Here is a 72089-nt window from a genome sequence, read left to right on the forward strand (position 1 = left end):
ATGATGTGCTCTCACTAGAATAATGGGTAACACAATACCTTGACTGTTTCACCCAGGAAAATTCGTGCGTAGGACATGTCCTGCTTGTCCTACCCACTCCCGGCGCCACTGAACAGAACTAAGAAAATAGCGTAGGGGTTAGAAATTGTCTATTTCTATCATTCCCAAAGAAATTGAATGAAATAATAAATTGAAAATTTCACTTATCTGCTCTTTTAGAGAAGTGCGTTCGGCTCCGGTGTTATTCATAGAGGAGATCTTCCGTCATACTACGGCGCGCTTTATGCTTGAACCGCATCGTTGCCCGTCGGCAGAATTATAAGAAAACGTCGCACTAGGATCTTTTATGTCGTCGATCCTTCCGTCCTATTTTATTGTTGATTTGATCACTTTCTCTCCAGCAACTAAACTCCAGGTCTTCATATTTGATAAATCTATCGACTGACTTCACAGTGCTTTACCAGCTCTCAATGGCATTGGAAAGCTTAGAAAAATACGACGGGGCGAATATTCCGTTGCCGACCTATAGTAAAGAACCATCGGAAGAAAACCTTCTGATACACGGAGGCATCAAAGAGTACCCCAATCGATATGTACTAAAATATTATCAATTAAGTGCAAAACCGAATTATAACCGCTAACGAAGTTGGATTTTTCTCACAATCCATACGTTAAACCTAACTTCGGAAGTGGTGCGCTGTTTATATTTGGTGATGTGCTATACAGCGCACTACTTCCGAAATAAGGTTTAACGTACGGATTGTGAGAAAAATCCAATTTTGATAGCGGCTATAATTCGGTTTTCTACTGAATGTATAATAACAAAAAATCTCACAAACGGATCATATCATGCACTTCTCATGCATTTCGCAATCGAAACAAGAATCATGATGGAAAATTCGGAAAAGCGTGCTAAAACGTGAAAAGCCATTTACATTTGGGCCTCAATATATGCAATTTGATGTTCATTAAATGTTGCTACATCGTGCCGCTGAATTGCGCTAGCAAATTTTTTCTATTCTGCGGTTTCAGACAAACTCAATGTATCGAATTTTGCACTGACCTTATAAACTGTTGAAAAGTTCAATTTTTGGAAAAACACCCTCCTAGAATTCACAGAGGCAGCAAAGGATACCCCAATGATGGTGCCTACGGGTGTCATATGTTTGGCTAGGCCAGGGGTTTTGAGAAAAAAGTGTTTGAATATTTGCTAATTTTTGTCATATTTTCCACTGAAATCGTCTTTGCTCGAACTATTGAAAAGTTCAATTTTTGGAAAAACACCCTCCTGGAATTCACAGAAGCAGCAAAGGACACCCCAATGATGGTGCCTACGGGTGTCATATGTTTGGCTAGGCCAGGGGTTTTGAGAAAAAAGCGTTTGAATATTTGCTAATTTTCGTCATATTTTCCACTGAAACCGTCTTTGCTCGAACTATTGAAAAGTTCAATTTTTGGAAAAACACCCTCCTGGAATTCACAGAGGCAGCAAAGGACATCCCAATGATGGTGCCTACGGGTGTCATATGTTTGGCTAGGCCAGGGGTTTTGAGAAAAAAGTGTTTGAATATTTGCTCATTTTCCTCATATTTTCCACTGAAACCGTCTTTGCTCGAACTATTGAAAAGTTCAATTTTTGGAAAAACACCCTCCTGGAATTCACAGAGGCAGCAAAGGATACCCCAATGATGGTGCCTACGGGTGTCATATGTTTGGCTAGGCCAGAGGTTTTGAGAAAAAAGTGTTTGAATATTTGCTAATTTTCGTCATATTTTCCACTGAAACCGTCTTTGCTCGAACTATTGAAAAGTTCAATTTTTGGAAAAACACCCTCCTTGAATTCACAGAAGCAGCAAAGGACACCCCAATGATGGTGCCTACGGGTGTCATATGTTTGGCTAGGCCAGGGGTTTTGAGAAAAAAGCGTTTGAATATTTGCTAATTTTCGTCATATTTTCCACTGAAATCGTCTTTGCTCGAACTATTGAAAAGTTCAATTTTTGGAAAAACACCCTCCTTGAATTCACAGAAGCAGCAAAGGACACCCCAATGATGGTGCCTACGGGTGTCATATGTTTGGCTAGGCCAGAGGTTTTGAGAAAAAAGTGTTTGAATATTTGCTCATTTTCCTCATATTTTCCACTGAAACCGTCTTTGCTCGAACTATTGAAAAGTTCAATTTTTGGAAAAACACCCTCCTGGAATTCACAGAGGCAGCAAAGGACACCCCAATGATGGTGCCTACGGGTGTCATATGTTTGGCTAGGCCAGAGGTTTTGAGAAAAAAGTGTTTGAATATTTGCTCATTTTCGTCATATTTTCCACTGAAATCGTCTTTGCTCGAACTATTGAAAAGTTCAATTTTGGAAAAACACCTCCTGGAATTCACAGAGGCAACAAAGGACACCCAAATGATGGTGCCTACGGGTGTCATATGTTCGGCTAGGCCAGAGGTTTTGAGAAAAAAGTGTTTGAATATTTGCAAATTTTCATCATATTTTCCACTGAAATCGTCTTTGCTCGAACCATTGAAAAGTTCAATTTTTGGAAAAACACCGTCCTGGGATAGTGCATTTTCCGAAATAAATATGAAAACGATATATTTGAATATGAAAACGAGCCATTGTTTCATGCTGGTGTTTGTGCATATTCGTTGGCACCTGGATGCTGGCAGGGGCGGCGGGTGGATTTGTTTTTCATTCAGCGGCACATTTTGTATATCAAGATGCCCTATCAGCAATTTCGCTTGCTTGGGCTTTCGAGCAATCTTGCTCGATGGATCGAGCAGCCTTGGGCCATCGAGCAACCCTGCTCGATGGATCGAGCAGCCTTGCTCGCGCATTTAATTGCGATGTGACCCTGTATAAAGTAATAGATATTTATGAGAAAGTTTAGTAAACAAAACTTGATAGTGATTTACGATGACAATAAAGTCAACTACATGTTTGGTACTGATTCACCGAAAAGCAAGTCTGAATTCAGGTCCTGGAGGGACAGCGCCTTTCTTTGAATAAGGAAGCTGAGCTATTTTGTTACAACAACTTTTGTAAGAACAGCTTTTTTGCACACAATGCCGTCATATCTCGCGGTGCGGCAGCTGCCGGTAATGTAAGAAAAACCGTCAGTCTAATTTTTTTAACATCTTGACAAGAGACGTGTTCGCTGCGCTTCGGCACAAGCACAACCTCCATGCACAACACAAGCGATGAGGCGTAATCGGATACGAGCGAAACGCAACCATCCTAGATACGTGCGATATTTTTCTTTATTTTCTATCAAATTTCACAAAAGAAAGTATTTCTCCACCGCCGCTACTGCTAGCCGTCCGTCACGTCGCTCGTCTCCCAGCAGCTCGATCCTAATTCGTCCAAATCGCATGTCCTAATAAAAAACCGAATTCGAGAATGAATCGAAATAATAGAGCTTCTCTGCCCACATTCTTTTTTTCGGAACTGCATTCAATCCGTCGATCAAATTTTCATTCTGTTTTGTCCTGGCGAAGGACAACAGCGGTCACGGTTGGATATTTATTCCATCTTACTGGCTAAAATTATGAGAGCGCAGATCAAGGATGCAGAATTTTGAATTCAAATACTTACTTATTAATTAAAGAAGAATATGGGACCAAACACGCGTATTTCAATTTTCAATTTGAACAAAACAAAAATGATCAATTGGGAAAACCCGTTTAACGTATTTATTACATGTACAAAAAATACTCGAATACTCAACGATTCTCGTCAAAATGAACATTTCAGAGACCTACCAAACTTGAATGAAACAACCCAAATTAATTCCCAATGAACACTGTATTTATTTTAACAAACTAAAAATTCTATTATTTTGGCATCCCAAACTGCTGAAATTTTATCCAATAAAACTGCAAAAATAAATGTGTACATCGTGCTTCAAAAAATTTTCTATTATATTGTAAGCATTTCCATTGATAATCTCGTCAGTTATACTTTTAATTTTCATCAAATTCAGCTCACAAAGTACTCCACCGTGCCATGGTTCGAGTTTATTTTTCATTATCAAATCCTATTTCACTCAATCTTTTTGTCCAGAGCGAGCAGGACCGTCGGGCTTTGCGAATCGCTTCGTAATCCTTGATCTCGGCCCTCCGGCGGAGAATAATGGCGAGCGATTGGACCGGCAGCCAGCATTGCATCCCAAATCTTCATTCGGTGATAGGTTTTGATTGAAAGGAGAAAGGTGCAAGCGTGAAAATGAGAAAATTACCGCCGATGAAGGAAAAAAAAAAGATGCGAATCGGTTACCCAGTAAGTATAGATTGTTGCATCGGAATCTAAATGGACGGTCTTTGTGTCTAAATAAGGGTGGTAGGGACGAGCAGCATGGCGTGTGGGGAGCGGGGTATAGCAAACGGATTAAATTATGTTGCAGCAGCGGCCAGTGTATGGTCTTTATAGAATGACCCATAAGGAAGATTGAATATATTTTTTGAACCATCGAAGAAAGGATAAAAGGATTGGTAAAGTAAAAGATTGAATAAAGATTCGGCCTTCTGGAAGCTTTTTTCCAAATTGACACTCGCTCTCATAGCATGGAAAAATGAACAATTATGAACTGAACTATTTTGGCATCACACTAAAGAAGGAAATTTATACTTTTGTGTGGTGTGTATTCCACATTACACAACTTCCTGTAGTAAACACTTAATATATACTTTAAGAAAACTACACTATTGAAAATAAAGCAGTAAACAATAGAATTTTCCTTGAAACCTGCATATCGTTAACCAAGCTAAACGTTTTCCACCTGATCTATCCACCTGCTCGCACCTTGCCTTCTATCCGACATTCTGGCTACGTGCCCGACCTACCACAGTCATTCGATTACGGTGTGCACGATGGATGGTTCTCCTAACAATTAAGGCAACTGATGGTTCATTCGCCTTATTCACTTATCGTCCGCAATTTCCATCCCAACATGATACGCAGCACTTTCCCTTCGAAAACTCCAAATGCGCATTGGTCCTCCACAAGCATCGTCCAGGATTCGTGTCCGTAGAGGACTACCGGTCTAATGTTCATTTTGTATAGATAGTCAGTTTGGTGCGGGAAACCTCTATTCGATCAAAGAGTTTTGCGAAGTTTAAAGATTGTACGATTTCCAGGAACGATGCGTCTCCGAGTTTCTCTACTGGTATCGTTTTCGGAGGTCATCCGTGAGCTAGTACACTAGTTCTTCAACCACCTCGATTTCCTCACCGCCACTACGAGCTCGTGGCAAATCCAAATAGCTGAACGGACTTCGAAAAAAACATCCCCTTGTGTCTATCCCTGCCCTTCGTATTACTCCCCCGAAAACCAATGCTGAATAGCAGGCATGATAGACTATCACCTTGCCGTAACTCAATACGCACAAGTTTCAATAGCAAACAATGGGACAGGATTCCCCGTCAAATGGAACCAGTTGCGAGAAATTCGGACAATTCGTAGTTTTAAAAAATGTGTCTACAAAATTTTGTACACTACACACATACATACACAAACCCACATTAAAATTGATACCAGTGAGATTCTAATTATGACAAACTGGTCTTACATACACGGATACGCCTGAAAACCGTTTATACTAGCTAATGAGCAAACAACCATGTCATTCTACTTCCTTAGTAAGGATGAGTGATACCTCGCCCTAGGCTAATGGCACGGTTGCCCCCCGTCGTAATCAAACCTTGGCAAGACTCCAGAACGCTCTGCAATCGTCATCTTGGGTGGTGGAAGTAGGTTCAGATGTACATTCCTGATCAACGCTGATCCGGCTCTGAACACCCTGTTTATAAGAGCAGTGGTGTCAACCCTCACATGGCCTCACTGCTTGCAAAGTTAATCATGGGATCAAGAAGACGACAATTTATGAGAGCACCACCTCACCAAGCGAAAGTACAGCAATCGCCAAATAATAAGCAAGCACGAACAAAAACGAAAGTGGAAGCTGCGAAGAAGGTTGCAGACGAGCTCCATGAGTTTGTCCTTAAGTTGCGCGGAATACTAGGAGCAGCCGTCAAAGACCGAGAAAAACTGATGTAGCGAGTCGAACAAACCGAGCGCGAACTAGATGTGCTCAAAAAACAACAGCGACACCACAACAGTCAGCGCAAGTAACGAGAAAAGGGAAGAAGCTACAAGTGAAAGTTGCGCTGACAATTCCACTCCCAAAAGGCTTAGATCTTCACCTGAACATCCAACACCGGGTGGATCCAAAAAACACAAAATCCCTGTTGGCACGAGCGCAGCATTGCCATGCGTAGAACTTGGAGGAAGAAACACCCCATGGCAGGAGGTGTGAAATAAGAAAGCACAAAAAAGTCGATCGGGCAGGAATCAGCACTCAAGGCTGATCCGGGAGAAGAAGAGAGGCGAGGCGCTTGTTGTTAAAACAAGCGACGAGAAGTATATTGAGGTCTTGAAGACTATGAGGACAGACCCGAAACTTAAGGAGCTAGGCTCGGAAGTAAAGAAGATGCGGCACACTCGAAACGGTGAAACGATATTCGTGCTCAAAGAAGGCGCGAAAGTCAAGAGCTCTAGCTACAAAGAACTCACTGAAGAAGTCTTGGATAGTGAGGTGAAGGTGAGAGCATTGAGTTCGGAAGCACTCGCTCAATGTAAAGATTTGAATGAAGTCACTCACAGGACGATCTTGTATCATCTCTAAGAGAGCAATGCGATCTGAGACATATCGAATTGAAGGTTCGGTTAAGGAGAGGTCCTATGGGAACGCAAATAGCGACGTTGAACGAGCGAACAAGGCATTGACCATCGGCAAAATCAAAGTAGGCTGGTCGGTTTTCCCGCTGAGTATTGATCAGCAAACGAGAGTGTGCTTTAGATGCTTCGAATTCGGTCATCTGTCATGGAGTTGTAGGAGACCCGTTCGAAGCAGTTTGTGCAGAAGATGTGGAGAGAGTGACCAATTAGCGCGAAATTGTAAGAAGCCAGCAAAATGCCTAATCTGTGCGAGTGAGGCTAGCAACGATCATGTGACGGGAGGCCCGAAATGTCCGGCTTTTAAACAGGTGTCGGCTGTGAAATCATGGTGGAGGTAACACAAAAAACCCTCAACCACTGCGAGGTGGCACAATAATTGTTGTGGCAATCCGTACCGGAGACGAAGTGTGATGTAGCTATTATAGCTGAGCCGTATCGTATCCCTTCTGGAGACGGTAATTAGATCACCGATAGTACCAAAACAGCATATAAATATGGGCGACAGGAAAATATCCTGTTCAAGAAATTGTGTCTCGTGCAAATGAAGGCTTCGTTATAGTCAAAATAAATCAATCATTGATGTTACTTTCTGTAGCTCAGTGCTGGCTGCCGATTTGAACTGGAGAATGTGTGAATGGGTCACTTACAGTGACCACCAAGCAGTCCGGTATACTCATGCTCATGCTGTAAACCAACAACGTGGAAGAGGCCCAGAAGAGCGAAACCCGGGCAGAAGCCATGAACAGAATAACAAAACATGATATGCTTTTGATTGATATAAGAGATAAAAGAACAGGCAACAATATCAAAAATTTGCACCGAAATATCATATGAACATCAAGATATGCTATGGATAAGAACAAACTAATGACACATGATATTGATCACTTCTTACAAATAGCATAACTTGATCTCCTCATGATATTTTAGTGCAAAATATTGATATTGTCGTCTGATCTTTTATCTCTTATATCAATCATGTCAATATCTCATTTTGCTATCTTATCAACATTTGATATTAATGAGATATTTTCGTCTACTCGGGAAGTGCAGGTTGCTGTAACTCATATGTGACCAGATTTAGTCGCATTCAAGTTGCTACAACCAGATTTGCCTGACATGTGCTGCTCGGGAACGGTCTGGACTCCAAACTACCAAGAAGATGAAGCTAGGATATCAGTTACTAATGATAAGCTTTTGGCGGCAGCTCAAAGGCTGAAGACGAACAAAGCGTGTTATCCAGATGGAATTCCCAATGCGGCGCTGAAAGCAGCAATTTTGGCGAACCCAGAAATGCTTAGATGATGGAATTTTTCCGTCGCAGTGTAAGAGACAAAAGCTTATATTGATTCCTAAACCGGGTAAGCCGCTTGGAGATTCAAGTTCTTACTGGCCTATTTGCCTGCTGGACACTAACGGGAAGCTTTTGGAGCGAGTTATCCTCAATAGGCTAATGATATTCATGGAGTGTGAACAAGGGCTATCGAATATGCAATTCGGATTCAGAAAAGGGAGGTCGACGTTAGATGCCATTAAAGTTGCCGTTGACACAGCCGTTACGGAAGCAAGAAAAAAGGAGACGGGGAAAACGCTATTGCGCCATTGTCACAATCGACGTAAGAAACGCTTTCAACAGTGCAAGTTGGATAGCCATTGCTTGATTGCTACACGAAATGAAGATACCTGACTATCTGTGCCGGATGCTGAAAAGTTATTTCGAAAACCGGTCAATTATTTACGAAACCAGTGAAGGGCACTGGTATGTATTACATCAGATGTTCCACAGGGGTCAATTCTTGGTCCGTCGCTTTGGAATGCTCTGTACGACGGGGTTTTGAAGCTGAGTCTTCCTAGGGGTGTAAGGATCGTTGGTTTTGCTTTGTGTTTTGCGTTGGTTACGATATAGAGCTACTGATAAAAGGCGAGTCACTAGAGGAGATTGAGATGTTTGCAACAGAAGCCGTAGACATAGTGGAAAGATGGATGCTCGAGAATAGGCTGATAAAAGCTCACAGCAAAACTGAAATGGTGCTAATAAGCAACTGCAAAAAAAAAGTGAAGCAGCCACGTATCATAGTCGGGGAGTGCACTATTGATTGGAAACGAACGGTGAAGCACTTGGGTGTGATTGTCGACGATAGGCATAGTTTCAATAGTCATGTGGAATATGCATGTAAGAAGTCGTTAAAGGTCATTCACTCTCTAGGATCATGCTGAACAATTCTGCTATAAGCAGTGGTAAGAGACTGCTGCTTGCAAGTGTGTCCACGTCCATTCTGCGATACGAGGGCCCTATCGAGATAACAGCGTTGAAGACGCAGAGGAACAGACTTCGATTAAGCAGTACGTACAGGTTGATGGCCATGAGGGTTACTAGTGCTTTTCGATCAATATCATCGGAAGCAGTATGCGCGATAGCAGGGATGAATACAATTGTCCTGTTAATAGAGGAGGATAGCGAATGTTTTGGAGACAGAGGTGTCAGAGGTGTTCGGAATAGAAAGAGAACCGAAACGATAAATAGATGACAACAGCAGTGGGATAATGCACAGAACGGTAGGTGAACCAATCGCCTTATTCCGAATTTATCAAGATGGCTAAATAGCACTCATGGTGAAGTTAACTTTCACATGACCCAGTTCTTGCCTGGGTACGGGTGCTACAGGAAGTATCACCATAGGTTCGAAATGTATTCTTCGAGTGTCCAAGATTCGAGACAATTCGAAACGAAACGTTCGTCTCTAGTGGTCTAGACACAAATCCAGACAACATGGTCGAGCGAATGTGTGTAATGCCGTACACAGAGCAACGACACAGATCATGCCCTGCCCTGCAAAAGAAATGGAGGGAAGATCAGCGTTTGGAGAACGAAGAGTAATAAGATGAAATTAGCAGTTATGGAAAGTCTGACAATATATTGGTAAGACATGTTCAGGCAACAGACGTATGGAGCGGTGCGAGATGCACAACCAGCCTTCCCCATGAAGTAATATCGTATGGTGGTACCAGGAGGAGATAACGCTGATGACGAAGGAAGGGTTTAGTGGGTAGTGGAATGGAGTATCACAAGACAAAATGAAGACTAAAACGCAAAAGGCTATGATGTACTCCCCAGAGTTTATTTCACGTTTTTTCTCTGGTCCGACCCCCACACTGCATCAAAACCGGTAAATGAGATAGACAGAGCCTAACTCCCAATTGGCGGAAAACCGTAGGGATAGGTGATAGGTTTCCAGCGATTTTGCTAGGAAGTGTTTTCCTAAGTAGAAGTAAAAGGGTTGCACAAAAAGTAAGTACAGCCGTTTAAGGGCATCATTGACCATCCCCCTTATCTTCATTGTAGACACATTCCAGCGTAACGCGACACCATGAGGAGTCGACTTTCAGTGAGAAATTAGGTCCGCATTCGAAAATTAACTCCGGTGACATATGATTAAACAGGTTTAAAATTATCCTCACTAAATTTCCTTACTGATGGTATATTAATTTTAAGATTTTTCGCTTTGAATATGATTAATATAACGCGCTGCATTTCGTAACGCGACACCATCGCTGAAATGCACTTTTTTGCAATTGGCAATGCAAGTGCGTTTTTTAGCTCTGGTATAAGGTTTGGAATCTCGGTTTATTCCAAGCATTTCTCGTATACATTAATAGAAATGAGGATGTGAATTCAAATTACGGATAAAAACGGATATTATATGAAAAAATGCTGGATTGATTTAAAACCCGCCGCGTTACGCTGATCAACAAACAGTGTTCTGCAAATGGTGTCGCGTTACGCGAACGTGTTTATCGTTGATGGAGTACATAATTTCAGTCGATCTCGATGCGGCATGTTGCATTTTACGTGGAATATTATCACATTATCTATCGTTGAATTTTGTTCGAGTTAGTGGACGCGATCTGGAGTTTCGGCTATTAAGGTTTCAGGGACTAATCGGCCCGAATTCGGTACTGAACCAAAACCATTCACGTCATATATCCAGTTTTCAAAACGAAATCAATGCTAATGGGTTCACTGATTTTTAAATAAGTCACACCCAGGTATGATCAGGATTGGTTTTTCAATACGCGGTCAGATGATCGATCCCCCTAGAAGTAAGTCGTATTTTTACATTGAAAAGTTTTATGTTGCTTTTTTCTGCGTTAACCACTTTGAAAGGTGAGGATGACCCAAGCAAATCAGAAATGTTGAAAATGCACCTTTCTATCGTTTTTTACTCTACGTTTCTACTGGAACGTGGTCTGTTTTCAACTTTTTATTTATTCCCTTTCAAAGACATTGGTGTATGTTTCATGCCTCACCAAATGTTCATTACAAAAGAGTGCACTAGTTGCATGCATTTTAAATCTTTACGCTCTAGAGTCAATACTTTAAGTAAAATGAGAATTGCCGATACCTCCCATTTATATTACACGGTATGTCACGTGAGACGTGTCAGATTCGACAATTCTCGAGTCATTCAAGACGCATAATTGGCACAATTGTTGTATATTCAAGTTCAAAGTGAAATTCATTCCAATGTCTAATATAATATGTCTTTATTAAGGACATTCCTCAAGGAATCCAAAATTAAATGCACTCGCGTTTACAAGGGCACCCCACGCAACAAAAAAGCAACGCACAACTGCCATGTCCGTGAAATGGTAGAAGGAAACCGTGTTCTGATGATGTTGAGTGCGAAGATGTGCGAGAGATGTTTAAAAAAGCCTCACAATTTATTCAAACAAAAAATAATTGAGCCCTAGTTTTACGGGGGTTTATTTATGGACGACCCCTATGAGTTCTACGAAACAACCAAATTTGCAATTTCAATTTTTCGTAACATTTCTTATATGGGAACTCATTTTTTTTAGTATGAACCAAATGACACACCCCGTTCCACCCCCTATTTTGTTACGCTATTCATGTACAAACCCTAACATACAAAATAAAAACTTTTTTTCATTTTATGATCCATTGTGATACTGTATACATAAACCGAAAGCCGTATATCCCTCATTCCAGAAGCATACTGAATTCGCGTAACGCGACACCATATTTTTGTACCTAGTGTAACTACATAAATAATAATCCGATTTTGGATCTTAATATATAAAAAGAAAACTTTTGATGAGTACTAAGAGAATCCAAAATATGACTTTTCCAATGTGTGTACTTTTTGTACAGTATCAATAATACGACTATTTTCGTAACGCGGCACCATTTCAATGTCACTGTTTTTAAAATATAAATATTTCATGAAAACAAAAATGTTCGAAACAATACAATTGGTACAAAAAATGTCATTATCAGCTCTACTTTATCATGCATTCATTAATACATTTGAACCCAAATAGGTGCAATGGAGCATATTTGTAAAAAAATGATTACGAAGTCTTTTTCTCATGCTAAAAGTCTACTACTTTGATTGGCTGTTAAACTATGTTCCCAAACCAATTTTCAGTGGAAAAATGTTTTTTCTTATAATTCAATATATATGTTTTCGTGTCCTATTGATACTGGACCCTAATTTTCAGTTTGAAATATTGGTTCTTTGGCGTAGAAGTGCGTGGAATGTGTCTGTAGACTTTCGTTCAAATATGTTTATATACTTTTTGGCAGAAAGTAATCTTTTTTTTTGTGGGAAGAAAGTATCAAAATTCTTTCCCTACCCATAAATCTTCTCGTGGATTATGGACCACAGAAAAGAGGAATTCAAAATAATTCAGTGCTCATGAAGCGATTCATTGTTCTATGACAGTTACGTGTATCGGTTATTAAAGAAAGTGCTAATATATTCGCAATCAACGATCAGCCAATTTGTTCCAAATATGGTACATGCTCTTAGTGATATCAAGATTATAATGCGTTTACATAAAATGTTCTTCGTCATCCGTTAAATCCCTGGAATTAATAGTTTTTGAAACTAAACGCGAAACCAAAGATCGGATAGTCTGTTTCAAATGTAGTGCATGCCCTTAGCGATATCAAGATTTCAATGCGTTCACAGCTGGGCGAGCTCGTGGTTCATTCTTCGCCGGCACACACCGTCTTCTTGCACACCGCCAAAGATGGTCCTAAGCACCCGTCTCTCGAATACTCCGAGTGCTTGCAAGTCCTCCTCGAGCATTGTCCATATTTCATGTCCGTAGATGACAACCGGTCTTATAAGCGTCTTGTACATGACACATTTGGTGCGGTGGCGAATCTTTCTTGACCGCAGTTTCGTCTGGAGCCCGTAGTAGGCCCGACTTCCACAGGTGATGCGCCTTCGTATTTCACGACTAACATTCCCGAGCAACACACATGTTGTAAATCAGTCTATTATACTCATATACGACTGAATTTGGTCATATATGAGTTAGTTCAACCAAATCAACGTGAATTGTGCTGCTAGGGTTGTTATCAGCCGTTAGCAAGGATCCGAGGTTGACGAATACCTCGACCACCTCGAAGGTATCCCCGTCTATCGTAACACTGCTTCCCAGGCGGGCCCTGTCGCGCTCGGTTCCGCCCACAAGCATGTACTTTGTCTTTGACGCATTCACCACCAGCAACTTTTGTTGTTTCACGTTTCAGGCGGGTGTACAGTTCTGCCACCTTTGCAAATGTTCGGCCGACAATGTCCATGTCATGCCTGTTTCAAATGTGGTACATGCTGGCATTCTATTCGTTAAGAGCATATCATATCTGAACTATGTTGATTGATCTTTGGTTACCCGTGTGGACCCAAAAACCCTAACTCCAGAATTTCCGTGGATGACCAAGAAACGCCATCTGTAATGCTCGACTAGCCCCGTGGCTACACCCTCTCAGGGTCGGCGATACCTGCTGGAAGAGAACTCACAGACAACCACAATTTGTGCAAAGTGAAACGTCACGACGTAGAGGACAACTCACAAACCAGTATACTAGCAGGGCTCAGTAATAAATAAATTTTACCAACATAGATTTAACTTAAGCATAATGATTTTTTTTATTTGAAACATACAAGGGTTTTAGTAGTGGGTTGGCTTACTCGGTGCGGCCGATGATGAATCGATGGAACTCTTGTTGTGCATGCTTTGACGGAAGGAGGAGAGGGGGCATTGGTGGTCTGGTTCTGGTTTTGGGTGATTTGACGGCCGGCGGATGCGGGCCGCTTGGGGAAATAGGCCTGCTGCTTTGATCCAGTCCGAATATCCAGTTGATTGTGCGTCCCAGGGACGATCGATTCGTGGGTTTCTACTGTCTCGAGCCAAGGTAAGGCATTTGAAAAAACGATGGCTCAATTTGCCCGTCGACGGCGGCAACGCGCATTGGATAGGGTTCCTAGCAAGCGGGCGCGAAACCACACAACCTTGCCGGGGCCTTGTCCTCAGTAGCGAGCGACGTTACTAGCACGCCACGTGTGATCCAGCGAATTTGACTTTGGGGTACTCGCTAGTCACCGGCACAGGGTTTCACTCGTCCGTCACGTCGGTTATTCTTGTCCTCTATCTCTTGCCCGGAAATCTGATTGCCCACTCACGGGAGCTGTACACATCGGCTCGGACACCAATAAGCGGGCGCGGAACCACACAACCTTACTAGGTCCTAACCTCAATAGCAGGTGTCCAGCATTCGCGTGGTGTGTGATCCAGTAAAATTGGCGACTGGTACTCACTGGTCACCGGCAACGTAGAATGATACGACCTTGCACTGTCGTTTCCACGCTTCTAGAACCCTCACACTTTTCGGGGTACGAATTTAACGACACTTGCAACACGGACATGCGGTGCTGTTCGCAGTCGATCTCTACTTCACTCCGACGGACACTCCGGTTTCCACAACGGACTAAACTCGACTCCTTTTTCTCTTCATCTCCCGGTTTCATCTCCTTTTTCTCTTCCCTCCTTTCCACATCCTTCACGTTTTTTTCTTCTTCCTTCTATTGCTCTCGCCCCGGGGTTGTCGTATCCGACTTTTTGTGCCCATAGGGATGTGGGATATTTATAGCACTCAACCGTTAGATATTGTTGGGGGGGTATTGTTATACAAGTTCAAATTAATAGCCAAAATTTTAAACAATTTTACAAAATTTAATCAATTTAAACAAAAACAACTAGTATTTCTACGAATCTAATTTAAATCAAAACCGATCGGAGTTGAGTCCACATTGTGACGGGTGCTAACGGTAACAATTATCCCACCTCCCGGGTAAAAATTACCTGGTAAACACTAGAAGTGAATACAATGGTAATTTTTCTTCTTCCTGAAATTGACATCTGCATATTCGTCTACCTATCCGATCGAAGGAAAGCCGTCTATCTTGATCAAACTATTTGATGGTATTGGGTTTTATTTATTCATTTATTTTATGTTTTATTACTTTTAGTTCATTCCGATTGTGTTCTCGTAACTATTTCAATTCAACCACAGAGCACTGTTCATTCTCTAGTTAATTGTTTATACTTATAATTAAAATTATTGACTATTTTATTTAGCTTTTCTCTTGTTATCTACTGTTCTTATTTTATCCATATACCTCGGTCATGCTCACTTTCAGTCGGGATCCCTGTTAACTCGTTCACTCCTCAAACATTCGCAGATTCATTCATTCTTTTGGAAGCTTTAAAGAAGCTTGGTGATCATCCTTTTTTCCTTACTTAATTTAGAAGATCATAATACTGCTTCTAAATCCTAGAGAGGCATTCCTACCTCCCCAAAACATCGCAAATGATTAATAGTGTGGTAGAAACCATTACACCTTTTTGTACAGAAAAAGAGTAGGTTTAGCTTCCTCTGGGCGAGATCCGTGACCTTAAGGTTTTATTTTCAAAACGTTAGGTCCCTCGATCGCCAATTTTATAGCGGTTTGAAAGATTAATCTCTAAAGTAGAACTGTGAGCTATTATATCTGCTCTCAGTTTCCTTGTGATCACATAGATCACTAACACCCCAAGTAACATTCTCACAACTCTTTGGCATTCGAAGATTTTTATTGTGGTTTTATTGCGGCAATAGTCATGCTCTTCAGTTTAGAAAAAGCATTCAATACGTATAAATTAGTATTGATCTTCTAGCTGTTGTCAAAACCTTTTGAAGCAGGTAATAAATTCTGGATAGTAAAAAAACTTGAACAGGGTTTTATTAGGGCAATCCATGCCTTGATTAAGCCCATCTGGGAAATAGCAATAAAGCTTCTTAATGTTTGTTTTATTTGTCACTATGAAAGAATTCTTAAAATCGTTTTAAAGCTATGAAAGTTACCTTCGAACCAATTGGCTTAACCTGAGATTGATTGGCATTTATGATTGCTACATAAAAAGCCTCATAATACGCAAACTTTGAATTGAAAAAAAAATAGATTCGCCCAACTTTTAAGTAAGAGCTGGAAACTTCATTCTTACCATAGATATAGCCTTGAAATATAATGAAGCTGCGTGCTTACTCACAATGTATATGCTGACACATTTCCAGCTACAATACTTAATCATGAAAATATCGAAATATCGACTTCCGAAATCGCGAGGTGAAAAATTGTATAGATTCTTAACATAGAGGAAATATAACATGGCGCGTAGACCCGTCTCAGTCTACTTAAACGTTTCACTTTTTCATTAACGGTGACACGGGAATCGGGCAATGTGCATTTACGTAGCCGACACAAACGATAAATAGCTGAGTGCATCATTTTGTACTTACGTGTAATAAATGACCAATTAGATGCCTCAATCCGTAACATCTATCCATATTCCCTTTGTTTTTTCTGATCTACTTGAACTGTCAAATTTCCTCTAATTATGATCATCATATAAGTTGAAAAATGGCCAACCGGCATTTATAACAGCCAGTTGATCTTCATGAATGTAATATATAATTATTATGATTTTATTATTAATTTATAGTTGATTTTATCGAAGCGAAATAATTTGCACAAATAGATCACGAAAAATCACCTGGAATGCCATCGCCATATTCATTTCTCTACATTAGTAGAGACTTAAAATCCAAATATCTATTTAAACTGCATTAGATCCATAGTTATATATGATATTTTATGAACATTATATACGATACTTTATTTATAACACTTAAAAAAACAATAATAGTAATTTTGCAAAAAACTTTATATTTAATATAAATTCGTTTTATCGAAAAATAATTGTTAAAACGGAGTTTACTGAGAGCGTATCAATTATATCGATGTTTCGCACCATATGACACAATAAATCTAATTCGGCACTAAAAATTAAGCCACCATACATATACTTTGTGTTAATAATTTTTATCGATGTTTAATTTATATCATTTGCATATTTAGTTATGGCATTTTTTGGGTTGTAGATAGTAAACTTTAAATTATTTTGCAGAGACTGAAAGTATTTTATTTTTTCATGTGATTGTTTTAATAAACCTAAATCTAGAGAATTTCGCATGTATCGAGACCAAGTAGCTTAGAAATGGTTTTAAGTAATACCAATTTACTTTTAAAGTAGCTATCAAATCGATTTCGAAAGGTTTTCAATGCCGAGTTCGTGTTCATGTTTTGTCATATTCTGATTTTGAAGTCTGTCTTACATTAACTCTTCAAAACCATTTCAAGGGTGGGCCAACTAGGCAGATGCTGCTCTTCAAGAGGTTTTGATGTAAGCGATGAAGAAACAACTACCTTGACTAGGGTTTTATTGCAGTAGGATTCAAAAACTCTTGTAGTGAATCATAAAACCTAAAATGTTACTTGGGACTACAAATGATGAGAAGCAATACAATTTATCTGTTTACTTCTTTTGATCAGATGGAACGATCAGACGACGACTGGCCTACGAAGAGGAGACATCGCAGAAAGCATTATATTCGCCGAAGAAATCTACCTGGGAGAAATGGTTGTAATGAGTTTATATTTTTCCAGATTCCCGCTCAGCGTTCATCTAACACAAGCTGGTGGTGCGATCCACGTTAGCTAGGTCATTGAGCTCGTGAATCTACGAATATGATGGAATCTACCGCGTCTAATGGAAGGGCTATTGACTAATATTTGCGCTTGAATTTTGATCAACCTGACTTAATGTGATTGGCGGGCCAGATGCCTAGCGATTTACCGTCTAGGTCTTGCAGTTCATACGAAGCTGTGCCTATCTTACGGACAATTCTAGCTGGTAGGAAAAGCGGTCCATATTTTGCGTTATAGTTCTCTATAGCGCTGGACTGTCGCATATTTCTTCGGTAAACTAATTGGCCCACCTCTAGGGATTTGCTATGGGTTCTATGGCGCAAATTATAACGCCTCTTCCCTTCCTGATGCGCTTTTTCCAGTTTTTCTTGAACCATTTTGGTAATGTCAGATAATAATTCCGTCTGACGTTCTCTCTGTTCTTCAGAAGATAACGAGGGGTTTTCTGCACATATATGGTGATCTGACCCCTTCTGACACATTTCATATCCGTGACACACAAAATAGGGAGTCAGATTGGTGGCGCTGTGTACTGAGGTATTCAAGACCATCTCAATTTCAGCCAACCTTGTATCCCAAAGTTTCTGATCGGTTTTTACATACGATCGTATGGCGGCATTCACGGTTCTATTTACCCGCTCCACAGGATTGGCCTGGGAGTGGTATTTGGAATTTAGCCAATGTCTGACCTCGAATTGGCTACACAGATCACGGAATTGGTGGGACAGGAAGCATGACGCATTGTCTGTTATCAGAACTTCCGGAACCGAGTTTCGTAAAAACCATTGGTCTTTCAGGGTTTTACACAGGGACTGGCTGTTTATTTTGCGGAACGGTACCAACATGACCCACTTGCTGAAGAGGTCAACGACGGACAGAATGTACTGGTTTTGCTGGCGGCTTCTAGGAAGGGGGCCAATGAAGTCCAACGCTATTATCTGCCACATATGGGCTGTAAGGCGTCGGTCTCCTAGCTCAGGAGCCAGCGCAATATTCGGCGCTTTAGTTTCCTTGCATATGCCACACTTATTCACGTATTCTCTCACTTCGGTCGCCATCCGAGGCCAGAAATAGCGCAATCGGATACGATTTAGGGTTCGATCGATGCCAGGATGCATTGAATTGTCATGACACTCCCTGACGATATTGGAGCGATCGTCCGGATGTGGAACTATTTTCCAATTGAAACGATTGTCATGCGGTTCGCTGGCGCTTGAAGTATACTTGTACAGTACGCCTTCTCGAACCCGAAAGTCTACATATTCATCTGGTACCTCCGATACTTTTTCTAATAAATCCTTATACCAGGCATAAGCGGCCTCGTTAGGATTGGAAGGGTCGGTTGATTTGGTTGTATTAGTTCCCGAGGTCGAGGTCACCACTGCCGCAACGCTGCGAGAGAGAGCGTCTGGAACGATATTCTCTTTGCCTCGACGATGCTTGACTGTCATGTCATGCTGTTGAAGGCTCAAGCACCATCGACTGCACCGCGAAGCAGTCTTCCACTTTGCGGTCAGGATGTGTGTTAGGGCCGCCGGGTCTGTGATCAACGTAAAATGTGATCCCTCGACATACCCCCTGAAAGCTTCTATGGCGAGAAGCGCTGCTAGCGCTTCTTTTTCGCAAGCGTGATAATTTCTTTGCGGCGTAGTCAACTTATGCGAAAAGTAGGCTATCACCCTTTCGTAGCCACCCTGAACCTGTGTCAGGATTCCTGCCACGGCTACGTCGCTGGCATCAGTTTGTATGCAAAATTCTTGGGCAAAGTCTGGGCAAGCGAGAATTGGGGCGCAAATCAACTTTTCTTTAATAAGGTTGAATGCCTCTTCCGCAGCATTATTCCAACCCAGCACCTTGGATTTCGTTTTCAATAAGTCCGTCAAAGGAGACGTGACGCCGCTGAAATCCTCTAGGAATCTGCGGTAATAATTGGCCATCCCCAGGAACCTCCTCAATTTGGTGACCGTTGTCGGCCTCTCATAGTCCACAATTGCTCGAACTTTTTCTGGGTTGGCTCTTAAGCCTTCCGTTGATAAGAGGTATCCCAGGAATGGCAATTCGTTTACCCCAAACTTGGACTTTTCAATATTAATGGACAAGTTCGCTTTCGCCAGACGACTCGCTATTTCCTGAAGGAGCTGCACGTGATGCTCGAACGTCTTTGATACAATAACAATGTCGTCAAGGTATACAAAGACGTTCGGTTCCAATTCACCATGGCCGAGGACACGGTCCATTAGACGAGACAAGGTTGCCGGACTGTTCACTAGTCCAAACGGCAACCTGGTGAATTGGAACATTCCCTTGCCCTGGATGCTGAAAGCGGTGTACCGTCGGGAGCTTTTCTGCAAAGGTATTTGCAGAAAAGCTTCCGAGAGATCAATTGTGCTCAGGTACTTTGCTTTAGGCAATTGAGCGAGAATTCGGCCGGGGTGGGGCAAGGGATAAGCATCACGTACAGTCCTTTCGTTTATTTTACGGGCGTCTAAGCAGAGGCGCACTTTCCCTGAAGATTTTATAACCGGTACCACATTAGAGCACCATTCCGAACTCGCCCTTTCGATTATCCCAATCGACAGCATTCGGTCTAACTCCTCCGAAACTTTCTGCTGCACTTTTGGAGAAAGTGTGTAGGGATATTGCCGAACTGGTGGTTTATCTTTCCACTCTCCAGCGATCTCTATTCGATGTTCTATCAGAGGCGTTATAGTCAAACTATCTGAACGCGCTTTTAGAAACAACTCTTTAACTTCCGCGATCTGTCTCAGCTCACTGTCCGAAAACCCTGGGGGAATTTGTTCCTTGTTGGTAGAAACTTCATTATCAATAATAGCACAGTCTTGGAGAGTGGGCCAGATTTTAAATTTTTCCCAAAAATCCATACCCAGAATGCAATCAACAGAGAGGGTCTTCACTACCAGAGTGCGGATGATTTTTATACGCCCTCCAAAACTAAATGGGTTGGACAACTGCCCCATAACTTTTAATTCTGACCCATTTGCAGAGCGCACTATCATTGGTTGGTTTAAAGATTTTAATTTTTGTTTATTTAACTTGAGAAACACGTCCTCGCTAATCAAGGTCAACTGACTCCCTGAGTCTAGCAACCCTTTTGATGGACGGCCGTATATTTTAATATTGGCGTAGGGTCGATTATCTTGGGGGTTCGATATGGAAATATTGAGAACCTGGGATTCATCGCTCGAGTATTGATCCTCTCGAACCGGTTCCCAGTACTCGGCCAGGGTAACCCCCGACGGAAATGAATTTACGCGCTCGGAGAGGACGGTCCGCGCCTTTGGGCCGCCTGGAAGCCGTTTTTTTCACAATATGGGCAGTTCTGGGTTTCAAACCCTTTAAATCCACAAACCAAGCAGATCGATCCCCGATAATTTCGACACTGATCTAGCGAATGGTTTGTCTGGCGGCAGTACAAGCATTCGTAACTGCGAGGGGGTTTATGGGCTTCTATGAGCCTTTCCAAAGTCCTTGGTTGCGATGGACCCTCTTTTGGATCCGCTAGCTTCGGGTGACCCGACGTCGGGAAATGGTTATTACCTTTGCCCTCAACGGCTTCTTTCCTCTTTGGGTAATCGTCCTTTGGTTTGGACGAATTGACACCTTTCTGTTGCTGATAAGCTTTAGCGGGAGGCCGATTTTGATGTCCTTGGGAATCTACCTTGTTCGGTTTTACTCCCGATACCATATTTGCCGATTTCTCGTTTCCAAATACCTTCGCATACAACGAGAAATTGGAGGCATCTATCACATGTCCTGCCTCCAGCAAATCGGACAGACTCAAGATCGGCTTCCAAAGAAGCGTTTTCTTGTAATCCATCCTCAAATTTCTTTTGAGAATGTCCAACTGCTCAGCATCGCTCATGGGTACTATCATTGACCGGAACATACTTTCCATGTCGTAATAGTACTCTTGAAAGGTTTCATTTCTTTGTTGGCGCCTTTGGTAAATTCTGGTCCGAACTAACGAATCCAATTCGGGGTGAGCGAAGTTTCTTCGTAGTTCACTGACCAAATGTGGCCAGCTGGCCAGGCGTCCAGAAGAACGCATTGTCATATACCAATTCAATGCCGGACCGCAAAACAAATGAAATGCGGAGTCAAACAGTTCTGCCTCCGAAGTGTGTTCGGAGAGCGCTAACTGAGACACCAAAATCAGAAACTGATTTAGTTTGAGTCCCTGGTCTGTCCCGGCATATTTATCCAGCTTCCACTTTGATACAGGCAACGATTTGTGCGCATAATGTCCCCGAGAGACTTCGAACGCTCCCGAGGGCTGTAAAGGTTGTTGTATTCTGAACTGCCCTGGCAAGGGTTGGTTACCTACTGGTATGGGAAACCCATATACTGCACTTGTCGTGTTCTGGGAACTAGGTGCATGTACCACCAAAGGGTTATGATTTCCTCCCGCTAGGTTTTGAGCCGCCGACAAATTGCTCGATGGCCACCCCGTTCTCGACGATTCTGGCCCAAACTGTGCCGTATTCGTAGTCGATATCATCGACGAAATCGGTACACTACAATGCCCGTGTGTCCCTGCCAGATTCCCTAAATATTGGTTTGCGTACACCGAGGTCGTTACTCGAGGTACTGAACTCGTCGTCGTGGGTTGAGTAGAAAATTTAATCATCGGATATGAACTACTGACTTCCGGTCGGCAACCGAAATTCGATGATGAATAATTTGAAAAACTTGGAATCGTATTAGGAATCATACCACTAGTTATCAGCGGTTGACAACCCACGGGTATATGTGGGTCGTTACCCGAGACAACCGGCCTCGTTGCAGAAGCCGTTTCAGAGTATGGTGCCCATTGAGATAAGTGCCAACTCGAATGAGTCCCCTGAGACATCGGTTGCTTCGGAATTGTTCCTGTGTGAGTTGTAACACTACCATGCGTATTATTGATTATTGTATGTGAAACGCTACTAACAATAGAATTTGCAGGGGTTCTCAGATGTGACTCCTTGAACCTACGGAGAAGATAGATTTCGTGCTCCAGCGACAGCAACGCACTTCTCATATCCATCTTATCAACATTCGCGGAATCCAATAAACCCAATCTAAAAAGAGAATCAGTTATGTCTTTTTCCTCTTGGGACACTGGCCCCGAGTTTGATCCAACTAGTGTATTCGGAATCTGCACGCTTAACCCAGAACGCCCACAGGTACCTACATTCTGGTCCGCAAATAGCCTACTTATTCCCGTATCCTCCAAATCATCTACCGGTGTATTTTGCTTGTTATAGAAGAGCCTGTCCAAGCGTGCTAGAATCCCCTGCTGAAGTTGTCCAATCTCTAACTGTTCTTCTTCTGACACGTAATCGTATAGCAATGTGAGCCTATTTGCCAGGTGCAACAGCCGGGACTGGCACCTAGGCGGTATATTCCTAGCAGAAACAGAAATTGTTTCCTCGAGTTCAGCGAATTTCTGAACACAAAAGTTAAACTCCTCCTGTGGGAGTCGTTTGAACGTCTTCGTGGCTCCCACTTCTCCACTTTTCTCCTTCTTCAACGTCTCCCTCAGAGCACGCCTTCTTCTTGACATTGATTCTTCCTCGCCGAACCTAATGTCCCTAACTTCCAATTCGTAATCCAGTTCGTCCTCATTCAAGTGATCAACCCGAACATCATTAAACCACTCTTTCAACTTATTCACAACTATACTCTGCTGAGATGCAGCCATTTTGATCAATAAACTTAATTTTCAATAGAAACAAGAGTAAAGCTAAATATTCTTGGTAATTTCCTTATCATTCACGAACTTATCGAATTTAATTTGAGATACGAGAAAAAAAATCTTAATGTACTAGAAAGTAATATCCATAACCATTTCCAATTTTATCTTTTCCTTTTGATCAAACAGATTTTAGGCAGACAACTTCAACCGAATAAATCAACGGTACACATAGACAATTTCACGATTTCGGTAAACGGAATAGTGGGTCTCCCCCAGCAAGCTAGAAATATTCTATCGGAATATTTCCCTTTAACGTGGATCGCCAAATGTAATGCTCGACTAGCCCCGTGGCTACACCCTCTCAGGGTCGGCGATACCTGCTGGAAGAGAACTCACAGACAACCACAATTTGTGCAAAGTGAAACGTCACGACGTAGAGGACAACTCACAAACCAGTATACTAGCAGGGCTCAGTAATAAATAAATTTTACCAACATAGATTTAACTTAAGCATAATGATTTTTTTTATTTGAAACATACAAGGGTTTTAGTAGTGGGTTGGCTTACTCGGTGCGGCCGATGATGAATCGATGGAACTCTTGTTGTGCATGCTTTGACGGAAGGAGGAGAGGGGGCATTGGTGGTCTGGTTCTGGTTTTGGGTGATTTGACGGCCGGCGGATGCGGGCCGCTTGGGGAAATAGGCCTGCTGCTTTGATCCAGTCCGAATATCCAGTTGATTGTGCGTCCCAGGGACGATCGATTCGTGGGTTTCTACTGTCTCGAGCCAAGGTAAGGCATTTGAAAAACGATGGCTCAATTTGCCCGTCGACGGCGGCAACGCGCATTGGATAGGGTTCCTAGCAAGCGGGCGCGAAACCACACAACCTTGCCGGGGCCTTGTCCTCAGTAGCGAGCGACGTTGCTAGCACGCCACGTGTGATCCAGCGAATTTGACTTTGGGGTACTCGCTAGTCACCGGCACAGGGTTTCACTCGTCCGTCACGTCGGTTATTCTTGTCCTCTATCTCTTGCCCGGAAATCTGATTGCCCACCTCGGAGCTGTACACATCGGCTCGGACACCAATAAGCGGGCGCGGAACCACACAACCTTACTAGGTCCTAACCTCAATAGCAGGTGTCCAGCATTCGCGTGGTGTGTGATCCAGTAAAATTGGCGACTGGTACTCACTGGTCACCGGCAACGTAGAATGATACGACCTTGCACTGTCGTTTCCACGCTTCTAGAACCCTCACACTTTTCGGGGTACGAATTTAACGACACTTGCGACACGGACATGCGGTGCTGTTCGCAGTCGATCTCTACTTCACTCCGACGGACACTCCGGTTTCCACAACCCTCACGTTTCAGAACCGATACTTCTTACTTCGACACCACTAAACACTCTCGGGGTTGTCGTATCCGACTTTTTGTGCCCATAGGGATGTGGGATATTTATAGCACTCAACCGTTAGATATTGTTGGGGGGGTATTGTTATACAAGTTCAAATTAATAGCCAAAATTTTAAACAATTTTACAAAATTTAATCAATTTAAACAAAAACAACTAGTATTTCTACGAATCTAATTTAAATCAAAACCGATCGGAGTTGAGTCCACATTGTGACGGATGCTAACGGTAACACATCTGAACTTGGTATCGCAACAAGCATGTACTATATGTGATATTTGATTGAACTTTTAGACCTAAGGGTTTTACTTCCAGGATTTCTTGGATGACCAAGAACATGTACTATGAACACTATCTAACCTTGGTAACATCAAGAGCATGTACAATATTTGAAACAGACTTGTTGATCTTTGGTTACGCACAGGGTATCAATACTTCATCGATGCGCTTGTGAAAAAGGCGGCAAAAGATAACCTACGACAAAGTTTTGTTTTTGTCGGAGATAATAATGACAAAGATCCGAAGAAGTTTGTCAGCAAAAGGAATTTTTTTTTTCATTTCGTTGTCTTGCATTATATTGTTAGCAAATCCCGGTTTTATACGACCGTAGTTTCTGATCCTTGTCATATTGTGTTCGGATGAGGCTTGTTGCGAGATGCGTTTATCATTAACAAGCCCGATTGATGACAAATGGAATATTGTTAGGCTTCGCTTGATAATTGATTCCCTGGTTACGTACGCGATACAAAGGCCAGGGATTTTTTAAATGACCACGAACATATACTGTGAACGCAGTCTAATCTTGGTATCAGTAAGACCTACCTGGTTGGCTACAGGGTCGATGCATCGCCTGACGTCGTATCGTAAACAGAGTGTAAAATAATCGAAATTTTTTAGTGAACTCCATTTTTCTTCATTTGTCAGTTCACTTCCGACACATTCATAGTCGGCTCTGGACAGTCAATATTCAGTTGAATATTAGTCATTGAATATTTATGCACATTTTACAAATTGATAATTTTTCTGAAATCTGAACAATTTTCAAATGAGTAAAGCGATTTATCACACGGGACTGAATCCGATTTTCAACCGCGAGGCACTTTCAGCGATAAACATCAACATAAACAATGCTAATTATGTTTTTTTCTGCACATAGTAAACACATTCAGTGACAGTTGAATGAATGAGTTCGTGGAGTAGTCGTCTGACTATGTCATTCTATGTTTTGAATATTCATGCGATGTTTGTCAAAATTCGGACCGAAGTTGCTTCATGAAGATGAATATTTTAAGCTCTGATCGTAAAGCTCCATAATCGTCGGTCTTGGGCGATGTTCCTCCAGTTTCCCGGAACGTTTAGGGTCCCCAGGTTTGATACACCGCCGTTGCCTATCTGGTTCTCTGTTGAATATTCTTTTCGCTTTCTAATTTCCGACATTTGCACAAAGTGACCTGCCCACTGAAGTCTGCAGTATTTCATATGATTCACAATATTTTCTTCTTTTTATACTTGATACAGCTCATGATTCATGCGTCTGCGCCACACACCATTTTTTAGTTACTCTCCGAGTATTGTACGCAGCACTTGTCGCTCAAAAACCCCGAAAGCTCTCTGGTCTGCCTCTTTTAATGCACACGCTTCATGTCCATAAAGGGCCACTGGTAGAATCAGAGCTTTATATAGAGCAAATTTTGTTTCCGTCTGCATGTTGCGAGACCTAAGCTGGTTGCGTGATCCGTAGAAGGCCCTCACTACACGGGTCAAATGTCACAAGCGTTCCAAGGTAAACAAATTCTTTAACTTTAAACACATTCCCATCTGCACCAACACCACTAAGTCTGCCTCTATCTCTACCTGCCACCATGTTCGTTGTCTTGGTAGAATAAATGGTTAAGCCTATCCTCGCCTTCTCCCTCTTCAGTGTGACAAAAGCTTTCACTACTGTTCTGCGATCGATTCCAATATAGTCGATGTCGTCCGCAAAGCCCAGGAAAATATGTGACCGTGTGAAGATAGTGCCGTTCCTCTGCACACCAGATCTCCTAATAGCGCCCTCAAGTGTAATGTTGAACAATACATTCGAAAGTGCATCACCCTGCTTCCAAGGTCACAAACGTGGTTGACACTTCGTCTGCAATCCAAATACTTGATTTCGAGCCATCAAGCGTTGCACGTATCAGTCTAATCAGTTTCGCCGGAAAACTATGTTCAGACATTATCTGCCACAATTCATTTCTTTTCACTGAATCGTACGCTGCTTTGAAATCATTGAACAGATGGTGAGTCTGCAAGTTGTACTCCCGGAATGTATCAAGGATCATCGACAGGCTAAACATCTGATCCGTCATTGATCGGCCCTCACGAAAACCTGTCTGGTATTCGCCGACGAAGGACTCCTCAAGTGGTCTCAGTCTGTTAAACAGGATACGCGACAGAATTTTGTATGCCGAGTTCAGAAGGGTGATCCATCTGTAATTGGCACACTCTAGTCTGTGCCTTTTCTTGTAGATTGGGCATATGAGGCAATCCAACCAGCCGGCAGGCAGTTCTTCATTCGCCCATATTTTCTGGATAATGTGGTGGATTGTATCACTAAGAACATGTAACATATTTGAAACAGGTTGGCTGATCTTTAGTTACGCGTGTAGACCCAAAGGCCTTAACTCCTTGGTTTTCTTGAATGACCTAAAACATATTCTGTGAACGCAGCAAAATAAAATTTCAATGAAGAATTAGAAATTTCCCCTAAAAAATAGGAAATTGTCAATAAAGAAATCAGGGTATGAAGAACAAATCAATATAAAAATTTCACAAATAATGCAAAATTTCCATAAACAATAAAGAATTTTCCACAAAACAAAAATAAATTAGCAGTTTAAAAGCAAAAATAGTAATTATAAAAAAGAATTTTCCATAAAGATATCAAAATATTCCACGCAAAAAAAAAAATATAAAATTTCCATCAACAATTAAAAAAAAAAAATCCATACAAAATTAGAAAAATCCACAAAAAAAATCAATAAGGAACAATAAAAGAATAAGAAAATTTTCATTAAAATACAAAAAAGCAATAAAATTGATAAAATTTTCCTTATAGGTACTTTAAATGTTTTCAAAGAAAGGGTCATGTATGAAAAAATGCTCAGGTTTATTGCTTTTTTGTATTTCTTTATGGAAATTTTTGTATTTTTTTATTGCCCTTAATTGATTATTTTGTGGAAATTTTTAATATTTTATAGATAAAAAATATTTATTTTGTAGAAAATTTTGTAATTGTTTATTGCCAATATTGGTTTATTGATGGAAATTTTGTATTTTTTTCCGTGGAACATTTTGATTCTTTTATGGAAAATTTTTCTTTTATAATTTTTGATTTAAAAAGTGCTAATTTATTTTTGTTCTGTATTTATTGCTTTTACGCTGATGTCTTTATTGGCAATTTACTATTTTTTAGGAGTTTTTATTTTAGTTAATTATTTGCATCGCCGTAGCAGGTTAAATACAAAGAAACTTTTTGGTAGACTCAAAAATCTTAAAAAAATATTTTTGTCTGTTTCCTAGAGGGTCCTTTGATTACGTAAATGGACAATATTTCAAGGTCTTAAATTATAAATCAGTAACAGATTATTATGCAACACACATTATAACTGCTTATAATTTGTTAAATTGTTACTTGATGCTTATTGAATAAAAGGCCATCCGTTAACTGTAAAAATAAAACAATGCTTTTGTTAGTGTTTCGTTGATAATTTCCAACCGCTCAACCTTCCGTATATGCCAAATTCGTGCATAAACTTTTCTTGTGTCCATCATTTCTGAAATATATTTGTACTCTGCTACAAGCCCATGTTTTTGCCTTTCTCGTCCACTAACAATTATCTATGAGAAGTATATGATCGATGTAAGCGAAAAAATGAGAATAATGTTCACATTTTTTCCAAAAAAACGAGGGTGCAGATTTCCAAATCGCCAGCCCGTAGCTAGATAGGCACCTACATATGTTATTCATGGTTACAGCGTGTTTATTGCTCATCAGATACCAAAACGTTGCTTCTAATCGCAAGGGAGGGAGCCCGTAGGCGCACAGCAAGGAAAATTGATATCACTTTTTGATCTGTCACTAACCATACTGGTCTAATTGTTTGGACAGTGTGCTTTTTTATCACTTAATTCTGACTGATTGGTCTTTATGGCGAATGGTTTATGGGCCTGTAGGAATAATTCGTTTGATGCGAGAAATTCGGGTGTTTTGGTTTTTTTTAACGGAGGGGTATTAATTGATTGAGTCGTTTTTACGTATCATAACAGACACATAAACAAAACCGTGATTGATCCGACGGATAGCCGTTCAATTTATCACGGCTGCTGGACCCTCATGCATGTGCGATTAGATTTTTTTTTCAATTTAGAAAATCAAATGCGTCGCCTTGTATTTCGGGAAAGAAAAAATCATTTTTCATGATGCATTGAACAACAGACAGCCGCTCTCGACTGTCATATAAACAAATCCTACCTCCTGCATGCAACGAGAAAACATGCATTTTGAATTACGGCTCCTAACTTTAATTAGTCTGTTTTTCCAAACACGACCCTTGAGTTTGGACTCAAGCTCGCCGACATAGATGCTGATGCAGCGACTGCGTGGCCCGCACTCGATTCCATATGGATCCGTACATTAGCAGCGGCAGCAGAACCTTGGCCGTGATCTTCATGACCTAGATACTACACGCATTTTCATGTTTTTCCATTAGGCGACCCACTTGAAAAACGACGGACCGCTAGCCGTTTAAACAGGCTGCTGCATTACGGTCTGATGCTATTTTCGTATCCTGTTTACCGAATTGGAAAATGTAAACTCTTGGAAATGCATCGCGTGATCGCTCCAGTGGTGTTGTCATCATTATCCTCCCGTGTTGAGTGAAAATCTTCAGGGACCAAAGTGAAGGCCAATTCACGTTCGTTTCCAAGAACTGCTGGCGGTCTTAAATATTGCCAACGGAAAAGGGTTCAGATTTTGTTATGATGCACGTTCCGAAGGAATGGAGAATGGCAGAAGAAACTCGATTGATTGACAGGCACAAGCTGGTCACATTGCAGGATACCGCCGAAGGATGGTATTGTGTGGGAGGTATGGTTTTTTCTACAGCTTGCAGAGGGATTAACGACCCAAGCAAAAAAAGTGATGCAATTTTAAGATGTTGTGGATGCGTTGCCAATTCCGAGCACAGTTGTCGATTCATCTTAGATGCAGGTATCATCTACAATTTGATTAAAAAATTTAATTTTGATTATTTGATATAAAACTGATCGCATTTCAACCAAGATGCTCAAACCTGACCCCATGACATCCGCTCAACTAACTGCATCGCATCGTTTATTTAGTAATATCTGGGACACCGCAACTTTTCCGGTCGACTGGGTGCAGGGTATCTTAGTGAAGATGCCCAAGCCCGGATTTAGGAGGAGATAGACGCGATTCTCCAGCAGCACGAATACCGTGCTAAACTGTTCTGTGTGGACCATATTGTCATCATTCTAGAGCAGGACCAGCATGGACTTTATTTTCTAGCTTTTGTTACGCATTCAATATTTAAACGAGTTTTTTAATAGATATTAACGCAGTATTTATTTTCTCAAGGTCACTCCTGACGGAATCCAAGTTTCAAAGTGCTTGCGTTTTCGGGGGCACACCACTCGATACGGAGGCGGCGCACAACTGTCATTTTTTGTTGACTTAGCTTTGATGCGTCACAGCATGCGTGAAATAATAAAAATGACAGTTGTGCGTTGCTTCCGTATCGAGTGGTGTGCCCCCGAAAACGCGAGCACTTTGAAACTTGAATTCCGTCAGGAGTGACCTTAAGGGCTGATCTATGGGAAAACTGTCAAAACGTAAGCAAATAATTGTGTTCCTAGGTTCTGCTCAGCTCTTTATAGTGCTTCTAGTAATCGGTTTTTTATTGTTTTCGCAGCAAAATGTTAACACTTGAAAATGTTGACGAATGAAAAATGAAGAAATTAAATGTGCACAGTGCACACAGACGTAAAAAAATTAATGAGGTTTTGTCAAAAAATCAACTTGTTTAGACTACCGAGCGAAAACTATATTCTCACACAATTCTCATTTAACTTTTCAAAAGGACCTAAGCAACATTTTTTGAATGACTTAATTTGAATATTGCCATTAACAGACCAATATGAAAGCTTTTGATTGCAGTACTCAAATTCTGAGACGAGACCTCCGAAGACGCTGCTTCTTTTCTTTTGTTTAGACCTTTGTTATTCTTTTCATCACAATTGACCATCGATTCGAGTTTCAACTGTTTCCTTTACTGTTTCACCTAAGCCCCGGTGGACTCTTCTGAGCACAATAAAAATGTATCCAATTTAAGAATTAGTAAATTCATTTTCGTAAGGGTTTTAATACCGGGAACAAAATACACGTTTATAACTGATTATTAATAAGCTAAACGGATGATTTGGAATACTCGTTAATATGAAAAAGTCTTCGTAAAACAAAAACCATTCGGAATATTTTATTTGGAGGATAAAAGATCATTTATTTCATATAAGAGATTTAAGGAAGCTGTATCAAGTTCGCCCCGTTTATTGAAATGCCCACAACCTGCACTGAAAATACCATCGGTGAATTGCAATGTTGCTACAAGAACGGAAGGAAAAGAACTCAATACCGCGAATGCATTTCTGGTGATCAGGAAGAATGCAATTGCTGGCGTCGGAATGCTGTGGTCGGAGTCTAAAAGCCAGACTAGCTTCTTGAAAAAAAGAAAACTCTCTAGTGAAAACCGATGCGTTTAAATTGAATTTGAAATAAAAAAAAGTTAGCACGGACATGTTTTAGTTGTGTTTAAAATGAATTAAGTTTGACTTTTATTGTGAAATACTTGGGCAACACTTAGGCAATATTTAGCCAACACTTGTGTGATACATGGAAACATCTACTTGTTACTGTCCCCATCATTTGCTACTCAGTCACATCTCAACCAAATGCGATAAATTTGTACTAAACAGCATGTACTTCCGTTGAAATGTGGCCTGGGATCGTGGTCGAAAATAGGGATAGATGTGTTGTCCAAATAGATCTACTCCCTGTTGGTCATGTTCACAATGCGATTTCAAATGAACAGCTGGACCAGAGCTGGATTAGACAGAATTTTTTTTTTAATTTCAGTATTTTGGCATTTGTTCTTCTTCTTTGCCAGGTTACTATTATTGAGGGAAAATTAACTGTTAGCAACGATTTTCTCAAAAGTCTAAAAATTCGTATCATACACAATATAAAACAAATGTAAAATCGTGGAATTTAGCTTGAATTTAGTAAAAAAAAATTGATGTACCCAAAGCTCACGAAAATGTTTTTTTTTTAATTTATATATTTATTTAATTGGTCAACAAGTAAAATCTTTACCCCAATCACAACAGCTTATGATGCTAACAATTTTAAATTTACTCCTAATCTCTAAACGTAAAACATTAAAATCAAAAACGTTGGAACAACTTTTAAAATCGCAGAACATATTTACTTTGCATGGTCTCAAATTTGCCAGAGTTCAGTTTTAATTGGTAGACCAGAAAGTAACGTAACACTTATTTCACCGATAACCTAGTGAATTGTAAATATATCGTAACGAAAAATATTGGTTTTTTATTTAATTTATAATTCCATCGGTAGCAAGGAAAATGTTGGTAAATAAATCCAGTTTTCCGTGAGTGGTAATGGCCGTTAGCATCAACTGCACCCACCGTGCAGTTGACCTCCAGAAACGTCAAATCAGAGCCCGACTAGCCCACAGGAAAGCAAATTTTCGTCGCATTGACGATTCCTCAATGTGTAAGGAAAAAGAAATACCAGCAAGAAGTGCTATAACTGAAAACCTCTATAATGGAAAATTAAAAAAATGTTATAACATAAAACAGTCAACGTCATGACCCCACCTGAACAACCGGGTCGACCCCGGCACTCAGTGGAAGAAGAAACACCAAACAAGAAGAGCCTGTCCAAATCCCCCGGTAGTCGAGCCCCCCTCAGAGCGGACGTTTTTCCCATACCGGAACTGTGGAAGATGCTACTCCGGAAGACTCCGAGGTAGTCGAGCGTTTTCCGTTAGGTGTACTCGGGGCGCTTAGCTTTTCCCCGATGGACGACGTGGGAGTCATTACTTTGAGGAACAACATGTCTGTGAGTAACGCTAGCCATTCTGGGAATCCCGAAAACTTTTTCCCGGGAAGTAAGTGCTACCCCAGACAACCACACATCGCATAAGAATGTACGATTAAAATCGTTTACCGATCAAAATAACATCAATATCGCATAAATGGCGATTGGTGTGCAATGAAAATTGTGCGCATAGGCATCGCATAACGGAAAAACAATTCTATTATGCATGCATTCTGGTTGTCTGGGACCCCTTCAGGCCGCCTTTCGGGTGCCCGGGGGACATCAACCCGAGCAATAAGTCCCAACAGACATAGCGTCCTAGGCCTCCCAGGAACTCCAACCTGGATTGTAAGGCCTACATCTTCCAGCATCTTCATCCAGCTCCTACTTTCGGCCCTGTTTCCGGATACAGGAAACTCCCACATTTGACTGCACAAGAATTTCCCGTTGATCACAGCACCCCTGCGGATACATCCGAAGGACATGATCTTAACACACAACCTGGCTTCCCCTCTTTTGACCAGCACAACTCGACTAATACGTCGAACGCATCGCCCCTACCTTCCATCGGATCAAATCAAGGTAACCTTGTTGCTTGTTCCTTTTCCGACCTCCACACTTTCATTGGAGGTCAACTTCTGTCTTCTGTGGAACATCAACGGCTTCTGGAATAATCTTCCCAATCTGGAGCTGTTAACGCACGACAGCCCGCCGTGGATAATTGGCCTGCGGGAGGTCAACCGGGTCACACTTGACTCCATGGATCGCTCCTTCGGAGGAAAGTATAACTGGACCATTAAGGTAAGTCCTAACATCCGGCGTTCCGTGACGATAGGGGTCCTCCGGGATGTCCCATTCTACGTACTCCAGTTTAACGAAGACCTCCCAGTTGTCGAAGTCCGTCTCTGAGGTAGTTTCTTAGTTACCCAAGCAGCACACAAGTCAAGTGAAACTTGTAGCATCAACTTTATTGTGAGTGAATCTGGTCACATATAAGTTACTGCGATCTATGTGCAACTTGTGAGCTGCTCGGGTAGTATGGTAAACGTCTATTTACCCTGCGGTAATCTGCCGGGCATCGTAAGAAAGGTAAGCAATATAATCGACGAGTCCCCTTCCCCTGTCCTCCTCTTGCGGAACATGAATGCGCATCACCCGGCCTGGGGTGATTCAAGGACTGATCCCCAAGGTACCGCCCTACTTGAATCGTTTGAAACTGCGGCCCTTGTACCACTCAACAATGGTTCGCCCACCTTCTTCAATGCCCAGTCGGCCACTGCCATCGACGTGACCGCCGCTAGTCGGTCTATTCTACCCGGTCTCTGCGGACTTATCAAGGAGCAACCACTTTCCGATTTCGGCCACCGTCCATGCCTCGCCCCCGGACATCACCCGGAGGCCAAGATGGCGCTATGATGCCGCCGACTGGGAGGCATATGACCTTTACATCCGAAGTGCGTTTGAACGAAACAAGCCCACAACCCTTCCTGAGCTCACCCAAACCGTCCTGGATGCCACCGTTGCCTGCATCCTGCAAACCAGCAACCGGCAAGGACGAAAGGCACTCCGCTGGTGGTCGGATGAAAGGCGTCGGGGCTACAAAGAAAGCACTAGGAATGCAGGTTTTTTTCCTGTTCGAGTATGCCACTGCGACCAGTCATTAGATCTATTGTAGCGTTGCCCGTATCCTTAGTGTTTGTCGAATTACTTGATTACTATTGATAAGCAAAGCAGTATCGGTTTCGATACAGTTGTTGTTTTGTTTTCTCAAGATCACCATGACAAGGTCCCGCTATTTAGACCCTTCACAGAGAGCAATCCGATTGAAGGCGCGCCCCTTATCAATAGGAAATCAATCCTTTCTTGAAAAAACAGAACAGTGATACTGTTTTTGGCCATGCCATGCATCGGAGCCCCAGCCACATCCTTGTCTTGCTTCTAGAATATCACCAGTAAAACTCTTAAACCCCGGGATTTAGCTCTGACTACAAGACCATTTCAAGCAAGATAATTTGTTCAGTAATAAGAACTTCCGTGTGTTCCTCTCACTACCATTATTCACCAGTTCAAGAAGAGTTAGTACGTATTTGAACCCCTAACACGATTTCAGTTCAGCTTAGGAGCGGGTACCGAAGTTTTTTAACTAATTGCTTGAAAAGTTGTTACCGCTGCATACAGTCTATCCTCAAACAAAAGGAATTCGAATCTTTCAACTGTCTGCAAGGTAACATTAATTATGTTTTATTTCTAAGACTGCTGTTGGTAGCGGGGACTAAATACGATGAATCTTTAATTACCACAACTTATTGCCCTAGCTAGAAAAATGGATTAAGCTAGGGCTCTGTTTGGTAGATCTTACACCGCAACACACTACGTCAAAGTGATCTACCGTGTTATGGTATGCAGGTTAATAATATTTGCCTAGAACCTAGAGGAAACAGTGGGAGGAATTCCTCGATTCAGTCAGCCCGGCTCAATCCGCAGGGGGAAAGTAAACGCGCTAAGTGACAAACGAAGGTCTTTCCCCATCCACCTCGATACACCTGGTAGTAGTACCATTACCGATCCCACCGAAGTAGCCAACACGCTTGGAAAATACTTTGCCGGGCTGGCGTCGATGAACGGCTACTCCACCAAATTCCAGCGGACAATCACTGGTAGCGCTCCAACCCCAACAACCTTCTTGGTCCCCCGGGATTTACAGAATTCTGGCTTCAATGTACCGTTTTCGGTGACCGAGCTGCCGCGATGTTACTATGTACAAGCCCATTTTGTTAACCTCTGGACAAACTAGAAGCAGAAGGTAGACTCGTGTTCTGGTAGCACGCATTTCGCCCAGGGTGCTTTGCAAACCTGGGTGACGTTTTGCAGGACGCTTTCAACGAGGGCAAATACACCGACCTGGTATCTCTGGATATCTCCAAGGCTTTCGACAGGACTTGGACCCCCTTCGTCCTTCAACAATTGAGCGAGTGGATATTTTCCAGCAGCATCCTCCTTTTATTTTATTTTTAAATTCCTTATAAGGGCTCTTTTTCAAAGTTTTAATCGGGAACCAGGGATCGAGGACTTTCCTGGAGGACACTGGGGTACCCCAGGGTTCCGTTCTGGCTGTGACGCTGTTCCTTATCACCATGAATAACGTGTATCGTTCACTTACACCGAACATATACAACATCTTTGTCTATGCCGACGATATATTGCTGGTCATTGTAGGCGACACTCCAAGCCGCACGCGAATAAGTACACAATCCGCGGTCTGGGTGAGCCAGCTCTGTGACCGCCAGTAAGTGCGTCAGAGGACACGTCTGCCGTTGGAGGCACCAGTTGTCCGGGCCAAGCGTCAAGTTTGGAGTACATCCCATCCCCAACAAGAAAATTGTAAAAGTTCTTGGAATGTCCATCGACCGGAGCGCTCATTTCTACCGCACTGCCGCGAAATCAAAGTTAATTGAAAGACCAAAATTAATCTGGATTGGATGCTTTCCAACCCGCAACGAACACATAATATGATGCTCTGGTTAAGGATAGGGCAAGCTATAATTGAGGGTCTACGGTACGAATCTTGAACAGTCTCCCGGACATCTGTACCATCTTCTCGGCCGAAGCAGCTGCGGCTTTCATCGTCGCCGCCTACCCGTTCAAGAAGCCTGTCTTTGTCCTATCTGACTCTGCGTGTTATCTCTGCACTTCAGAGCGAAACGCTCCAAAGGATCCAAAGGCATCCTAGAAAACATGCTTCCGAATACGACCTTTGCTTAAATCCTGGGGCACCTCGCCCGAGTCGGAAATCAAAGCCTCAACCGTGCCTGTGGGAGACGTAAAAACCTGGATTAGAAAAACAGTATGAGACAACTGGGAAATATCCTGGAGAGCTTCTACTACTGGACAGCTGTGGGACGGGAACCACATCGGCTTGGACGGACCTAAGCAACCTAAGGGACCAGCAAATCCTCTTTCGGCTATGAACCGAACACACGCGGCTCTCTTACAGCTTATGCGGGAGCCCCTTCCGGACAATTTGCGACATTTGCGGGGTTCACAACACTGTGGCAATACCTTAATAACTTTTTACAATGCAAACTTTGTTACAAATCCTTATGTTCTTGACATTAAAAAACCAACATAAGTCCATTTAATCAGGTTTGAATTACATTTCAATTGTTTCCATATAATTTGGAAGCAACTGCTGCAAGCTCGCCGCGCTTGTGTCCAGTTGGTAAGGGCATATCGTCCTGCCTACACTGCCCAGTGCACTATAGGGAATTCTCATACAAATGGGCGGCCAAAAATATTTTTTCAATGAAAACTGTTTCTATGCAACATATATTATGTGAAGGAATATTTAATATCCTGTTTTCAACCCTTTAAGGGCCATCGTTAACCCTTAAAAATTGTCACCTATGAAAAATCTTATATCTGTCTCCACGTGTATCCAAACAAGTATTTCTATTGAGATTTCACCACACTGCATTCCACGCTGTTGAATATTAATGTCAAAAGAAGTGCAGCGTGGAGCTATTTTTCTGTTCTTTTCATCCAATCATTTCACACAATGCAAATCTGCCGTCATACGCTTCTAGAGATGTCATAAAATCCCGAATAATCGATTACTCTTTATTCTTGTCGATTATTGAATCGATTCATCGCTGGGTAGTAATCGATTTAAAATTAATCGATTATCACAACGATGAATCGATTAATCGAAGTAATCGATTAATTTGCGACATCTCTATAACGCTACGCGAGAGAATGAATGAGTTGACATCTTAACATTATACACTTAGCAATGAATCCCAAGCAGTGGCTGGTTTTCTACCCACCGCTGCCAGCATTCAGGCGCTATCATATATTCTTCGATTAATTTTGAATCGATTACTTCCCAACAATTAATCCATTCGATAATCGACAAGAATCGAGTGTAATTGATATGTTACTAATCGGTTAATTGGAAATTTACGACATCTCTAAAAAGTCACAAATTAATCGATTATTTCGATTAATCGATTCATAGTTGTGATAATCGATTAATTTTAAAACGATTACTACCCAACGATGAATTTATTCAATAATCGACAAGAATAAAGAGTAATCGATTAGTTACTATTCGATTATTCGGGATTTTACGACATCTCTAGAAGCGTATGACGGCAGATTTGCATTGTGTGAAATGATTGGATGAAGAGAACAGAAAATTAGCTTCACGCTGCACTTCTTTTGTTATTAACATTCAACAGCGTGGTATGCAGTGTGGTGAAATCTCAAAAGTTATATAAATATCAGATGAAAATGTCAATTTATGATATTTAGAAATATTTGTTAGGATACACGTGGAGACAGACATAATTATACGCATATGAAACTACAGACCAGATATTTTAAATCCTGTGGGGATTTCTCTGCCCCAATTTGCCCCTGTGTTGCATATGAAGTCTTCAAATATCACTATTTTCGACCTTAAATCGACGATAACAAGTCATGTTTGCAAAAAACATCCCTGGTATCTTCCATAAAGTGGTCTATTTTGATTATATATATATATATATATATATATATATATATATATATATATATATTTTTTTTTTTTTTTTCCAATTTCGTTTATTTGGTAGGCTCAGGCGTGTATAACACTTTACGGAGCCACGTTTCTTTGAGATATGTACAATCGACATAATCTTATTATTAAATTAGTAAGAGAGGGAAATAAGCCAACGTACTCGTGGTGACTCGAGGTTAGGTTTACAATGTTTAAGGATGGACGGGGATTAGGATTCGGGAATCAGGGAAATATATATATATATATATATATATATATATATATATATATATATATATATTTGTAGGACATTGTATTGGCCTGAAACTGTTAGTTTCGAAAATAACTTTAAATACTGTTTTTTTAGGGTCTGTCCATACAAAACGCCCGTATTTCAAAAACGATCATAGATGGACACTCAGTGTCTTCGGCAATGAAATTCATAATAAATTACACTACAACTTTACCAAAGACACCATATTTAAAAATCGTTTATTAAAGAAGTTACATTTTGCAGCGCCACCTGTGGCAAAAATTGGAACTACAACTTTTCGTTATTCGATGCGCCATATTTTTATAAAATTTATTCCCGAAGACACCAATGCCAAAAAATAACACCCTGAAGTGGTAAAAAAAATCCACGATTTTCGCCAAACGCACTACTGTGCACTGGAGCGTATTGACCAGTGAAACATATTTTTGAAAAACGATACATTTATGAAGATGGAAGCAATTGTATATCATATTAACCACTGAAGAAAGTTATTTTGTTGCCCAACTGAGTGTTTCAATGCAAGTTTTGCGGGCAGTATGCTAGCGTCGCGCCAGAATGTTTAGCAAACAAACATTGAAAGTTACGTCAAAACTGTAACTTTCTGTATTTTGCTATTATTTTCATTATGTAAAACAAAAATACATTCACATTCACATAGTAGGGGGCCCTCCTTAGCCGTGCGGTAAGATGCGCGGCTACTAAGCAAAACCATGCTGAGGGTGGCTGGGTTCGATTCCCGGTGCCGGTCTAGGCAATTTTCGGATTGGAAATTGTCTCGACTTCCCTGGGCATAAAAGTATCATCGTGTTAGCCTCATGATATACGAATGCAGAAATGGTATCCTGGCTTAGAAACCTCGCAGTTAATAACTGTGGAAGTGCTTAATGAACACAAAGCTGCGAGGCGGCAATGTCCCAGTGTGGGGATGTAATGCCAATGAAGAAGAAGAACATTCACATAGTATGATGGTTTTACAAATATTTAAAGGTACTAACTGATTTTGATCCTTAGTTAGTTCTCGCTTAACTTTTCAAAAGGACCTAAGTAACATTTTTTTAAGAATTAATTTGAATACTGCAATCAATAGCTTTCATGTTGTTCTGTTGATTGCGCTTGATTCCAACCAGTTTTGCTGCAGATATGATTGGTGATGTCTTCAGCCGTAGTTGCAGGGTCGAAGCGGTAGTCGTGGAGGAAGTGGCAAGTGTATACCGGAGGCTGCCATCGAGGATAAAGTACCATTTGGAGGAATCGTATTGATTCGAGGCCCTGAGCCAGCTTGTGCGACGCGATTAATTGTTGCTGTTTTTGGTACAAACCAATACGACACAGTCAATGCGTCCTCGACATGCGATGATAGTGACATATGCATCTTAGTAGAAATGCTCCAGTTGATTTGCTGTTGTACCCAATTTGTTCTGCAATATCGTTCTGGTGATTAGAAAATCTAGTTGTAGATGGAGAACTAATTAGAGGTGCAGTATCCAATGCTGCTTCGGTATGACATATACCATTGCACTATGGGGAATCAGGTGGCCGAAAATAAAAAAAAATCGACTTTCTCTGATTCGTAATTCAAGTTGACCAACTAAATGCTAATGCTTTGGAGCATTAAGCCCCAGCATATCAGCACTCTAAGCCATATGGTTATCAAGATATAGGCATTAGAGCCAGACACTTTTTAGTTCTTGAAAAATCAATGCATTATTCAACTGTCAATATCTTCGGCTACAGTAGCTCTTTTCCAACTCTTTAAAAAGTTTCTGAAAGCTTGTTTCATGGACTTGCGAAGAACGGGTTATGGGAAAATAGGTAGTGAAACATCCGAAAATGACCGGAAGAAAAAAAAAATTTTTTTTTCGTACAAAAAGTTCCATACAAAAAAAGTTTCTCAAAGTTTCGCTTAGCGACTACCACTACGACTTTCTTTGGACCTCCCAGAAGGCATTAAAACAAATTCCAGCTGCTTATGGCTGCAAATCTGCGATTCCGATCACTTTTTCGAAAAAAAGTCATTAATTTTGAAACATTAAATGTAATTATTCTCATAATACACGGCAGACTGTGATGGGCTGGATAAAAATCCCATGCGTATGACAAAAGAGCATCAAGAACAGTTAAAATAGGGATAGTAGATAACACGAAAAGTGTCGTAGGCTTCGTGGTAGGCCGTGTACACGATAGCTTATGCAGCTATATGATACTCCATTTGGCGTAGGCTCACCAAGAGGAGGCAACTCATTATCTATCAAGTATCAAGCAAATAAACATGAAAAAAAAAAAAACAATATACTCTTGAGGGTTACGAAAATACTCTAGGCTTCATTTGAAATTATTTCATAAAAAGTAAAATTTTGATATTAATTAAAATCCAATATGTGAATACAAGAAGCAAAAATGTCTGTACCTAAGGACATCTTTCGATAATTATTGGTATGTACCTAGGCGAAATAAATAAACAGAACATTTATGAATGTCTATCTGAGTGCATAGTGAGCTGTGATTGCGAAGGTAAATCGTGTGAAGTGTTTGTACTTATTATTTGGTGAATCATGAATTATCGGCAACTCATTGAAGTATTTAGAGCTCACGAGGGACGTCAGGTAGATCGCGTTGAAAAAGCTTTGGAATATATCTGCCAGAGCTTCGCTGTGGATAAACAAAAAAAGAGTCAACTCCATACAAAATTGAAAAATCTGCATTTGAAATTTGAAAAAAAAATGGCAGGCTGCATCCCGGTCCGAAACTTACTTTGACTCATATAATGAGGAATGGCTTGACACAGAATTTGAATTAGAAGAATTTTATCATGCTGAGCCAGAGCCAGTGGCTTCAACATCTCGTGGAAGGCCATCAAAAAATTTTGAGGATTTAAGTGAGCGTACGAAGCGCAGAAGAATTAATGACGAGCTAATGGATCCAAGAGAGGATACCATAGAAAAAGCGCTACTGGGAGCAAGAAGAACTGCCTACAACAGAAGTGATACGAGTATGGTGAAAGTGATAGGCCATATTTTAAAAAACCGAGATCACGCTTCCAGAATGTACACTACTCGAAGTGATTCTCATGGAATGATGTCCAATGAAGAAACTTTTGAATATTTTCTCAATTGTGATATGAGTAAATATGTGTACGAACAAACACATAAAAAAAATCCTGCAAGTTTTCCTACTTACAAAGTGATACAAAAAATGAAAGCGATATGTTCTCCTCCGCTGGATTCCATCGAAAAAACGGCAACAAAAATACAGGTAATGAAAAATAGATCATCTTCCTTGAAATGGAATAATATATGTATTCATATTTTTCTTTTAGGTTAGAATACAATCGCTAATGCAACATACTGTAGAACGAATAGTGAAATCATTGAAACACGAAATCAATCAATATATGGATGAAAATAACCAGGACTTCGTCGAAATGGTCTTTTTAAGTAGTTGGGGTATGGACGGATCTACGGGATACTCGCAATACCATCAATCATTCCCAGGTACGAATCAACAAGATGATTCAGATGTATTTTCAGTGACAACGACTCCAATACATTTGTATTTACTAAGTAATCGTAAACATATTTTCTGGTACAACTTGACCCCACAAAGTATTCGTTATTGCAGACCAATTATGCTAGAGTTTGTGAAGGAATCGAAGCAAGTTGTGATCGATTGCAAAAACACCATAGAGAGGGAACTAAGTGAATTAGTTCCAGTTAAGATCGATTTGGAGCAGGAGAAATATGTTTTGGTTGACTTCGATTTTGTCATGAGCATGGTGGATGGTAAAGTTCTAAATTACATAACTGGTACGTCATCTATGCAAAATTGCCCAATTTGTAAAGCCACTCCAAATGTAATGACAAGCCTAGAGGTATTATTTTTTTTAAAGAAATACTTGTACATTTTTAAAAACTGTTTTGTTTTTCAAATATTCTAGGATTTTGAAAAAGGATATACACCAGAGATAGGGACACTTATTTATGGAATATCTCCATTACATGCATGGATGCGATTGTTCGAGTGCCTTCTTCACATATCTTACCGAATGGATTTAAAAAAGTGGCAGGTATCAAAGATATTAAAGGAAGCGTACTTGAAGAGAAAACAACTTATACAGAAAAGGCTTTATGATAGCTTTGGTGTGAGAGTCGACCAGCCAAGGCAAGGTGGAGCAGGATCAAGTACAACTGGAAACATTTGTCGACGAGCGTTTTCGAATCCAAATCTGTTAAGTGAAGCATTAAATGTCAACGAAGAGCTAATTCACCGGTTCTGGAACATTCTGATCGCGATAAACTGCCAAGAGCCAATCAATCCTGAAAAGCTAGACAGTTATTGTAAAGCAACCTACCGGTTATATTTGCAGCTGTATGATTGGTATAAAATTCCTGCTACGGTGCATAAAGTCCTTGCCCATGCTGGGGATATAATTATTCATTCACCAGCACCACTTGGAATGTTGGCTGAAGAAGCAGCTGAGTGTCAACACAAGCACTTAAAAAAGTCGGACTCATCATGCCAGGAAAGCCTCAAGAGAAGAAAATTTACATGACGTTTTCATTCGTGCTATGAACTCGTCGGATCCTTTGATAAGCTCCCTCAACTTAGGTAAGCGACTTCAAAATAAATCTAATCTGGAATATCCAGAAGATGTTCAAAGTTTTTAGTGACTGAAACTTCTTGCAATACAACAGATTCGAGTACAGAAAAATATACCATAGCAGATATTTTAATCGATCTTGAAGAAATAAATGATGATTTTGTTGAGGATGTTCATGTACATAATGAATAAATAAATGTTGTTGCAGTATACTTATATATCTTGAAGCTTTTATTGCATGGAGTTCGTTTAGCTTTAATAGAGCTTTATATTGTATTCCCTTTACTTGTTTTACGGGTTAAGAGCCTGAACCAATCTGAAAAATCCTACAAAGACAACCTGTTACGTATGTAGATGCAATGGCCTGTATTTGACGGAGTCCTTGCGCAACTTAGAACATCTGTACAACTCAATTCACATAAAAACAGTATACAATTTTCTAGTTTGAACTCTACAGGTCCGCGCTGCAATAAAATACACATCTATAGACTGCTGTGTACATGAGACATTCGTAGATAAAAGGGATATATTCCATAGAGATCAAAGGTCTGTATTCCAGGGAGTTTGGAGACCTGAGAAGTAATAACGACCTGCAAAACAAGTATTTCACATCTTTTAGACAATAATCTACGATATAAGTGTAAATTATTGCAGAAATGAAATGAAAATATTTTCGGCCACCTACTTGTATGGAGCCGCCCCATAGTGCATTGTAAGCATTACCTGTGACAACAATGGGATTGGCAGGCACAGGATGCCTAGGTCGGGCTGACGGCTGAATAAATACACGATTAGGTTCATCTGATAGGGAAGAACAGTCCGAAATGCAGCCCTTGATCTTGTTCGATGTTTTCACAAATATAAACCAGAATATCGAATCATTACAACGTGCAGATGCAAAGTTTACGAAACCAGCTTAATTTCACAATGATCTCTCTTATTTAAAACTATAAGGTTTTTATGACTTTCTTCCGCATTTTAAATAAGTTTTAAAAATGGGCCTACGGCAAAACGCCCGAATGGTGGTATAAAATGACTCAATAGCATGTAAAATAATAGTGAACGCAGGACATATACTAAACAGTTTTTGTTATAAATGAGTCTACAAATTCGAAGCTCTAGAAAAAGACTTGAATCTTGACTGCTTATTGTATAAAATTATCATGCAACATTGGCCATAAACTCTTATTATTAAATAATATAAATTTCATATTTCCAAAACATTGAAGATGAACGGAATTTCTAAATAGGAAAAAATACCTATCATGTTCAACATCCCCCGGATGCTGGTAATTCGATTCACCTTCAATCACGCCAAACTGTCCCTGGATTAATTGTCCGTGTCCTGAAATGGACAAGCACAATCTAATCACCACTAACCGGAAGACTGAAACCGCAGAATACAAGAACAATCTTTTTTTTTGTGCATTTCTTTTTTTCGGACCGACCGACCGTCCGATCAATTCGTGATGCTCAATTGCAATGTTTCCGCTGCTGTGATGACCGTGGAAAGCTAAAGAGAAAAAAAACTACCCTCCGAGCGTCGGCGGCGGAACGCATCAAATCAAATCCCCGGAGAGGGATGGTCAGCCGACCTCGCCCTCGGGCTGCTGGTCTTCTGCACTGGGTCCGAATCCGATTTCCAAATAAAATCATCCCTTAGTTTAGCTTCCAACAATAATTACTTGATCCCGGATGAAGCTAGTTTTGTGAGCGATGTTACTTTTGTGCTGCATCCCGAGCAGTATGAGATTGCTCAAACTAGTTGGTTTTGATGATAGTTCGATTTTTAAATAATAAAATAAATAATTTTGAAATTAATTCATCCTCAACTTATATGTATGTATCGCGAAATGAGTTTTCGTATTTCGTTCTAATTTTTATAATCAAGTCGCTGGCAAGATATTGGAAATGAGTTCTCTGTTTTGGATTTCTCGATGCAATTTATATCTATAGGTTTGTTAATCCCAGCAGATTTTATTGTTGAATCTGCGAAGAAAAACATTCTTAAGTTATCTAAGCCCGCTCGGGATCGCACGCAAAACAATAAGACCAGACAGATCCAAAGAAGAAGGAATCCCATTACTTTTCCGCATTTATTTTGGTTTCTAATTTTCTTGCACTGCGCTTTGCGTGGTGTCCTTTTGCTCTAGGATGGATTGATAGCCATGACGGACCAGCCCGGGACTCGAGAGAACAAGTGTTTCAACGATCAGATAACAGGCGTTTAGTTTTGCTCTCGGGGTGTATTTGGCCTGTCTACCGTTCGTTGTTCGGTACCTTCTTCTGGTTGCCGCCTTCTCCGTGAGCTTAAAATATCGCAGATGAGCTATTTCTCAGTCGATGGATGACCATCGCCGGATGGCACATCTGGTGCATACATTTGTGTGACAGTGCACCGTGTCTGAAAAGCGTGGGAACTGATTTTTGGGTTCGAAAAACGATTATTCCAGTTAGGCTTAATGAGGGCGTTTCACTGGAACTATTCCATAGCTTTGTAGTGTATAACGCCATCTGAAGGGGTCAACACTCAACAATTAGTATTTGCCTACATATCTTGGAATGATAACTTTAGTGAATCTATCATTGGGAATATTCCTTGTATCATCAGAGATATATTTTTTTTCATGCTTTAAAAAAATCGACAGCAAAACTCTGTAAAAGTATTCAAGTAAGAAACGATACAAGTAGAAAACTGTTCCGTTTACCACCTCACTGAACATTATATGCATCTCATTACGATACAAAGAAATGCCGCAATATTGTGTCACTTCTTTTTGCTAACATGCGTGCTCACTGCTGAAAAATCCCAAAAATAAGAAACAAATCAAACACCTTTTCATTGCTTTGTTTATCATGGGATAAACATAAGATCTTTGAGATGAAGTCCTGGAGCAGCAACCCTATCTGTTGATATAAATAATTGCAGTGGAAGTAAATGGTAGAAGAAATTGTTATCTATGTGTTATGAGGTCAGTCAGTATCCTATTCAAATTGAATATTACGAAAACTTGAACGTAGAATGAAACAAACTTTGAAGTGTTGAGTATTATCTTTCTACATAACTGTATCCCAATGCAACAAATCATGCCTCTTTACGCTGCATATGTTCTTGTCCATCATTTTCTATTTCAAGTGCGATCATATTTTCATTGCGCACTCCCTCGGCTTCGACTTTTCAGTTGGACATCCATCAGTGTGGTCGGTATACGCATCGTGTATATTTTTAGAAATAAAGAAAAATCCATTCCCATCTAGGGAAATCCATCTAAAGGACCAGCCACCGCCAAGAGGGAGACACCAAATACCATGTGGACAACGACGATATTATGGTGCGGCGGCCACGATGATGAGAAGATGACTACTTGGAGACGACCACGAATGGCACGAAGAAACAGAGTGCATCCTGCATCGGTAACAGTTATACATTGGCCGTGCGGTGGAAAACACGAAGAAAAATTTATGACATTGATGGGTGGTGTGCGGAGATTGTCTACGCCGTGTCACCGCGTCGCGTCGTTGACTTCGTTTTAGGTCCCCTAGTCCACCGAGACTATAGAAGTTCTTTCTTTTAACGGAATCCGTTGGACAACGACCGGATGATTTACTGCCAGCCAGGAGTAGCGGACGTGAAGATCAACGTCGTCGTGCACATTCTCGCAAGTAGACCGTGATCTACCCGATCGCGCACCGCCAGCCTCGAACACGGGTCGTTCAAGAACAAATGCTCGCACGCATGACGGCACCAGCGACACGGTCTACATCTGACAACGCCACCGGGGGAAAATCATATTAGGAAAAAAGGGTTTCGGTTTCTTTTTAATTAGCCTTGAAAGCTGAGACGTTTTCCTAGGATCAAGTGATGCTATTTTTGGTCAGCTGTCACCCGTTGCTTAGGCAGTAACAGAAAGTGAATTCCAACCGGTTGAAGGTTCACCAATTTGGGAGTTTTATGCTAAGAGTATTATAAATGGGCAGAAGATCTATTAGGACAACACTGCCGTTTCTGACTTCAACCTATACACTTCGCTGCATTCCAATTACAGAGTTTGATTCTTTGTACCTCATTAGCATCCCACACATACCGAAAATGTATTTAAAAAAATTGGTAATTTGATTAGGAAGAAGTGAGATCTTCCAGAATTTCGTTCCAATTTTCAATAAACCTCTCATCATTATGCAATAGGTAAATAGAACACCATGGGCAGCTTCATCAACTCAAAATTTGATTTTTGATCCCTGAACCGATACTTGTTAAACCATTCTGCAGATTGCAATTTGTTCAAATATGGTCCAGGATGTACATAACTATTATAGAATGCCACATTTTTTTTTTTTTGAAATCATGGAGTTTGATGTGTCGCACGATGGTATTAGCATATTTCCGTAAAGTTACCTCATAACAGGTTCTGGCGGAACGTCCGGAAATCGGAAATAGACCATATTCTGGACCGATCAAATTTGGTAATTATAGCTTGTGCGTCGTTTCCATTCAAATTATACTAAATAATCATTTCCGAAGTATGCGTTTTGAAAAATTGCCAAACGCTAACACCCTATTGAAATCCGAAATAACTCCGGAACCAAGTGCCAATATTTTGAAAATTAATTTATGTAGCTTACATCTAAACAGTTAGTACTGAATTAACAATTTGACGTTAAAATATGGATCGAGGTCACATTGTTTGCTGAGAGGGTAGCCGTAACAAAAACGGCGGCGGCTTCGGCGGAAAAGATGTTGCAGGCTCTCCGACATGGTCAAATTGGGTCCATAGACTCCGAAGCCGACTCCTCGTCTGGATACGGAACCGTCGGTGTAACGGATCTCGCTGTTCCGGAAGCGTGTTAAAAACAGACCGTTGGAGTTCCTCTGTGTTGTCACGCCTCTTAAACCGAGAAGCGATGGTGCGGTCGATGCTAACTGGAGGCGTCAGCCAGCCCTTCGCTCCGTGCCAGAGGACCCGCGCTACTGATGATGATGATGATGATGATGATGATGGTCCCGCCACATACCCCTACAAAGGTTTGAGCTGGACGAGTTATCTTTAAGATAATTAAATAAGATCAATGTAATCGGTTTTGCAAACAACGATCCGATTGTATATACAGATATAAAATTCAAAATAAAATTCCAAACTGTACAGCAAAAATAAATTGGTAAAATGAACTAGAGAACTACACCTAGAATTTTTGTAATCAACAGTAGTGATACATGGAGCTCATCAAAAGCTAAACTTGTGAAACCTCTCGCACAGATTTCAAAAGCTCCGCCAAACATCGCGTTCTTTTCACAAGCCAATATCGCAATCTAAAACTCACATGTATCTGAACATGGATCATTAGGTTCGACAACCAAACATCAAAACTTGTGTAACCGCTCCGTCGATAACAAAAGTTTCGGAACAACCGCGAGTACAAAATAATCTACCAGAAGGCTTACTACTAATTCAAGAGCATGATTCAACAGATCGAAATATGCAAGTTTTTAAATAAATTCAAAATCATTCATATCTGTAATCCGCGCGCAATGCTCAAACTTTTGTAGACCACACAAAGAAAGGTTCAAAAATAAACTACGTCAATAAATTAAAATCCATCATCATCATCGAGGCGAACGTTATAGCTTATTAACCTTTCCGTCCCCAACGTCTGTTTTTAAGGGCTTTCAAAAATCCAAACTGCAAACTAGTTTCGAGGCTATCCACAGTACGGTTCCTGAATTATTTCAGATTCCGTTGGGGTCAGTTGTCCCCGGAATAAGTGGCCATTCACAATTTTAAGTCAAAACAGGTCGTGCGACACCTCAAACTTCATGATTTCACAAAGCAATGATGCGAATGATATTTTTGGGGTTCCTGGCCCACTCGGACTCAATCTGGCCACATCCGTTACAATCCAGGGACCTACGGAATGGCCATTTTCTAATTTGATTCAAAATAGGTCGTGCGACACCTCAAACTTCATGATTTTACAAAGCGATGATGGAAATGATATTTTTAGGGTTCCTGGCCCACTCGGATCCATTCCGGCCACAATCCGGAGGACCAACGGAATGGCCAACTTCTGAATTGATGCAAAATAGGTCGTGCGACACCTCAAACTTCATGATTTTCCAAGCAATGATGGGAATGATATGTTTAGGGTTCCTGACCCACTCGGATTCAATTCGGCCACATCGGTCACAATCCGGGGACCAACGGAATGGCCATTTTCTAAATTGATTCAAAATAGGTCGTGCGACACCTCAAACTTCATGATTTTACAAAGCAATAATGGGAATGATATTTTTAGGGTTCCTGGCCCACTCGGATTTAATCCGGCAACATCGGTCACAATCCGGAGGACCTACGGAATGGCCATTTTCCAAAATGTATTCAAAATAGGTCGTGCGACACCTCAAACTTCATGATTTCACAAAGCAATGATGGGAATGACATTTTTAGGGTTCCTGACCCACTCGGATTCAATCCGGCCACATCGGTCACAATTCGGGGACCAACGGAATGGCCATTTTTTAAATTGATTCAAAATAGGTTGTGCAACACCTCAAACTTCATGATTTTACAAAGCAATAATGGGAATCATATTTTTAGGGTTCCTGGCCCACTCGAATCCATTCCGGCCACAATCCGGAGGACCTACGGAATGACCATTTTCTAAATTGATTCAAAATAGGTCGTGCCACACCTCAAACTTCATGATTTCACAAAGCATTGATGGGAATGATATTTTTAGGGTTCCTGGCCCACTCGGATTCAATCCGACCACATCGGTCACAATCCAGGGACCCAGGAATTCCACCGAAAATTTATACAGAAATTATACCGTAAATGAAATCAACAATGGAATTTTCGGAGGAATTCCTAGATTAATTCCCAAAGAAATCCTGATAGAATTCCGGTGGAAACTTCAAGATTTCTACTGGGACATCCTCCAGGAGTTTTTCTGAAAATTCCTCCGGGAATTCCACCGGAAGTTCCTCAAAGAGTTCCTGCAGGATTTTCTCCGAGAATTCTTCCGGCAGTTCTATCGGCAGATCCTACGGGAGTTCCTCTTCCGGGAATTTCTCCAGAATTTCCTCCGGGAATTCATTCAAGCTTTCTTTATGGAATTTATTTAGGAATTCAGGAATTTATACAGAAAATCCTCCAGAAGCTCCACCGAGAACTTCTCTGGTAGCTTCTGAAGGTAATCTCCGGGAGGTCCTCTGATGATGATGATGATCCAACTCAGCTACATGCCCCTAGAAGGGTTTAAGATAGACGAGATTTGTGTATAAGATGAATTATCCAAGAATTTTTTCGAGTATTCTTCTGGTAGTTTCACTGGCAGTTCCTTCGTGGGTTCATTTGAAAAAATTCTCAAAAGATCTCCCAGAGCAACTCCCAAAGAAATTATCCGAGGAACTTCTGGAGGATTTTGTAGATAAATTCTATAAAAAAGCCTGAATGAATTCCCGGAGGAGCTACTGCTGGAACTCCCGGAGAAATTTTCAGAGGAACAGTCGTTGGAATACCCGGAGTTGAATTTCTAGAGGATTTTCTGAGATCCCATTTCCCGTGAAATTCCTGCCATATATCCTCCTGGATTTCCCTGTGAAGTTCTTGGAGGGATTCCCAGAGGAACTCATGGAAAAACTCCTGGAGGAGGTCCCACAAGCACTTCAGGAAGAATTCTCACAAGGAAGTCCTGAACTAATTCTTGGAGAAGTTCATGAAGGGATTTTTGGATAAATATATGAAGGAATTCCCGGAAAAATACCAGGAGAAATTATTGCAGAAACTCCCAGATGAAATGCTGAAGAAATTACCGGATGAATTCCCGGAGATAGTTCTGAAGAAATACTTGGAAGAACTCTTGAAAGATATCTTGGAGGAACTCTCAAATTAATATCCGAATGAAATTCTGGATTGAATTTCTAGTGAAGTCCGGAAAGCATTCCAGGATAATTCCGCGGAAAAATTTCGGGAGAAATTCCTGAAGGAATTCCTGGAGAAGTACCTTAAACAATTCCCGGGAAAATACCTGGAAGAATTTCCGAGGAAATATATGGACGAATTCCTGGATAAATTTCTAAAGAAATTTTTAGATGAATTCTTGAAGAATATTCTGAAGTAATACCGGAAAGAATTCCTGAATGCAATCCTAGAGGATTTCGCTATTAAATCTATGGAGGTATTACCAGAAAAACTCCTGAAAGTTATCCTGGACGAACTAAAGGAAGAGTTCCTGGAGGAATGCCCAGAGAAGTTCCTAGAAGAATTTCCGAAGGAATTTCTTATAGATTTACAAGTGAAAGTGTGGAGCGAAATCGGAGGATTTTCATAATAAATTTCTGTAGAAACTTTTGGAAGGAAATTTCGAAGGAATTTTGGAAGGAAATTTCATTGTATTCTTGAAGGAACTCTCGAATGTATTCCTGAAGGAAATGCCGGAGATTTTTCTGGAAGAATAGCCAAAGAAATGTCTAGAAGGAAAAATTGGAGAAGAAAAGAAATCTTCAAGGAATTTCCTCATGAATTTCCTAAAAAACAAATTTAGTGAGGGGTTTCTAGATAAGGAGAAATTACAATTACATGAGAAAGATTTTCGAACGATTTTCAGAGGAATTTGTGGATTACTTTCCGGAGGAATTTAGAAGTTCCCAGGGGAGCTTCTAGAAGGATTTCAAGGAGAATTCTTGAGCCCGAAACTTTTTGAGTTGTTTTGCCCCAACGCCCACTCTGGCTACGCCCTTGTATCATTCCAATCATTGCTTTGTAAAATCATGAAGTTTGAGGTGTCACATGACCTATTTTGAATTAATTTAGAAAATGGCCATTCCGTTTTTCCTCGGATTGTGACCGATGTGGCCAGATTGAATCCGAGTGGGCCAGGAACCCTAAAAATATCATTCGCATCATTGCTTTGTGAAATCATGAAGATTGAGGTGTCGCACGACCTATTTTGAATCAATTTAGAAAATGGCCATTCCGTAGGTCCTCCGGATTGTGGCCAGAATGGATCCGAGTGGGCCAGGAACCCTAAAAATATCATTCTCATCATTGCTTTGTAAAATCATGAAGTTTGAGGTGTCGCACGACCTATTTTGAATCAATTTAGAAAATGGCCATTCCGTTGGTCCCCGGATTGTGACCGATGTGTCCGGATTGAATCCGAGTGGGTCAGTAACCCTAAAAATATCATTCCCATCATTGCTTTGAAAATCAAGAGGTTTGAGGTGTCGCACGACCTATTTTGAATCAATTTTGAAAATGGCCATTCCGTTGGTTTCCGGATTGTGACCGATGTGGCCAAATTGAATCCAAGTTGGCCAAGAAACCCCAAAAATATTATTCCCATCATTGCTTTGTAAAATCATGAAGTTTGAGGTGTCACATGACCTATTTTGAATTAATTTAGAAAATGGCCATCCCGTAGGTCCCCGGATTGTGACCGATGTGGCCAGATTGAATCCGAGTGGGCCAGGAACCCAAAAAATATCATTCCCATCATTGCTTTATAAAATCATGAAGTTTGAGGTGTCGCACGACCTATTTTGAATCAATTTAGAAAATGGCCATTCCGTTGGTTTCCGGATTGTGACCGATGTGGCCGGATTGAATCCAAGTGGGCCAGGAACCCCAAAAATATCATTCCCATTATTGCTTTGTAAAATCATAAAGTTTGAGGTGTCGCACGACCTATTTTGCATCAATTTAGAAAATGGCCATTCCGTAGGTCCCCGGATTGTGACCGATGTGGCCAGATTGAGTCCGAGTGGGCCAGGAACCCTAAAAATATCATTTCCATCATCGCTTTGTAAAATCATGAAGTTTGAGGTGTCGCAAGACCTGTTTTGACTTAAAATTGAAAATGGCCACTTATTCTGGGGACAACTGACCCCAACGGAATCTGGAATAATTCTGGAACCGTACTGTGGATAGCCTCGAAACTAGTATGAATCAAAAATTGGGATCCTTCCGGATGGAATGCAACTTGTTGCGAAAGAATCGGTCAAGAAATGCGATTTTTACAGCAGTTTAGATTTTTGAAAGCCCTTAAAAACAGACGTTGGGGACGGAAAGGTTAATGCCTCAATAAATAATAAAAATAAAAAATGGTCCATAAAAATCATCCGTTGTTAAAAACTTCGTCAAGATACATGTGTTAACGGGTAAAAAATTGCCGGGTAGCTGTTTAAAAGACAGCTTTGACGTGTGAAATACATTGTCTCTTAAACTGCGTTAGCGTGACTGCACGTTTGATTAGTGAAGGCATCGAATTGCAAACATTTATACCTTTAAAAAACAAAGAGTTTTGTGAAGCTCCATACAAAAAATAGGGTGTTCGCACATTATCCGCGTGTCTAGTATTATATCTATGATTATCGATTGTACGACAATTCCCCGAAAACCAATTTCCCGAATGCAATTTTCCCGAATGCAATTTCCCCGAATGTAACAATTCCCCGAATGCAATTTCCCCGAATGTAACAATTCCCCGAATGTAACATTTCCCCGAATGTTACAAATCCCCGAAAATAAAGTATTTTTTGCAATTATTCAAATTATACTAAATAATCATTTCCGAAATATGCGTTTTGAAAAATTGCCAAACGCTAACACCCTTTTGAAATCCAAAATAACTCCGGAACCAAGTGCCAATATTTTGAAAATTAATTTATGTAGCTTACATCTAAACAGTTAGTACTGAATTAACAATTCGTCCAAACAGTGCAGCGTTCAAAGATTTGTTCTAGAGTGTCTCTTTGGAAATACCGAACATGATCAAATCTTTCGATAGTATTGTATGCCCTTGATCTTCCTTATTGTTAAATTATAAAGATATTAGAATAAAGTGTTTTCCTATTTTTTTTTTAATAGTCGAACAAAGGCTGAATTTCTTTGATGGAGTAAAATTCAGAAATTCCGATTGAAAACATCATGGTCAAAATTTGTGAAATCAAACTCCTGTCATATGTAAGGTCCATCCCTTCTTAAGAAGTTACTGGTAATCGTGGATATGAATCCTAAAAAAATAATAATGCGTATGCCCGGAACAAGGCAATGGTGAATGTGATCCCTTCTTTAAAAATAATGCATCTACTCGGAATAACGCAATGGATTACTTTGATCTCTTCTTTGGAAGTAGGTGTTTCCCAAGAATAATGGAGAAGTGAATGTTATTCCTTCTTTGAAAATTTGTATCTACCTGGTATAAGGAAACGGTAGTTGTGATCTATTCATTAGAGTTAGGCGTTAGCTTGAAATAAGCCAAAATAGAATGAAATTACCTTTTTAGAAGAAGGAATTTGCCTGCAATAAGGTAATGATAAACGTAGTCTCTTCTTTTGATGTAGACGAGTTTGGCCGGAATAGATATTATATATGAGATCACATCTAGCAATAAATATCAATTATATAAACAAAAAAAAAATTATCGAATTAATCGACGTGTTCATTTAAAGAAGGCAATATCCCCTCCATTGTCCTTATACTGCGTAGACGCGATCATTTAAGAAAGGCATTATCTCCTTTCTTCGCTTTACTCCAGGCAAACGTGTTTAATTGAAGAAGGGTCCATCTTCCCTCATTGTCTTATATCGGGCAAACGTGTTCATTTTAAGAAGGCATTATAACTCGTCTTCCCCTAAAACCGAGCGAAGCGATTATCAATAAAAAAAAAGCATTATCCCTTTCCTTCGCCTTATACCGGAAAACGGATTAATTTTCTTCCTTTATCTCTATCCTCCTTTCTCATTTTTTCATTTTTTCTTCCTACATCTCATTTCGTATTTCGCCCTCTTTCGCTCCTCACTCCCACTTCTCGCATCATATTTTTCACTTCTCACTTTTTACTCCAAACTTTTCACTTCTTACTATGTACTTCCTTCTCATTTCTTACTTTTCACTTCTCACTTCTCATGTCTCACTTCTCACTTCTCACTACTCACTACTCCCAACTTACTGCTCACTACTCACTTCTCACTCCTCACTTCTCGCTTCTCACTTCTGACATCTCACTTTTCACATCTCACATTTCACTTCTCATTTCTCACTTCTCATAACTCATGTGTCATTTCTCACTTTTCATTAAGTTCTTCTCACTTCTCACTTTTCACTACTCACTATTAATTTCTCACTTCTTACTCCTCATTCGGCCTAATGACGGTTCGGCATAATGGTCTTCGGCCCAATGACCAACAATCTCATTTTTTTACAATTTTTTTTTTGTCCCGTGATCCTCACTTTTGTTGCAGCTCAAAATTATGTCAAAAGCCAATTATGCGACTTTATGTAAAACGACGCAGATTTCTTTTTCAGTTTTAGTTTTATCTGCACTATGGAAACAATTCGTGGAAATGTTGCATTCGGGGAATTGTTACATTGTTACATTGTTATTCGGGGAAATTTCATTCGGGGAAATTGCATTCGGGGAATTGGTTTTCGGGGAATTGACGTACAATCATGAATATCACTTCCTCTTTCAATTCGATCACTCAAATATCGAAGCGGCTTTACAGCAAATGGCCATTAAAATATGGTGCCGGAAAGGGAGGATGCCAGCTTCAACACATGTAGCTTTAGCGGCAGTGGACGGGAGTAAACCGGAGGCTGTTCGGACGTAGCTGTTGAAAACAGCCGAAAAAGTGTTGATGAGGCTTCGGTAGGCAGGGCATGTAAGCTCTAGGCCATAGATCAGGCGGCTATCAATGATGGCTTGTCCGACGTTTAGTCTCGTGCTCCTGTTGTTGGTGCGGTGTTTTTTTTGAGAGTTTTGATTAGATTAACGCGTGATTTACAAGCTTCCTTTACCGCAAGTGCGGTAAAAGGAAATTTTTTGGTCGATGTCGACAACAAGTACGCGGACGATCTTCCGGTTGGGGATGGCCTCCATGCCGAGTTTATGGATGGCCCCGCTAGCTGATGCCGGCCGCTGCAAACGTGCCCCGGACACATTTACTGGCGTTCAGAACAAAAGCCGACGGAAGAAGTCCAGCGAAGGATGGTGCTTACTGCCACCTGGGTTCTGATTCTGGTTCTTCCAGGTGTTCTACCAACTACGACTAACAAGATTTCGTCTGCGACACAAAATATACGTTTGCGGGCAGAACGTTGTAGACCCCGTCCATAGCGATAAGGAAAAGTGTTACCACTAGGACCGACCCTTGGGCGACGCCAGTTTCCTCAGGATCAAGGGGTGCCTCACAGCTATCGATCGCAGCGAATTGCAATCGAAATAAATTCAATTTGATTCGATTTCGCAATGGTACTGTTTGATCATTATTGCAACGCACCTTCCACTGGTTTGACACTAGGTTTGACAGAACTAATCTGGTAGTTTTCATCCAAGCAGGCATCGGTTTTTCGCGTTACCAATGACATTATTTTAGTTGTTTATTCTCTAGTCAACAGAAAAAAATGGCGAAGTTTCCAAATTTCCAATAAGTTAGGTGTTTATTTTTCTTTATTCAAAGTCTATTTCTCATTTTAGACATAATTGGACTTAACAATATCGTCATGGATTATAAGCTGAAGGAACCCTGTTATGGATTATAACCCAAGTAACACCGAAAACATCTTTTTTTGCGGAGGTTTAAGATACTTGTTGTATGACGGTTAGAAAGATGAAATACAAAACATAACATGTTCGATGTAAGTTGTGAAAAGGTTTTTGTTAAACATACAGCTTTTTGATCATAGAAGATGTTTTGTATTACATTTTCACGACTTGCTGATAACATGTCATTTTTTGACATTTGTTTGGGTTTTCAAGATGTTTTGTTTTACTTTCTCAAGACATAAAACATGTCGCCAGGATGATTTTACGAACTTACGATTAACATGTTTATTGTTTTGACATTTGTTTAGTTAGAAGATGTATAGTTATGATGCGGGCTCAGCTGAAATCGGTGTTTTGAACTTTATTTCAACATCTCTTCAGATCTTAGCAATGGATATTTTTCATCGACTCTATAGTCTGTCGAGAACTCGCCATATTGCTCTTCTGCAGATTCGAGCATGTGTTTACAGATGAATTTCTAAATTTTATGTTTTTCATATAGTGCGTATTTTTCTCCAATCAATGGCGCATGAATTTAGGAGAAGTAAAATAAAAATTTCCACGATAAGTCGTGAGTGGCATATGAAGCAACGTCACGAATTGCAAATGCTATGTACCTATGTGTATTCTACTTTATTTTATCAATTCATAGCTAAATTTATGCATGCATTTTTTCATCCAATCTTGTAAATGTTATTTTGGCATGAAACATTTGTCAGCAACTTTGTTATTGTATACTCACTTCCAACTAAACTTATCTTGTGAACGTATTAAGATGTTGAAAATTTCAACAATTTTTGCGCTGTTTCGGTCGTGTGAAGGTCATGAAACAAGTTTATATACCAAAACAAAAACAACCTATAAGTTTGAAAGATGAATTTTTTACTCTCATTCAACAAACTGTGTTACTTGGGAATCTGAAGAACAATTGTTTACAATAGGATATTTGAATTTAATGAATGTTTAAGGAAAGCTCAAGAACATTAAAATAACTCGCAAATATTATTCACGAAAAAAGTAAGCAAACAGTGTTTTCTATTTTGATATATTTAAATTTTTAAAAACTAAGCCATTGTATTCCGTCCCTGTGATTTATTATTCTTACTATTTTTGGACTTTTGGCGGCATAACTACGCCCAACCTTCTCATTTGGAATCCTGTTAAAAATCCTCTTTCGAAATATCCTGTTCTGTTCCTCATGTGCAATCCTTTGAATGTCTTGCATGGTCTGAACCGCGAATTTTCAAAAGGCATGTCTAAGTTTTTGGACATCTGGCTCTTAGTTCCAGAGCTTTAGGATTTAGGATAGAGGTTAGGATTATTTTGCTTCTAAATCACTTAGTACCTACTGACCAAGGGCATGGAAATGTCAATCCTGGAAGGCAATCCTTCAGTAGAGAGACTTTCAGAACCGTAGCTTCGGTAATTTATTGTATTGTATTGGATAAGTATTCAAACTGTTGGGAATACAATCACGAGCAAGATCTGTTAAATTATACAAAACCCAAGACAAAATCCAATTTCGTTAAAGCCGATAACAGCTAAAATCGATGTAAGGTAGGTTCGAAACAAATGCGATTCCGGGATCAGGTATTCAAAATAATTCATTTTATCAAATAAAAGTTCTTAGTAATAAACAACAAACCTAAAAGTACGAATTGATTCATTTGAAACACTGAATATCGATTGATTTACCTCAGACTCTATATTTTTTTAGCTGTTTTCGAATAAACAAAATATGTAAATGAAACATGTTTACAATCACTATCAATATTCGATTTGACAGTGGTGTATTTGTAGCGTTGCTTAAATCATCAAATGCACTTTCAGTGCAGTTTTGATTTAAATCGAAATAAAGTCGCTTTGGTTACTTGGTTGATTTTCAGCAGATATATTCAATCTAATCTATGTGAGACGCCCCTTGCTCAGGATAGTCATTTGATTCTGGTCCTGCCGATTAGCACTTGGAAGGTTCGTCGAGAGACGAAGTTTTTTAGTAGTAGTAGTAGTAGTAGTAGTAGTAGTAGTAGTAGTAGTAGTAGTAGTAGTAGTAGTAGTAGTAGTAGTAGTAGTAGTAGTAGTAGTAGTAGTAGTAGTAGTAGTAGTAGTAGTAGTAGTAGTAGTAGTAGTAGTAGTAGTAGTAGTAGTAGTAGTAGTAGTAGTAGTAGTAGTGGTGGTGGTAGTAGTAGGTAGTAGTGGTGGTAGTAGTGGTGGTGGTGGTGGTGGTGGTGGTGGTGGTGGTGAGGTGGTGGTGGTGGTGGTGGTGGTGGTGGTGGTGGTGGTGGTGGTGGTGGTGGTGGTGGTGGTGGTGGTGGTGGTGGTGGTGGTGGTGGTGGTGGTGGTGGTGGTGGTGGTGGTGGTGGTGGTGGTGGTGGTGGTGGTGGTGGTGGTGGTGGTGGTGGTGGTGGTGGTGGTGGTGGTGGTGGTGGTGGTGGTGGTGGTGGTGGTGGTGGTGGTGGTGGTGGTGGTGGTGGTGGTGGTGGTGGTGGTGGTGGTGGTGGTGGTGGTGGTGGTGGTGGTGGTGGTGGTGGTGGTGGTGGTGGTGGTGGTGGTGGTGGTGGTGGTGGTGGTGGTGGTGGTGGTGGTGGTGGTGGTGGTGGTGGTGGTGGTGGTGGTGGTGGTGGTGGTGGTGGTGGTGGTGGTGGTGGTGGTGGTGGTGGTGGTGGTGGTGGTGGTGGTGGTGGTGGTGGTGGTGGTGGTGATGGTGGTGGTGGTGGTGGTGGTGGTGGTGGTGATGATGATGGTGATGATGGTGGTGATGGTGGTGGTGATGATGATGATGGTGGTGATGATGATGATGATGATGATGATGATGATGATGATGATGATGATGGTGGTGGTATGATGATGATGATGATAGTGATGATGATGATGATGATGATGATGATGATGATGATGATGATGATGATGATGATGATGATGGTAGATGATGATGATGATGAGTAGTAGTAGTGATGATGATGATGATGATGATGATGATGATGATGAGTAGTAGTAGTAGTAGATGATGATGAGCTCATACTGATAGTCGTATATAGGTTTCATTAATTCATCTACGACAAGTGTGCTGTTTGGGGAATAGTTGGAAAACCGATTTTTTAACCCAAAATTTTTTTGAAAATATTATTTGTTCTTTTATTATTATAAATAATACCGCAAACAACAATGATTTCCATGAAATAGCTTCAACCGCCTGTGGTCAATCATAAATCATTTCTGATTACCTTTCAAAGATTTTGTAAGCCTTTTGGACAAGAAATAACAAGTTCCGTTTACGCACTTTCTACTTTCTACCTTTCTAAGGCACAAACTGATTCATACTTGTGAAATAAATTTAAAAAATGAAATTATTTTTTTCCGATTTTGTCACATTTTATTTTATCACCCCAAAATTCATCAGGGGGTTATGAAATCGGAATATTACTGTAGTAATAGGAATTTCTCCAAGAATTCCTCCAAAAGATTTTTCCGCAATTCCTTCTATTTCTTTGGCCTGGAATTGCACTTGTCATTCCACTGGGTATTTCTTCAAAAATTTCCAGAATTTGTTTCAGATTTTCTTCAAAAATTCCCTTCAGGAATTATTATTTTAAATTTCACTTTAGATATTTCGTTAGAAAAATATATTAAGCTCTTTAATGGAATGTATTCAACCGTCTAAGACGAATTAAGTACTCTCCATTTAATTCCACCAATTATTTTCGATATCTTTGCAGATACGTATTTCGACCACAACTGTGTGGTCGTCTTCAGTGTCTCGTACTTGACTCGACTTGTAAGTAAGTAAGTCGAGTCAAGTACGAGACACTGAAGACGACCACACAGTTGTGTTCGAAATACGTTTCTGCAAAGATATCGAAAATAATTGGTGGAATTTAATGGAGAGTACTTAATTCGTCTTAGGAAGTATTTCGTTAGGTCCAAACCGTTGAAATCAGCCGTCATGCATTCAAAACGACAGTCATTTTTTGGCATATGCAAACTTATTCTCCCCTCTATTTCATATTTTCCAATCGGACATGCCAAATGAGCATTTCCAATTCTCGTTGCAGCAGGGGTCCTTTGAACACCTTTCTGCATTGCATTATTTCCCTATACAAAGCAGTTATGCGCCGTTTTGACCGAAATGCAAAAAAGAATCAATCATTAAATGCTGGTCATCGAAGGGTGGTGCTCACAGAAACCGTCACGCATGATATTGGTTCCTGTTGAAGTTGTGTCCGAAGCGTCATTCATGGGCACCTCACGCCTAATGATAGAGGATGAAGTGGGATTAACAATTGACGGTTGGCACACGATGGTGATTTTATTTCGGCTTCGATTGCGTCCCGGACAGGTCAGAGGTCATTTTTTGTCGATTTTATTTGCGTAATGATTCTCCCGTCGGAACGTTCCCGGATTAGTTCAACTGGTAACGATGCGTCCAGCTGTACATAGTGCAGTTCTGGCAATTGTCAGTTATTTGCACGATTTTGTAGATTTTTGTGCTTGAATTGATAACTCACTGATCAAACGCAATATGTTTGTTCCAATAAAAGAAAAAAAATGCATTAGGACCAGATACGACATGATAATTCAATCTACAAATAGTTAAACATAAACTGCTCCGAATGATTATGGGCATTCTACAGAGAACATGAACAGTAACACCATTTGTAAGTTTATTCAATGATAATTTAACAACAAGTTGTTTTTTTTTCGTCATATTTCAGCTATTCAGCTATGCTCAAAGTATATTTCAATGAAAATGTTTTTGAAAATATTATCCATCGCCACTCTGTTAAACATGCAAAAGTGTAGTTCCCTGTGCAACGACCACGATCATACGCACGAACATAAACACCAAAATATTGCTCCTTTGCCGTTTATAACATAAACATCCGAAAGTCAAGTTCAAGCAGCAACTGTTTGGATGGCTGCCACACCGCGTTTTTTCTCCTCTTCTGCTTGACTATCGGTTGTGAGGATTTGTTTTTATTTTTAAATTTATCTCCCAGCGCATCCAGTGTGGGATATACTCCAAGCCCTCCTCGCTATTACACTTCTTTGCCGCACATTATGTTGCCTCCAAAGCAGTACTAAAATAAGACCATGCACTGCACTTTGCTAGGAGGGCGATATGGCTAGTGACTGACTGCGACGCTCTATAAGCAGATATCGGGACCGTCTTTAGGATGGGAAATTGATCGCCGCAAGTCCACGCCGGTTCGAAGACTATGTGTATGTAAACTATTTTTGGATGGGCTCTAATTTTCGGAATACGTCGCATATATAGCAGAAGCCGACATACAATCAGCGATTGGGGGAACGGTCTCTTTAATGGCTTGTGGGAGCGATAGAGTGATGCACTCGATTCGGAGTGATCACGCTGTTTGGCGTTATTTTTGTTTACAATCCAATCCTAACCTCGGTTCTCGGCCAATTATCGTTATGCTGGTCGATAGCTGGTGTGGTTATTTTGGATTTTTCCAGTTATGAAGGACAATCCGTCTACCATAAACTTTCAACTTACATGCACTGGAACAAATATTGTTTCTTATTTGAAAATTTTGCTACCTTTAATTAACAGATTATTTTAGGTAACTTTCGAATCGTAAAACAGATCCTATGTAAATTTTTCCATCTAAATTTTGAAGTCAATAAACTGCTATTTATTTAAACTTTAATCCACCATACTAAGTCACTCCACTTTAAGTCGGGCGGATAAAATTAATCGAAATTGTAATTGAATATGCGCAATAACTGCCGTTAACATTGCTAATTGATATTTAGGATTTTTTTTGTGATTTAGCAACAATACTTAAGTCATAATCTTGGGAGAATATTTCACTTTTCGCCAATAACAGCCTTTCGATGACTTACCGTCAAATCGCTGGACGCGCCTTCTTCTTCTTCCTTCTTCATTTCTTTTCTTCTTCTTCTTCTCTCTACATAAAAATTATTTTACATTTCCTTTGAGGCAATTGTCGTGTCCGGCGGGGACGGCTGAACGAATCAGCCATCTCCAGCTGCTGCTCGATTCGCAGCAGCTCGGTAGCCAACTCGATCCTGCAAAATACATCACAAAACTGAAGGATAATATTGTCGGCGTAACACCAAGTTAGAATTCGGAAGTCGGGACTTCCGAACCGAACTTTCTTCCGAAGTTTTATTTGCAAACTAATTGATGCGTTGTTTAGCGCATCTTTAGGCGAATCCAGCGCACTACTTCCGAAGTTGGGAAAGTTGCCTGTATCTGGAGAAAAATCCAACTTCGATATAAAAAGCGGTAAAAATTTATTCCGGATAGACAATATCGTTCATCTGTCACAACAATGGTAGAGTATTCTGCGTCGAATGCAACTTGTTGTGAATAAATCGGTTAAGGATAGATGCCTGAAAAATGAGTGACATTTTTTTACTCTATTTTTCTATATAAAAGTGGTATTTTGGCTATAATTTTCGAGCCCATAGTACGATCTGACCAATTTTCAATAGGGAACAATGGAAGAGTATCCTGCGTCGAATGCAACTTGTTGCGAGTAAATCGGTTAAGGATAAGTGCCTGAAAAATGAGTGACATTTTTTTTTTTTGGTGGGTGCGCACAGACACACACACACACACACACACACACACACACACACACACACACACACACACACACACACACACACACACACACACACACGGGGCCAGCAGGGACTTTGTCCAAGGGCTTGACGACGAGTTAGATCGGGACCATCGTCCCTAACCCCTAATCCCAAGGCGTCAAGCGACCCGTGCCGAGGGGATGCATGGCCAGGGGGGTGAAATAATAAGCTAGGCCTTTAACGGAGCCTGTGGAGTACCTGGGCACCCTCCACAGTAATTGTCCCTTACCGCGTCATGCTGGGCTCTGGCGTGGTGGACCTCTTTTCCCGAGCAACTCGTGAGACCAAAATGGAAAACCAAGTCAATTCTTCAATTAGTGGTAGTAGTGTAGGCGACAACCCCTTCGCAAGAGGTGGGTTGTTCAGGTCTCCGCCTAGGAGGCCAGAGGCAATAGTCGGCAGCTCAGTGCGCAGCGCCAGCGTGGGTCACTCAACCTTCCTCTCGGCTATAAAAACGCCGGTAGGGGTTATTGACGGCCCATGGCTTGTGGAGGCGATGAACCGCAAACGCGATGGGCTTTCGGCCTTCGAGGTGGCGACGGAACAGCTGGACGCCATCATCGACTTTGCGTCATCGAAGCATAATATCAGCAAGGACCTCAAGAGGAGCTTGCAGAAACTTCGAAAGTCGATGCTGGACGCGAAGCTGGAGAGGGCGGTCGGGACGGCCAAGTGTAAACCCGTGAAATCGGTGGAGTCGAGGTCTACCCAGACTGAGGCCCAAGGATTCGCGGACTCGGGCAAGGTCGAATCGACCGAAGGCGTGCCAGCGAAGACGGTGGTGCCAAAGTCTACCCAGACTGAGGCTCAAGTATTTGCGGGTACGTCGGGGGTGACTGCTCCAACGGAGCAGACACAAAAACGGGGGGACAGTCTCCAGGGGATGAGCTCCCTGGGGGCCGCTCCAAAACGCGGAGGTTACTACCCCGAACAAGGGTAGTGGGGCTGGGAAGCTGAACCCCGGTCAGGTACCTCCAAAACCGGGGGAGGAAGGACCTGGAAAGGTCCGTCCACTCAGGAAAGACGGTGATAAGGGGTTACGGCAGGCTGAAAGTTCTCAGCCGCAACAGACCAGGGAAATAGAGGGGGGTGACGCCTCCTGGACCCTGGTCAAGAACAAGAGGAAACCGAAGACGTCAAGGGCCGAAAAGAAGGCCCAGGCGAATGAGGGTAGCAAGAAGTCTAGGGTAGGCGCCAATCGCTCCAGGGGCGATGCCCTAGTCATCACGGCGGACGAGGCTAAGTACTCGGATGTTTTGAAGGCGATGAGGAGTGACGTCAAGCTCGGTGAACTCGGCGCCGACGTACGTCGAATAAGACGTACCCGGATGGGCGAGATGTTACTCGAGCTGAAGCGGGGCGTCTCGCAAAAGGGCGCCGCCTACAAGAAGTTGACGGAGGAGGTCCTAGGCGAGACGGTCAAGGTGAGGGCACTCACGACGGAGGTGAATCTAAGGGTTAAAGACCTGGACGAGATCACTGAAGTCGAAGAGCTCGTCACGGCACTGCGGCGACAGTGTGAAGTGGAGACGACCACCGCAGCCGTTCGGCTACGGAAAGGTCCGGCAGGGACGCAGGTAGCATTGGTTCGGCTATCTGCAGCGGACGCCTCCAAGGTAGTCAAGTTAGGGAGCGTCAAGGTGGGATGGTCGGTATGCCCTGTGCGCATATACGAGCAACCCGAAGTTTGCTTCAAGTGCCTGGAACCGGGGCACAAGCAATGGGACTGCAAAGGCCCTGACAGAAGCAATCTCTGCCGACGCTGCGGATTGGAGGGACATAAGGCACAATGCTGCACGAACCCTCCTAATTGTTTGATTTGTTCCAGCAAAGCTGTGAACAGCAAGCACACCATGGGGGGTTCGATGTGCCCGGCGTTTAAGCGTGCTGCAAAATCAAAGTGCAGGTAACGCAGCTGGCTTGCTCGGCCTCGCCCGAGTGTTTGGTGTGCGCAGGTTTAGAGGAAACGGCGGAACACGTGTTGTTCGTGTGCTCACGTTTTCGCGCAATGCGTGACCACATACTTGCCACATGAGGTCTGGACACTACCCCGGACAACCTAGTTCGGAGGATGTGTAAAGATGAAGTTGGCTGGAACGCCGTTTTATCGGCTATCGCCCAAATCGTCTCGGAGCTACACAGAAGGTGGCGCGTGGACTCAAGGATGGCTAGTTCAGGCGAAAATAAGAGGTGGTCCAAGGGATCGGAGTCGGCTTCATGGGTCATACCGGTGGTCATGCTCTGTGGTCGAACTCGATCCTTTTATCGAACAAATGGCCGCGCGAAGAACAACATGGTATCGTCGCTTTCGCGGCGTCGGTCCACCGGGCGGGTTCCGAGCCCGAGGACGGAAAGGGGTCCTCGTCAAGGCTGGGGCAGGCGTAGGCCTCGCGTCGGCAAGTCCCTCTGTGTGCTGGCGAATAGGCCCTATCGCAGAAAGGTCAATTTGGGGTGCACGCGGCATCATCATTCTTGATACCAGTCGTGCAGAGGGAAGCAGGCGCGAAGTCGACCCTTCCCACCTTCCGAAGACATAGGGCGTGGTAAGGCCACCTGGAAAGCCGGCAACGCGCTGGCACGATACCATGGTGTTCTTCTAGAAAAGCGAGTTACGATGTTCGATGCTGCAAGGACACGCAGCTAACCTCGAGGGTGCGTTGTGCACTGGCCCCCCTTTGAAGCATTACTTTCTGGTTGTACCGAAGGGACTATGGGCTTGGCGGCAATGGAAACGGTTTAGCGGGTCGGGAATGTAGTCCTGCCTCCCTCGGTGATCCCTAACCCCGCACTTCCTGGTCAACCCAGGATGTCTGTTGAGCAGATTCCCCCTCCATTGTTTAGGAAGAAAAAAAAACACACACACACACACACACACACACACACACACACACACACACTGAGTTGATCGGTATATAACACTATGGGTCTCCGGGCCTTCTATAAAAAGTTTGTTTTTGGAGCGATCATATAGCCTTTACGTATACTTAGTATACGAGAAAGGCAAAAATATAGCATTTTAATGGAAAAAATGAACAAAAGTAAACATACTGAAATCTAACTGAAATCGATCTAGAGGGCGACGCTGCAATCAACAAAACGATTGACAGTTAGGTCGTAGGAAAAAATTACCCAAGCAAGATCGGGTAGGTTCGACTAGTAGTTAATAAATTTCAACCATCCGCAGACGGCCGCCGCGCCGCTCAGACCAATACTGACGCCATCGAACTTTCTTGAGTCACCATAAATTTGCACCACTCAATAGCTTGAATCTTGCGAGAAAATTGTGAGTTGAAAACTATCTCCATTAATGATACAGTCGACTCTATACATCTCGATGTTCTATATCTCGATATCTCTCCCTATGTCGATGGTTTCCTCAGTCCCTTCAATCTACATACATTTGAGCTTTCTACATCTCGATAACCTCCCTATCTCGATTTCCCTCTATCTCGATGTGTTCTGATCTTATTTTGTTCAGGATTCACTCTCCTTATGTCGATATGTTCAAATTTTCAGGCTACTAGACCATCTTTGAACAATAGCAAACACATCAACAACAGGAAACGACATTTGTTTTGTTGTCGTTTTTCATAGCAACGAGCTTTTTTGGATCTAGTACCCATTCCATCTTTCCTTCTATTCCTTGATCTGTCCCTATCTCGATGGTCCCTTCAATATCGAGATGTGGAGAGGCGACTGTAGTAACTTGATGGACGCCACAGTTGTGAATATGTCCTTCCCTGCTGCTGCCACGATCGCCACAGACTCCATCATAGTGAAACATGTGTGCTTCCATCATCAACCTGCGCAGCCGTTTCCGCTGCGACCGCTACAGGACGCTATCGTTTACTCTCTGTGAAATCTCGAGCAAATAATGAAGCGTGAAGGCGAAACACTGGTCTTTTTATGACTAGAGAAAATTAAGCGATAGGTCAAAAGACCCGTAACCAACATCAATCTGATGTCTGTGTTGGGAATACATGAACGGTTGTTTCTGAACTTTTCATTAGGTTTGACAAGAATTAAAATATTCAATAGTTTATCGTGAATAATCAAATAGGTGAATTGACAGAGGGTTTCCGAGTCGTTTGATAAATAAATCCGCATGAGCATGAGTATGTGCTATTCCCCTGAAGATATCTATGATATCTAAAACCCGGTGGATGGGGACCTTGGGCCAACAACCTACCGTTACCGAAGCTTAACAAACCGTTCTGGAAACCATAAAAAAAGAACTGACTTTTGGTACGAATTGGAACATGGAATGTTTGAATGTTAGCTCAGAAAGACAAGCGTCCTGGCACGGGAAGCGCTCATAAAGTGCAAACCATCTAATGAGAGAATAACCATTACCAGATTCAACACAAGGGCTAGAAACCTCACGATAGTTCAATGCTATGAGTCGGCCGATGTTGCAGAGTTACAGGACAAGGAAAGAAATTTGAATTTCGTCTACAGGGCTGGAAAGCTGGACTCCCTGGCCAAAGAAAGGGATATAACTGAAACAACTGGCGGTATTCTCATTTTATTCTATTCCCCACGACGCCTTTTCTCCTTCAAGTTTCGACGCCCGACCAACCTTCAACATCTCGGCATGAGTTGTTCGGTTGAGCGAAGAAACCAAATCAAAATGCGATGGCGGGGCTGGGTATAAATAGGCCAGAAGAGAGCATTGGGGTAGAAAGTTTTTTATTCGATCCGGAGGAGTGAAAATCTGTGACCTTGCCGTTTCCGCCCGCTGTTATGGTTATTTTTTTTAGATATGTAGGGGAAACTGGACACACATGATCACCACTTTTTGTTTAGGATATTTCTCTATGTAACATGCACTGATTTGCACGCTTTTTGATGGACTTGATAAAGAATTTAATTAATTATTCAAAAACGTCATTGGAAGCAATTATTTGTTCATGAAAGTTACCAAAAAATCGATTTTGCCGAAAGATAGAAAATTTGGCATTTTCAAAACTTGCGGGAGACTTGATCCCCATATACGGGGAAATTGATCCCTTTATGAGCTGAACATGTTTAGGTTCTTCCAAGGGTTCTTCTAAGTCTAATGAAAGGTCAAATTTTGTCTATTCTCAAATCCTAACAATTATTCATAATCTGTCGTAATAGCAGTCGTGCGAAAATGAAATATTTTTGGTATTAAGCAAGGCAAGTATTTTAATTCTCGAATAGAGTAATAGTGACAGATAGAATGTCGGCTATAGCAACAAAGTTAGCATGATGATGATGATTTATCTGCAAACCATTCACTCCACTGAAAGAGAGTGGTCATATCACGACAACCATGATGTTTCCAAAAATGGTTAATCGATACATAAATAGGTATATCTTTGTCATTTTGAAATCTAATTATTCTATCAAACCTTTAAAAATTGGCATGGCCAATGGTAAATATCATTTTTTTGTAGTGCGTGTTATTATTACACTAATGCGTTTTTTTTTAAACGACCAATCAAAAGTTGTTGAATGAGCCTATTATTAAAAATTCTTCAGGAAGATTTACAAATATATGGTGATTGTAAGCAAACTTTCCCTAGTCGAAACGGAAAGAATTAAATACCAGATCGAACAATACTGATTTTAAGCCAAGTGATTTGTTGAGTATTTTCAAAGCTTAATTTATACTCATTTTCATTGAATTAAAAATTAAAGAGAAATAACATTTATTTATACTTTTCAACTAGAAAAGAATTTTAACAGATCAATTTAGTTACATACAATACAATAATATGAGATGGTATACAACAAACGCCTTAATATATGCAATATCGGGATCAAGTGTGTCCAAACTGTGGGGGATCAAGTGTGTCCATGTTGAGTATTTATCTTATTTTGTTTATTGTATCAAATTGAAATAAGCAATAGTTAAATCAATGAATTTATTCAATTCTACAACAATAAAACTTTATCCAGTGAAAATTTGACACGTTTCGGTTGAACATATTCAAAGTTATTAAACTTTTCTCCTTTGAAGAAAAAAAGAATTGAGAATGCTTAAATAATAAAACCTCTCTAAAACCTATATACATAAAGTAGCTAATATCAAATGTTACTCAGATTCGATAATCTATCTAACGGATCCGTTTGCACATATCAGTGGTATAAAAATGTGATTAGTTTTCGAGAAAACAGGGGGGGATCATGTGTCCCCGGGGATCATGTGTGTCCAGTTTCCCCTATAGACAGAATCACCGTCTTTGACCAGAGGTCGCACAGACTGAACATTTAACATCTAGCATGTAACAACGGACAGGACACAACACCCAGTGAACCAGTGGAGAACTTTTCGCTTTATGAAAAGTTTTCTCCTTACCAGGGCGGGAATCAAATCCACACTCCACAGCACATGCGTCTAGACGATTGACGTCGCTAACCGCACGGCCACGAAGCCCACAATCGGTAGTTCCGTGTGGTCAGGGCCGGATTTAGCGAGAGCGAGAAGAGGGCCCCGGGACCGACATTGTGTGGCGGCCCTAAAATGTACAAAAAAGGTTGGTTTGGTATATAAGATTTATGGGAGCCCGGGGCCACGCACACCCCCCCCCCCCCGGCATCCCCCTAAATCCGGCCCTGCGTGTGGTTGGTCATTTCCATAACCACCAACATCCGTTCAAAGGGAACAGTGGTATCGTCACCGAATATAACTGAACATTATTGTTTATTCCGTACGGAACTTAGTTCGACTTCACCACAACAGCCAGTGAACGACACGCCCAAAAGCAAGTGCTGGTCGTGTTAGGTCGGCTAAGTTCGTTAACGTGACTAAGCGAGTGAGGTGCGAAAGACTGCAGTTAGTGTGAATTTGGTCAGAAGTGGCAGGTTAGCTCCTTACCGGTGCCCGGAGGATCGTGTGATAATCTGTAACCTGCCAACGAAAAGCGTCGTGATTCGCTTGGATTCCTGACCACAGAATGAAGTGCGCGCTCGGTACCACTCCCCGGATCCGCGGAACAATTGTCGGCCAATCGTTAAAACAGGCCTAGTGTCACACATTAAAACCGGTCCCGTGTTCAACGATCGAGTTAAAAGCAAGCTACCCACCAGCAAAAGACAAAACACCACCTTCTAGTCACTGCCCTCCATCGTGAAGTCCGGAGAAAATCGCATGTCGACCAACGTTCATCATGGCCACAACGACAGCTAAGTCCCATGACGTCCCTGAATAAACCTATTGTTAAAAAAATTTGTATTGTACAATTGTAGTCGAGTCAAGTACGAGACACTGAAGACGGCGTTACTGTTGAGGTCGAAATACGTATCTGTCAAGATACAATTAAGTGGTGGAATTCAATGGGATTGCATAAACTCGTCTTATGACAGGTGAATTGTAAATTGTTTGCTTGAGCCGAATTGTCTAGTCCCCTTTTGTTCTTGTTTTGAGTTCTACTGATTGTTTAAGGTAAGTTAGGGAAGCGGATTGTTCCCAGAGACCAATCCGTAGATATATACGACCCTGAAGATACGCGTTGGAACAAGGCAGACTAAAGAGGCTTTATGTGCCCACCCCGGAGGCTGCCGTTGGATTTAGACCAGCAGCTTCGGGCTAGGCTGGTCAACTTCTGGGACTAAGCGTCACTCCCGAGGTCCCAAAATGTTTAAGTTTTTATGGACTTTACAATGGAAAAAGCGTACAGTAATTTTTTTTTAAAGTGCTACCGTTTCTGAGATACAGCGGTTATAAGATAAAATATATATTTTTTTTTAATTTTCAGGCGTCTTCGAATGTTTTTTTATTCTATTCAACCTAGATTCAAATTTTACGGAGTCTGATTGATATTTATTGAAAAATGCTAGTAATAAAGCATTGGTTGGCCATTTTCAAGGTATGAGGTTGTGGAAAAAATACTTAATACGATAAGTGCCTGAAAGATGAGTGAGTTTTATTTTGCGCACATACAGACACACACGCACACACACACACATACATGAAAAACACATACACACATACAGACAGACATCATCTCAATTCGTCGAGCTGAGTCGATTGGTATATAACACTATGGGTCTGCGGGACTTCTATCACAAAATTGTCTTGAAAGTGAATGCCTTTTCGTTGCACTTTGGTGTACGAGAAAGGCAAAAATAAAACAGACATTGCACACTTTCATGCTATATTGGGGTACACTTTACGATTGCAAAAATCGGGGACCGTCACGAAAATATAATATACTTTAAACTTTAATATCTCAGCCGTTTCTCGATGGATTTTCATTTTTTTTTGGACCATTCGATCAAGGATGAGTCAACGCTTCTTTGTATTTATATGAAAATACTGATTTTTGACTATTCATTATCGATAATTTATTAAAAGTTTAGAAAAAGGTAAACTAACCAATCACGTACATGCATCACTAGCACAGACATCAAAAATCAATCACTTGCGGGTTTGGATCTAATCCTCAGTTTAAACAAGATTACACGCAGAGCAGACGCATCAAAGCGATCGCAGCGGAGCGGACACAGCATCACGGAGGCGCTGGTAACATTTCCAATGGAAATCCATCGCATTGGTGGTGGTGCTCAATGTGTTACTGCAGATTATTCACCTCAACGAACCAGCATTTCA

Source organism: Armigeres subalbatus, chromosome 3, assembly GCF_024139115.2.
Source record: "Armigeres subalbatus isolate Guangzhou_Male chromosome 3, GZ_Asu_2, whole genome shotgun sequence".
NCBI classification, from domain to species: domain Eukaryota; kingdom Metazoa; phylum Arthropoda; class Insecta; order Diptera; family Culicidae; genus Armigeres; species Armigeres subalbatus.